At 31.5% G+C, this 71678-nt stretch overlaps 6 protein-coding genes, 1 long non-coding RNA gene, 1 other non-coding gene and 1 pseudogene across 9 annotated transcripts; 5 read left to right on the plus strand and 4 right to left on the minus strand.

The window, feature by feature from the left end:
- The first annotated feature begins 5007 nt into the window (after nucleotides 1-5007).
- LOC108819297 (serine/threonine-protein kinase Aurora-1) lies at nucleotides 5008-7045 on the plus strand. Its single transcript, XM_018592306.2, has 9 exons — nucleotides 5008-5146; nucleotides 5411-5527; nucleotides 5613-5759; nucleotides 5835-5930; nucleotides 6010-6105; nucleotides 6194-6290; nucleotides 6377-6494; nucleotides 6578-6650; nucleotides 6748-7045. Exons 1-9 carry the CDS (start codon nucleotides 5126-5128, stop codon nucleotides 6847-6849), a joined length of 867 nt encoding a protein of 288 aa, XP_018447808.1. The 5' UTR covers nucleotides 5008-5125; the 3' UTR covers nucleotides 6850-7045.
- Nucleotides 7046-7169: 124 nt separating this feature from the next.
- On the minus strand, nucleotides 7170-7980 carry LOC108819298 (uncharacterized). Its single transcript, XR_001944223.2, has 2 exons — nucleotides 7605-7980; nucleotides 7170-7432 (listed from the first exon to the last, which is right to left on the minus strand). It is a non-coding gene; the product is annotated as an uncharacterized LOC108819298 (long non-coding RNA).
- A 347-nt stretch (nucleotides 7981-8327) lies between these two features.
- LOC108819299 (uncharacterized) lies at nucleotides 8328-9142 on the minus strand. The gene is made up of 2 exons (XM_018592307.2): nucleotides 8472-9142; nucleotides 8328-8388 (listed from the first exon to the last, which is right to left on the minus strand). Exon 1 carries the CDS (start codon nucleotides 9122-9124, stop codon nucleotides 8546-8548), a length of 579 nt encoding a protein of 192 aa, XP_018447809.1. The 5' UTR covers nucleotides 9125-9142; the 3' UTR covers nucleotides 8328-8388; nucleotides 8472-8545.
- A 13535-nt stretch (nucleotides 9143-22677) lies between these two features.
- LOC108821788 (lachrymatory-factor synthase-like) lies at nucleotides 22678-23659 on the plus strand (annotated as a pseudogene).
- A 2721-nt stretch (nucleotides 23660-26380) lies between these two features.
- Nucleotides 26381-33465, minus strand: LOC108819006 (homeobox-leucine zipper protein ATHB-8). The gene is made up of 18 exons (XM_018591990.2): nucleotides 33096-33465; nucleotides 32082-32316; nucleotides 31826-31985; nucleotides 31624-31724; nucleotides 31188-31278; nucleotides 31006-31101; nucleotides 30809-30922; nucleotides 30647-30730; nucleotides 30408-30563; nucleotides 30107-30181; nucleotides 29902-30008; nucleotides 29616-29811; nucleotides 29346-29531; nucleotides 29127-29207; nucleotides 28076-28210; nucleotides 27579-27992; nucleotides 26839-26991; nucleotides 26381-26739 (listed from the first exon to the last, which is right to left on the minus strand). The coding sequence occupies exons 2-18, from the start codon at nucleotides 32282-32284 to the stop codon at nucleotides 26593-26595; spliced, it is 2499 nt and encodes an 832-aa protein (XP_018447492.1). The 5' UTR covers nucleotides 32285-32316; nucleotides 33096-33465; the 3' UTR covers nucleotides 26381-26592.
- A 10240-nt stretch (nucleotides 33466-43705) lies between these two features.
- LOC130499322 (U1 spliceosomal RNA) lies at nucleotides 43706-43865 on the plus strand. Its single transcript, XR_008938200.1, has one exon. It is a non-coding gene; the product is annotated as a U1 spliceosomal RNA (small nuclear RNA).
- Nucleotides 43866-47165: 3300 nt separating this feature from the next.
- On the plus strand, nucleotides 47166-48817 carry LOC108819490 (glutamyl-tRNA(Gln) amidotransferase subunit C, chloroplastic/mitochondrial). Its single transcript, XM_018592534.2, has 6 exons — nucleotides 47166-47441; nucleotides 47523-47563; nucleotides 47650-47705; nucleotides 48289-48340; nucleotides 48444-48530; nucleotides 48636-48817. Exons 1-5 carry the CDS (start codon nucleotides 47223-47225, stop codon nucleotides 48517-48519), a joined length of 444 nt encoding a protein of 147 aa, XP_018448036.1. The 5' UTR covers nucleotides 47166-47222; the 3' UTR covers nucleotides 48520-48530; nucleotides 48636-48817.
- A 678-nt stretch (nucleotides 48818-49495) lies between these two features.
- On the minus strand, nucleotides 49496-52217 carry LOC108838362 (probable protein phosphatase 2C 61). Its single transcript, XM_056991629.1, has 5 exons — nucleotides 51981-52217; nucleotides 51586-51840; nucleotides 51021-51138; nucleotides 50695-50918; nucleotides 49496-49961 (listed from the first exon to the last, which is right to left on the minus strand). Exons 1-5 carry the CDS (start codon nucleotides 52167-52169, stop codon nucleotides 49767-49769), a joined length of 981 nt encoding a protein of 326 aa, XP_056847609.1. The 5' UTR covers nucleotides 52170-52217; the 3' UTR covers nucleotides 49496-49766.
- A 15915-nt stretch (nucleotides 52218-68132) lies between these two features.
- Nucleotides 68133-70060, plus strand: LOC108833386 (calcineurin B-like protein 10). Of its 2 annotated transcripts, XM_018606809.2 has the most exons (9): nucleotides 68136-68318; nucleotides 68432-68603; nucleotides 68742-68824; nucleotides 68935-68985; nucleotides 69050-69158; nucleotides 69242-69294; nucleotides 69384-69464; nucleotides 69629-69741; nucleotides 69840-70060. In XM_018606809.2, exons 1-9 carry the CDS (start codon nucleotides 68295-68297, stop codon nucleotides 69892-69894), a joined length of 741 nt encoding a protein of 246 aa, XP_018462311.2. In that variant the 5' UTR covers nucleotides 68136-68294; the 3' UTR covers nucleotides 69895-70060. The 2 variants fall into 2 exon arrangements, with proteins under 2 accessions (XP_056849079.1, XP_018462311.2); XM_056993099.1 differs by lacking the exon at nucleotides 69840-70060 and having other exon boundaries at nucleotides 68133-68318; nucleotides 69368-69464.
- The last annotated feature ends 1618 nt before the right edge of the window (nucleotides 70061-71678 follow it).

Genomic DNA, 71678 nt, shown 5'->3' on the forward strand with positions numbered 1-71678 from the left:
TTTTTGTCAGCCTATCCATTTCCTATATATTCTATTAAAAAAAGAACATAACCTATTGATAAATATTATGTCAAACTAGACTTGAAATTTATTATCCGGGACCGAGGGATCTGAGATCCGCTCCGGATCCGTTTCAAAAATAGGATATTCGAGACGCCCAGATCCGAATCCGGATAGTAAAATCAAGGATCCGTCAAAATCGAATCAGGATATCTTAATTTTTGGATCCAGATACCCACATCCAGATACTTATTTATAAAATATATTAAATTTTAAAATTTTTATTAATGGTTATAGGGAATTTTCCAAAACTAACCTAAAATTTGATTTTAACCCCAAAGTTATACCCAAACTTGAATTAAATGCAAAACTAACTTAAAAGTCTTTTGAAATTACAGCGCAGCCCCTTGTGAGAAAAAAAATAGAAGCCATTTTTTACGAATATAACCCCAGTAAGTCGTCTGAGATGTTGGAAGTCATCTGGACGACTGAATTGTAAGTCATCTGGAACCATTTTATCTTAAAAATAATTTATAAATGTTGTAAAAAATATTTCGATGAGTGAAAAAATAAAATCATGTAATTATAAATAATTTTAAGTGATATAAATTAAGATATAATAAAATTGATTTGTTTTCAACATAGATGAGTGGAAGTAGTGAATCACGATATTCTTTGGTTTAGGGGTTTGGCAAACATATGTTGTAGTATTGTATGTATTCTTAGGGATAGATTTTGAAAAGCTGAAATGTTTTTTTTCAAAAAATAAATTTTACTTATATGTGTTTATTTCTGTCTATAGTAAACATTTTTCAAGTTTAATTTGATTTTATGAAGTGTTTAATTTGATAATTAAGCTTAGGCGTTATGTTTATGGTTTGGACGACTTATATTTCAGTCGTCTGGTGAATAATTTTATCCGGACGACTTATATTTCACTCGTCCACATCGTACCAAACCGATAATTTTACCAATGTATGTTTTAACCTAACCGGATCATTTACCGGACATAAAAAAACTATTTTCCATTGTTTCACAACTTTTCGAAACCCTAGTGCCGTTTCTCTCCAAGGGCGATTTCGAAGGCGATAAGACGAAAACCCTACCGTGATCGTGTTCCGCCGTTCTCTTCGCCGGTAGTCTCTCCGATTGCGACGAATCTCGTTTCTCCTTCATGTCGTACAGTATTTTCGTAGTTTTAGCTGACCATCCGCTTCCTTTTTTTTCTCCGATATGTTGTATTATTGTAAGTATTGTATATATTCTTAGGGTTAGATTTTGGAAAATTGAAATATATTTTTGAAAAATTAAATTTATCTATATGTGTTTATTCTAGTGTATATTAAACACTTTTTAAGTTTAATTTAATTTTCTGAAGTGTTCAGTTAGTTAATTAAGTTTAGGAGTTATGTTTAGGGGTTGGACGACTTACATGTAAGTGTTGAATAATTTAGACCAGACGACTTACAAGTAAGTCGTCCTAATATTCCCGCCTAAAATTTAAGAAATTTTTATTTCTCCGCTTAAATAATAAAAATCAGATGACTTACTTGTAAATCTTCTGGGCGACTTACTTGTAAGTCGTCTAGAAAGTCTTCTATTTTATTTTTTTGCTAGAAATATTTTAGTTTCCCGCTAAAATTATTAAAGTCTTCTGGACGACTTACAACGATGTTGTCTGAATCGAAAATATTTAACCTAATTGGATTTTTTGTTTCCCTATATAAAGAAAAATTTACAAATTCTCTCTCCTCCTCTCAAATGTCTACAACAAAATGTAATGTTCATCTTTCTAGAACTCTCCAACCTCTCTATAATCTCTTTGAATTTATAAACACTAAACTTTATATTAATTTATTGTTTTTGTTTCATGTATTTCTCACTAATTTATCTTGTTTTGCAGGTTTTTCATCACATGGTTCTCATCTTCCACTCATTTAAAGGTAGATCTATTAATTTTAGATATGTATTTTTGTATGTTTTATAAAGATAAATTTATCTAATCTTCCACCAAACATTATATGAATTTTTCAGTTTTGTTTCATGTTTTTCTCACTAATCTATCTTTTTTTTGCAGATTTTTAATCAGATGGTTCTCATCTTCCATTTGGATATGTATGTTATGTGTTCTATAAAAGTATATATATCTAATCTTTCAATCATTTTATGTGTGTTCTAAGGCATTTGAATGTTTTTTTATATGCAGATTTTTATATATGGGCTTGATATGTAGGTTTTTCAGATCTGATAGACTTCTGGGACGAATTACCTGTTAGTCGTCTGGACGACTTCCACGAAGTCGTCTGGACGACTTCCACGAAGTCGTCTGGAAGTTGTCTGGTCTTTCTGGAAGTTTTCTGACGTTGTCTTCTTTCATAGCAAGTGGAGTCCAAGCTTGTCTTTGTAAAGGAATGATCTATTATAGTTTTGTTTGAGGTCTATTTTGTGATTTGCATGTGTACTCCTTTAGTTGTGATTTTTTTATAAAATCAGTAATATTGTTTCCCAAAATGTAATATATGTGCTAACAATTTGTTTACACATTTACAAATCAATGATATAATAGACTTCAATAGCTTTTTCTCATATTTGGATCTCCCATATGTAATAATAAACTCCAATGGCCTTCTGCTCATCTTAATAAACAAGAATGTTGGTAGCCTCGTATTGATACAACATTTTAAGAAGCATTTTAACCATTCTTCCAACAAATCATCATTGGTGTCAAAGCATATTACATGTTTTACAAGTTTGTGTTCAAAAACTTAGTTAAATTTAGTAAAACTAAGGGAGAAACATATTTTGAAAATATGAGATTTACATATCTTGGAGTTATTTAACACTCTTAAAACTAAAAAAACTTAGTAAAATTCACAGAAGATCAAACATTATACAAATTTAAAAACTAACACATAAGATACTAAACCGCAAAACTTAATATTCTTGAAGTTACTTAACATGAATTAAGAAGAAAATGTTAAAAAGTATTTTTAGTTTGAGAGAAAATGAAAGTTTATTAAATATCGAGGCGGACGACTATAAACTAAGTCATCCAGACGACCAAAGCATAAGTCGTCTGGTCAACACAGAGGTTATTTTTGTAATTGACTTTCAAATGTGTTTTATGAGACGACTGAAATATAAGTCGTCTACTTTTGTTTTATTTAAAAAAAAATCTCCAAAAAACCTAGACGACTGAAAAATAAGTCGTCATAGGTTACATTTGCATTTGACTGGATTATTTTAGAAGTTTGACTTTCCTGGAAGACTTATATTTCAGTCGTCTGCAGAAAAATTGAAATATCAATATTTTTTTAAAACTCGACGACTTAAAATTAAGTCGTCATAGGTAAGTTTTGCAACTGAAAAATAAAATTTCAATATTTAATTGTATCCAGAAGACTTACAATTCAGTAGTCCGTTAGACGACTTACATGTAAGTCGTCCAGGATTTACGAGGTTTGACCAGAATCTTGGAATAAAATTCATGGACGACTTATATGTAAGTCGTCGGCCGGACGACTGAATTGTAAGTCGTCTGGAGGAAAATAAATTTTGAAGTTTTATTTTTCAATTGTAAAACTAACCTACAACGACTTACATGTAAGTCATCGGATTTCAATAAAATATTGATATTTTAATTTTCCACCACACGACTGAAAAATAAGTCGTCCTGAAAAATCAAAATTCTGATAAAATCCAGTCAAATGCAAAACTAACCTATGACGACTTATATTTCAGTCGTCTAGGTTCTTTAGAGATTTTTTCGTAATTAAACAAAAGCGGACGACTTATATTTCAGTCGTCTCAGAAAAAATATTTCAAAGTCAATTGCAAAAATAAGCTTTGTATTGACCAGACGACTTCCAGTTAAGTCGTCTACAGCCAGACGACTTACCTATAGACGACTTACCTGTAGCCAGATCTGGAAAAAAATCTCGATTTTATAGTTTTAACCAGTGAGATAATTTGTTTAGCACACAGATGTTTTCTCCAAGCATCCTGAATCTCAAACAAAAGTGATCCACCAAGAATCGTAAGTTTCAATGGCTCTTTGAACCATAAAAATATTTAGAATCAAAATCTTGAGTTTTTGGATGAATATGGAGAGAAATTGAAAGAAATGTTGTTTTTAGTTCATAAGAATTGAGAAAGAAGAAGTGTAAATCGATTTTAGGTGCGTTAAGAACTTCAAATTGGTTGTTCACGGTGGTTGGTGTAGTGAAGGTAATGACAATCTTGTAAATATTTGAAGATGGTGAGGTTGAGAGTGTAAAAATGCTATTTTCAAAAAAAAATGATGGCATTTTCGTGAATAACCTAAACTTGTGGGGTGGATAGGACAAAAAATCAAAAAAAAGTAGGTTAGTTTTGTGTTTGACTTTGAGTTGTGAGTCAATTTTGCAAAAACCCATAATTATATTTAATATATTATATGTATTTATAAAACTAGTTTATACTATATTTTAATTTTAAAATATCACATTCATATTTATATTTATAAATCTTGTATAAATATATAATTTATGTATTATTCTAGAATTTTCATATTTTAAAGAATTTATTTTTATTTTACTAATTATTTTTACGAATCTGGATCCATATACTAAATTCACGGATCCGACAAATCCGGATCCGGACCAACTCTATGTACAACTATATATTTCATTTATGAAGGGATTATCAAATTAAATTAATATTAAATAAAACTATAATTACAAAAAACTCAAATCTAAAAATTAATTTTTTCAAAAAAAATTACAACAAAAAATATATCTGTCCACATTATATATCTGTCAAAAAAAAATATCTGTCCACATTATATTTTAGAATAAAATATGGAGTGACATTGGAGATGACGAGATGTCTTAAATGTTTGTTAGTAAATAAACAGATAAAACTGGAAATGTAGAAATCAAACTGCACTGAACCGAACCAAACTAGTCCCTCTTTTAAAAATTTCGAAACCGGTTTCTGACAAGTGGCAACTCCTAAAAATTCGACCGTTACGTATTTTCCCTTTATTATAGAAAAGGGTCTCTCTCTCTCTCTCTCTCTCTGTTTTCATCTCAAATCCCTTTCAATTTGATCTCTCCTCCGCCCGCTCTCTCTCTCTCTCTCTTCCATGGCGATCGCTTCGGAGAAGGTACGATTTGTTTCACCTTATGATCCCTTCGTATCATTAGCTTCCTTTGGTCTTTTAGATTTGCGTTTGCGATTAGATCTGGGATTATCGTCGCGTTGCTTGATTCTGCGTTAGATTTGAATATGAGCGAGTAATTAGGGTTCGAAATTTTGTGAATTTGAAGAATCGATTCATACTTTGGTCTTACGGAAACGTGTTTTTCTTTAGAAGTTTGCTCAAGATTTGTTTTTTTTTTCTTGTCTCATTCTGTTTGGTTGTCATCAGGAGGCTTCAGATGTTTCTGCAGTAGCACAGAAGAGATGGAATCTGAATGATTTCGACATTGGAAAGCCTCTTGGAAGAGGCAAGTTTGGCCACGTTTATCTTGCTCGAGAGAAGCGGGTTAGTTTCATGTCCCCTTTTGTTGTTGAATCCAAACATAAACATTTGTTTTAGATCTCTTTTACATTGTTTTTTTCTTTCACAGAGCAACCACATTGTCGCCCTTAAGGTTCTTTTCAAGACACAGCTTCAACAATCTCAAGTTGAGCATCAGTTAAGGAGAGAAGTTGAGATTCAGTCTCATCTTCGTAACCCCAATATACTCCGCCTCTATGGTTACTTCTATGATCAGGTAAATAGTTTGTTGTTGACAAGATCCTCCACCCTTTTTTTGAGCATAACACAATTCATTGGCTTGTGGTTGCAGAAAAGGGTTTATTTGATACTTGAGTATGCTGCTAGAGGCGAGCTTTACAAGGAGCTTCAGAAATGCAAATACTTTAGCGAGAGACGAGCTGCTACTGTTAAGTCCCTTCCTTCAAATAGTCAAGTCAGTTTGTTGGTGAAAAACTGACATCTTTATATGTTTACTTTTGATATAGTATGTTGCCTCGTTGGCGAGGGCTCTCATCTATTGCCATGGCAAGCATGTGATACACAGAGATATCAAACCAGAAAACCTGTTAATCGGTGCTCAGGTTAGTCAAGTTTTTTTCACCGTTTTTGCATTGGCATTTGATCTGAAACCAGCTTTATAATAATGTTCATGGACTTTTTAAATATCAGGGTGAGCTCAAGATTGCAGACTTTGGTTGGTCAGTGCACACATTTAACCGCAGAAGGACAATGTGTGGCACGCTCGATTACCTTCCTCCTGAGATGGGTAAAGTTGAAGACTTGGCTTCAACGTTTGTTCTGCGATATATGAATTCATTTTAACAGTGACCAATGGATTCTTTTTTGTAACAGTTGAAAGCGTAGAACATGATGCAAGTGTAGATATCTGGAGCCTAGGGATTCTCTGTTACGAGTTCCTTTATGGAGTGCCTCCTTTTGAAGCCATGGAGCACTCTGACACATACAGAAGGTTTGTAATGTTTCTCGTAGAGGGGTTTGTTTGTTTGTTGTTGTTCTTGGTGATTTTTTTAACACAAATTATCTATACAATAGGATTGTGCAAGTCGACCTCAAGTTCCCTCCTAAACCGATTGTGTCTGCATCTGCAAAGGATCTAATTAGCCAGGTTTTTATATACCTTCTCTATCTTATACATGTTGATGGAAGATTGATGATTGAATCTGAAATCTTACGTTTTCTCTTCTTAACTCAATCTTGTATAGATGCTTGTCAAGGAGTCTGCACAACGTCTGCCATTGCACAAACTTCTCGAGCACCCGTGGATTGTGCAGAACGCTGATCCTTCTGGAATCTACAGAGGTTGAAAACGAAACAGCTTTGTGACGTCTCTGTTCTAACGCTTCTGTTCTTGGCAATCTCGAGCCAAACTGTATTTTTTTTTTCAAATCACCATTGTGTAGGTGTAAGAATCTTCCATCTTCTTTTCCTAATTCATGTTTCAATACGTGTATCCTAAGCAAATTCATTTGTGTTATTATTATCAATTGATATTCTTCATCATATATGTTTCTATGAAAATTAAAAGCAAAAGCATGAGTTGGTGGTCTACTTTCATGAAAAGGAAAGTACAAGAAGAGCATAAACTCTCGGCTTCTCTTCCCAATCTATAAGAGACAAAACATGACTTCAAGAAGTGTTGTATCTTCAGCAAAAATGTTCACTAAAACAATCATGATGTCTTCTTACCTACATGATGCAATAATCTCAATATGGTCAAAAATTACAATTGAAGAGATAAAACTTTGCCAAAACTTTTTTGGCATTAACCTCTAGCCTTGGTGGTTCCAGTAGGAGGGTTAATGAAGCTGGGCTAGTTCGTGGATGACAGCTTCCGTGCCCACACTCTGTCTATATAATCACAACTTTGTTCTGTCTTTCCATTATTCGCTGCAAGAAAGGAAACAAAGAGTAAAGCTTTGAGAGTCAATGATCTAATGGCATAGGTGAAGAGAAACTCACGTTGAAAGGAAAGGTGTGCTTCTATTAACAAAATCAGAGATGAAGCTAGTATATAAATATTTTATATACTTTTATTCATATATATGTGTTGTAACCCTACCAATCAATGTTTTAGCTTTGACGTTTTCCTTCCCCGGACTCCCGGTCTGGGTGCAACATAGCGCCACATTGCACCATGAACTGCTCTTTGGGAAAGGAGAGTACAGTAAACGTTGTCAGATGCATTGGCTGGAATAGCTTGAATCATGTAAGCATGGAATAAATCTTGCTGCAATAGGTTACTTTTATTGAGACTGATTCATAAATTGTCAGACTCATTTATATGTAAGTCGATTTATAACAAGGCGATCAGATGCAAATTTCAACATCATTTGGCTGATTTTTTTTGTCGTTTAAGCCCAAACATACTGAAAAATATATTATTATTATTATCATAACAAACAATAAACTGAAACTCAATGCATTTGAATTTTTTCTCCATGAAGGCTGATTACTATACCTCTACAACTAAGAGAAACCCCATTGCTTTGGAAGCGCTCCAAGGAGTTAAAGGACCAATGAAGAAAAATGTATCTATAACGTAATATGTAAACAACAAACGTATGTATTAGATGGTCCCAAAAAACGTCAATTGATCAGTAATAAATCATGTATGTTTTAAGGCAGTGATTGGAACTTTAATAGTAACTTTTAACGTTGACAGTCATTAGGTCATCTATCATAGACTCATAGTTTAAATATTTCATGAACATATGTAAATATATTTTCATTTATTTATCTTACTAATAAACGATATATTATATTCAGATATATGCTCCATTATTTATACACACAAAGAGCTATCTCGAAGATTGATTCCTCCTGCTGTTTCATCCAAGCTGATCCTAAACACGATCATCGATTACAAGAAAAAAAAACGTAAAACTAGAACTTATTAGAAAGTTAAAAACGAGACTACGAAACATACCTATTTTTAATTTTATTTAAAAACTGCTATGATATATTGGGTGTAATGAAAGTGACGCTGATGAATCAAATGTTCTAAACCTCCTGAGCCATCATCCACTTCTGCAACCTAAGCTGTCTATGAAACCTCTGTATAAACTCCTCCGCGGCTCTGTCCACGTGGCAGCTATCCATGGTTCCCGTGCTGCTAGCTACGTCAGGAAACACGGCCGCCGCCACGTGTCTGACCTTGGGGAGCGTGTTGTACCTGATATACGCGTGGCGTTGGCGTTTGTTGATAAGCGGTTTGCGTCTTCCGTTGCTGACGTGGCAGCCGGTGGTGGCCGAGGCGTAGGAACGTCTCGGTGGGGTGCTGCTGCAGCTGAACTCGTAGTCAAGCTGGATGGGGACAGGCGAGATGAAGGAGGATCGTACGTCGTCGTGGTCGGAGGGACGGCACGTGATGCGGGAGTGGGAAGTTGATACGGCGTCGTTCAGAGACTTGCGTAGGGTCTTGCCATGTTTTGCGAGTAGGTGTGGATCGAGAGTTGTGAGGAGTTTGTGACGTGAGGCGTCTGAGACCTTCTGGATGGTTAAGAGGATTAGTTTCGCAAGGCTTGAGAGCTTCTTCGTCGTGACTGTTGAACAAACCTCCATCTCGTCGTGTGTTTGCATATGAGAAAGAGAGGTTTAGCTTATGGTTTGAGGGGTGGGATTTAAAGAAACTAAAGTGGGATTAATGAAGATACTTAATTATGATGGTCTTTACATAACGGAAACATTTTATTTATTACGCATTAGGAGTTTTGTTATAAATTTGTTTCAATATAGCAAAAAGAAGTCAATGGGTCCGATATGAAAAAAAAAAATTATGTAACTTAAAATGTAAAAAAAAATTTAACGAGATAAATTTATGTAATCTTGAGAAATGAGAACATTATTGTAGTTTCAAGCTATCTAGGAATGAAATTTCATATAATTCTTTATAGACTGTGGTTATAATATTATGGTTGATAGCACTGGTTTTATTAATAGAACAAAAACTGTTGAGGGGTTTTCAGAAAACACTGAACTCATTTCTTACATCAAAATATTATTTTGTCCGGATTTTTAAATTTAAGAATTTTTATGGTAAAGACTTATAATGGATGCCAAAAGATTTCTCATGAATTTTTGTTAAAGATATAAAAATACATCCAACGAAAATTACGAATGAGATAGTTAGATATAAAAATAGAAACATATGGAATTGATCTGAAATTATTACTAAAATATAAATGTCTAAATTTGTAAACTATCATTTCTAAATAGCGTAATTAATGTGTCGTATAAATCTAGCATGTTGGATTACATCCAAAAGAAAATATCTAACATGTTGGACAACTGGAGCAGATATCTGGTAAATACAGATACATAAGATCTAACCATCAACAAAAGCGAAGCGATTACTTTAGAATATAAATTCACATTAAAGCAAAACAATATTAAAATAGTGTAATGATAACAGCTGCATTATACAAATTTATTTGAGCCGTGTCTGTCTTTATGGATTTCAATAGTTTGCTATCTTTCTTTTCCTATATGTCTTTTGTCACTTTAGTTAAAACTTCTTTCTCACGTCGTAAAATAGAGGAGAGCTATATTAAACTAAGTTTCTTCTTTATGGTAATGTAATTAGATTAGTCTCTCTAAGTTGTTCGCATATGCAAAAGTGTAATACGGGTAGGTATCCATTGGTCATATTTTGTTTAATTTTAAATCGGAAAAGTTGATTTTGATTGCTTTGTCGAAAGAGTTAAAATCTTATCGGGTAAGCTAAATAATTAGTATTCTTTGTGGAAAGAAAATCGTGAACTCAGTTACAAAAGAAAAAGAAAATCGTGAACTGTTTTCTTTCAATTTGGATGGACGTCTCTGGCTCCCAAGTTTCATATGTTACTTCTACCGCCGACACTGTTTTATATTATTAATATAGAATTTTAGGATATTTAGTTCGGGAATTTCATAAATTTTAGTTAACAAATTTAGTGGTAATATAACTAACGATTTATTCTGGATTGTGGATAGGCAAAATTATGAATTTGCTTACATTGTATTGTAATTTCAAAAGTTTAGTAAAAATAAATGGTTTCAGGTGAAAATGCAATAACCATAACAAACTTATATCGAGTCTAAGAGTTTGGTTTTACATAAAAAAAAATAGATGAAATAATGAATCGTGGAAGCTTATTTTTCCAAGAACGAAGGATAATCTTTGTTAACAGATGAATCGTGATGACACTTTTACCAGACTGAATGTGTTAATTATGTAAATAGTAATTTTGTTGACTCTTTTTTGTTGTCAACTAAAATTTATTGACTACGAAATGTTTGAGTACACATTTTCATATAAAAAAAATTGGATAACAGTTAAAACTAAACCATTGATCTATTGACTGAATTGCTGACCGAGCAAGAACATGCGCACACTTGTTAGCTTCACGTTCGTTGTATTCAAATTTGACGCAGAAAACATATGTGACCAGTGTATGTATGATTGTATCTATGTAATGTTGTAATCTTGGATTCCTTCTGTTACTGAGCATTCAGTGTCTTATCATCCCCTTCGAAGATCACATGTCGGTATCCTAATGACCAATCCGCTTGCATACTCAAAATTAAAGCTGAACATTCAGATTCAATTACTGTGGTTCGTTCCTGAAACCGTCCCATTCCCGCATTCAAAAACATACCATGACTATCTCTCTGATAGTCCACCCCATGCCTGAATCACAGGAACCCTGAAAATGAGAGGCATCATAATTACATTTTGTCCATGAAAACGGGGGTTTCTGCCATCCATTAGATGCACCTCTGTTGTATTGTTCTGAGAAGTTTGATCAGCAACTGATATGGGTAGGTTTTCCAACCATTATTTGAGTTCCTCTTTTGCCTTCATCATTGTAACGTAAAGTTGAACATGTTACTCAAATTTTTTGTTTTCTTTTGACTTTACGATTAAATTACTTGTTTAGATTCCAGTACTATGTAACTGAATATCAAAATGCTACTATCATCACATTTTATATAAGGGACCCTTTTATATAATAACGAGATAATTATTACGCCTGGAAGAAGTGTCAATGAGCTGGAGGCATAAAAACCACATTATCCGACCTAAAATTAGGCCTAAATATTGTAAAATTTTCAGGCATTTTGTTGAGCAATGAGTGCTTAATAATTTGGACATGAATTGTCATCATTAGTTATAACAAATTCTCCTTTCCGTTTCCTTGACTAAAGTAAGTCTATACAGGGATATAAACAGTGGCGGAGCCAACCACATTTTTCACTGGAATCATTTTGATTTCCTAGATATAGGGACTACATAAGCTAACTTTGTAGTGTTTCATTGATTTGTTCATGTATTTTTTTTTTCTTAGAATTCACCTGGGTCACATGACACCCCTCCCCCCCCCCCCCCCCCCCACCTACCGTAATGGTAGCTCCGCTACTGGATATAAAAATGTGTAAAAGAGTCCTCCTGCACGGAAAGAAAAACAAAGTAAGATAACACTTTTTACATTTTCCAATTTGACACCTTCTCAAACAAGGCTTAAGAATATATATCGATATATGTATGTAAGTTGATCAAAAAAAAGATATATGTATGTATATTTACGAGATGAATGATATTTACTTTACTATATTTATTTGCATCATGCTTATTGGAAGATAATACGATTTAGCTTCTGTGAGCGATAGAAAATGTGTATATCTCATTTGTTATCCATATTGGTTGAACATAAAAATTTGCTACTATATTTAATTATTTTGTCTCTTTAGCAGACCGACAATTGTCGACCCTCACTTTTTGTCCTTGTTCGTAGAATTTCGTATTTCATATAAAAACTTTGTTCATGTATGATTTAACCTTTTGTAGTTGTACTAACTCTAGTACGTTTGTGTTGCTTCATAATGGCTTTAGTAAATCCATTTAGCCCTTGTGCCAATAAACTACGATTTAGCCTTTTATGTATGTTTTTGCTTCTAGTTTTTCTTTTTTTGATCAAGTTCTTGCTTCTAGTTAATTCCAACTCTGGTACGGTTGTCTTTCAAATAAGTTGACCGTGTGTAGCTAAAATTTAGTGATCCATTTCCCTCTTTCTTTATTGGTTTCGCAATGGTTCAATATAACATCAGTAGAGTTAGGTGTGCTCACCCTTCCGTAAGCCACTACGAAAATTAAGCTTATTTGGTTCAAATTTTAAGAGTCAAACTTATTTGGGAATTAAGCTAAAAGATAATTAATCTAATTTTAAGAGTTTGGTATGAGATCTAGATATTCATATTTCACATGTACACCGGATAATACGCAAGTATATTGAATTTATTCAGTGATCCGAAAGCACTTCCGGTGGCTAACGTTATCCTTTTATATCAATATATATACTATACTAAAAGGTAAATAAGCTTCATAGATAGAGTGTCCACGTCACTCATTTAATTCCAACCAATGAGAGGCCAGCAAACCTCCACGTCGAGCTCGCATCCCCTCTGATGGGCTTGAACCGAAATTCCGTCTGGGCTTCGACGTTGCTTTGTTTGTCCCAGCCTGTTTGTCCCAGCCTGTTAACCATGCTCACATCACTTTCTTGCGTAAACCCTAAGGGCCGCGTGCTCTCTCCAATCTCGAGTCCTGTTCATCTTCCTCTTCCTTCCGTTTCAGAGGCAATCGGCTGTGAAATCAATTTCTCCCCACCTCTTCTCACTCTTTAATCCTCCATTAACCCCATTAATGGGGTCCGTTGGCTGCCTCCTTCGGATCCTCTATAAACCCTCCACTTCGATTTACATCCAAATTGATTTTCCTCTCTCCAAATTCAATCGCGATGAAGACAACCGGTTCAATCGACTCTGTGAACTGAGAAGCCTGTAATTTGATTTTGAAGTAACTCACTTCTAAAAGGGTCTCCACTAATTTGATTTTGAAGTCATAATTTCTCTGCGAGATTTCCTTACGAATATAGGTTGAAAAGTTGATTCCGTACAGTTAGTGTTTGATATGTCTAGAAACAATAATCTATTTTGTTTTGTTTGTATGTTCCAGATAAAAAGCAGAGAATTTTTCAAAGAAAGGTTCACGAGTTAAAGGCTTAAAGGAGGTAAGAAACCGAAGCTAAACTCATAGCGTCTATTCTGATTCTCTGTGGCCATTGATTTATTGAGTTGATAGGATGGAATTGCTTCTGATTCCTTGAGTGATGAGACACCCACGTCAGGTTTTTAAAAACTGTGTTGGTTCAAAAGTTCATTCTGCAGATCAAAAGATCATTTGGATGGCTCAGCATCAAGCACTGATACTTCACATGTACTCACTCCATCTCTCTCTTTTGATTTAACTCCAAGCTATTCTTACCTGAATAATTATTTTACAGAAAGTAAAATACGATGGTGTACAGGGAACAAGAGGAAATGTTGAGCTTGGAGCTTCAGGGACATGGCCTTCCCTCACCCACTTCCTCCTTTTTCAGTATATGTTACTAAACAAGTTTCATGGCCTGTAGTTATGGCCTTTAATTCAATCATAACATTTGTCCTTAATTCTCATTACTGTTTTGCATCACTATACTTACAGATCCGCAATACAGCCGTTTCTGCTATTTAACAATCCCGTCATGTTAGTAGTTTGTGAAACGAATCCTCTATCATCTACATGATTTCTTGTGACTCTTCATTTACTTTGTGTCGAGATCTCAGAGCCCCATGTACTGTTTTTATTGCTTCTACTCTAAAGAATCTTGGTAACCATCAATCACATGATCTCTCTTCTTCTCTTTCAGGTTAAATGCTACATGACTCAGCTATTAAAGGGCTTGATCATTATCCCACTAATCATGTACTTCATGGCTATTAAAAAAATCCCTAGACTCTTCTCATAAACGGACAAGATGGCGGATTTTAGAATCTCCTCATAACATCGTCATTTTACAACTCATGTTGAAACGCTGTGGCATCGACCTCCTGAGCTCTTATTTTGAGCTTCTCATTACAGTGTTGGGATTGACTTCGAGAGCACAAGCAGCATAATAGGTGCAATATACGCACTTTCCAGTATAAACAAGGTAAACTATTACATTCCAATCGTTTTTTTCTTAAACTGTTACATTCCAATTGATTTTTCCTACGAGAAAAGTAAAATCTCGGGCTCTCTGTATATTCTAATGTTAGACATGCCAGCAGAGACATTCAATTCCAGATTCTATTATTTTGTTTCTGAACAGTGTTTTTCCCAATGGAGTCAATTTCTATAGACACGTCAACTAATGCTCTGAAGAGCAAGGTACATACTTGGATTAGGATTTTGACAACTTCCTCTGTAAAATGTTGGTATGTTACTCTAATTGTTTCAGGTAATTTAATCTCTTCCACCGTGAAACAATATTTAACGTTAGACCACTGGCTTCTGATCCATTTTCTCTTCAAGATATACCCAGTTCTGAAAACTTCAAAAATTAAGCTACAGACGAAAAGCAAGCTGCACAATTCTAGCAGGTCCTTCTCTGGGAAGTCATCTTCAGGTACATATATATCTTTGGCTTAGTTTCTTGAGGGTTTTGGCAGAGTCCCGAAATCAATATGAAATTTTTTGCAGAGAACGTGTTGAATTTCATAAAAAAGTCTTACAAGGCAAACGTGACTTTTGCCTTACCAGATCATTCTCTTAGACAAATGCAAACAGTTATGTGTATGTATATGTGTATGTGTGTGCTCAGTTTTTTGATATGGACATGGCTAGGTTAACCAGCATTCAAGCTTCTGAAGCTGCGCAAATTTCAGTAGACTTATCTTTCATCCAATTAGTATTAATAGTAATTTCCTTTCTGTGTTTAGTTTTCTAAGACACTGTGTGTTTGATTGCATGGTGTTGGTGTCAGTACTCCTGTGTATAGTGAACTGGCCCAGTTTGTGCTGACATTTTTCGGAAGACCTTCACTTTTCAGCTTAAGCCAGGAGTGTTAACTTCACTTCCAAGCATCAAACCTTCACCATCTCCCGTTTTTTTACTGAGTGTCAGCGTGCACCACTCCAAGACTTTTTGGCAATGTGAGTCCCTAAAACTGGGATTAGATATGATGTTTAGAAAGTAATTTATTCATCTTAATTGATACGTTGTGAACAGGGAGCTCAACATGGTTCTGATGATCGGGATTCCTGTCCAGAATCTAATAGCATCTAAGGTCTCTGCCGGTACCAGTAGCAAAGACTGATGGTGTGGCAGCAGCACTTGGTGAAAATACAAATGCCAACCATCAAACTTTCTCATTTGCTGCTGTACCAGAAGGAGGGCTTTCAGCACCAAACCATCAGATTGTTGAACCATCAGAAGGAGGGCTTCGACGTTGCTTTGTTTGTCCCAGCCTGTTTGTCCCAGCCTGTTAACCATGCTCACATCACTTTCTTGCGTAAACCCTAAGGGCCGCGTGCTCTCTCCAATCTCGAGTCCTGTTCATCTTCCTCTTCCTTCCGTTTCAGAGGCAATCGGCTGTGAAATCAATTTCTCCCCACCTCTTCTCACTCTTTAATCCTCCATTAACCCCATTAATGGGGTCCGTTGGCTGCCTCCTTCGGATCCTCTATAAACCCTCCACTTCGATTTACATCCAAATTGATTTTCCTCTCTCCAAATTCAATCGCGATGAAGACAACCGGTTCAATCGACTCTGTGAACTGAGAAGCCTGTAATTTGATTTTGAAGTAACTCACTTCTAAAAGGGTCTCCACTAATTTGATTTTGAAGTCATAATTTCTCTGCGAGATTTCCTTACGAATATAGGTTGAAAAGTTGATTCCGTACAGTTAGTGTTTGATATGTCTAGAAACAATAATCTATTTTGTTTTGTTTGTATGTTCCAGATAAAAAGCAGAGAATTTTTCAAAGAAAGGTTCACGAGTTAAAGGCTTAAAGGAGGTAAGAAACCGAAGCTAAACTCATAGCGTCTATTCTGATTCTCTGTGGCCATTGATTTATTGAGTTGATAGGATGGAATTGCTTCTGATTCCTTGAGTGATGAGACACCCACGTCAGGTTTTAAAAACTGTGTTGGTTCAAAAGTTCATTCTGCAGATCAAAAGATCATTTGGATGGCTCAGCATCAAGCACTGATACTTCACATGTACTCACTCCATCTCTCTCTTTTGATTTAACTCCAAGCTATTCTTACCTGAATAATTATTTTACAGAAAGTAAAATACGATGGTGTACAGGGAACAAGAGGAAATGTTGAGCTTGGAGCTTCAGGGACATGGCCTTCCCTCACCCACTTCCTCCTTTTTCAGTATATGTTACTAAACAAGTTTCATGGCCTGTAGTTATGGCCTTTAATTCAATCATAATATTTGTCCTTAATTCTCATTACTGTTTTGCATCACTATACTTACAGATCCGCAATACAGCCGTTTCTGCTATTTAACAATCCCGTCATGTTAGTAGTTTGTGAAACGAATCCTCTATCATCTACATGATTTCTTGTGACTCTTCATTTACTTTGTGTCGAGATCTCAGAGCCCCATGTACTGTTTTTATTGCTTCTACTCTAAAGAATCTTGGTAACCATCAATCACATGATCTCTCTTCTTCTCTTTCAGGTTAAATGCTACATGACTCAGCTATTAAAGGGCTTGATCATTATCCCACTAATCATGTACTTCATGGCTATTAAAAAAATCCCTAGACTCTTCTCATAAACGGACAAGATGGCGGATTTTAGAATCTCCTCATAACATCGTCATTTTACAACTCATGTTGAAACGCTGTGGCATCGACCTCCTGAGCTCTTATTTTGAGCTTCTCATTACAGTGTTGGGATTGACTTCGAGAGCACAAGCAGCATAATAGGTGCAATATACGCACTTTCCAGTATAAACAAGGTAAACTATTACATTCCAATCGTTTTTTTCTTAAACTGTTACATTCCAATTGATTTTTCCTACGAGAAAAGTAAAATCTCGGGCTCTCTGTATATTCTAATGTTAGACATGCCAGCAGAGACATTCAATTCCAGATTCTATTATTTTGTTTCTGAACAGTGTTTTTCCCAATGGAGTCAATTTCTATAGACACGTCAACTAATGCTCTGAAGAGCAAGGTACATACTTGGATTAGGATTTTGACAACTTCCTCTGTAAAATGTTGGTATGTTACTCTAATGGTTTCAGGTAATTTAATCTCTTCCACCGTGAAACAATATTTAACGTTAGACCACTGGCTTCTGATCCATTTTTCTTCAAGATATACCCAGTTCTGAAAACTTCAAAAATTAAGCTACAGACGAAAAGCAAGCTGCACAATTCTAGCAGGTCCTTCTCTGGGAAGTCATCTTCAGGTACATATATATCTTTGGCTTAGTTTCTTGAGGGTTTTGGCAGAGTCCCGAAATCAATATGAAATTTTTTGCAGAGAACGTGTTGAATTTCATAAAAAAGTCTTACAAGGCAAACGTGACTTTTGCCTTACCAGATCATTCTCTTAGACAAATGCAAACAGTTATGTGTATGTATATGTGTATGTGTGTGCTCAGTTTTTTGATATGGACATGGCTAGGTTAACCAGCATTCAAGCTTCTGAAGCTGCGCAAATTTCAGTAGACTTATCTTTCATCCAATTAGTATTAATAGTAATTTCCTTTCTGTGTTTAGTTTTCTAAGACACTGTGTGTTTGATTGCATGGTGTTGGTGTCAGTACTCCTGTGTATAGTGAACTGGCCCAGTTTGTGCTGACATTTTTCGGAAGACCTTCACTTTTCAGCTTAAGCCAGGAGTGTTAACTTCACTTCCAAGCATCAAACCTTCACCATCTCCCGTTTTTTTACTGAGTGTCAGCGTGCACCACTCCAAGACTTTTTTGGCAATGTGAGTCCCTAAAACTGGGATTAGATATGATGTTTAGAAAGTAATTTATTCATCTTAATTGATACGTTGTGAACAGGGAGCTCAACATGGTTCTGATGATCGGGATTCCTGTCCAGAATCTAATAGCATCTAAGGTCTCTGCCGGTACCAGTAGCAAAGACTGATGGTGTGGCAGCAGCACTTGGTGAAAATACAAATGCCAACCATCAAACTTTCTCATTTGCTGCTGTACCAGAAGGAGGGCTTTCAGCACCAAACCATCAGATTGTTGACCCAAAGAATGGAAAGAAGAAGGCATGGTTGGATTAGACCCACCTAGAAAACACAAATCACCATTACATGTTCTTATGTTTATATGTCGTACTTTTCGTTTGGTTATGCACTATAATTTAGAACTTTATCTATTTTTAATTAAACTCAATGCGGTGGGTGCTGTTTAACCTTTCAATGAGAGATTTTTCAATATACATGTCTTCCTTTCAGCTCAAATTTAGTATACACTATATAGGCATCGAAGAAATCAAGTCCTCTGCATGTTAAATTATGTTAAAAAAATATTATACAAATGTTGAATAATGAAACTGAAAATTTAATAATGTTTCTTAATTAATCTTCCGACACTTTTTACTGAGAGGCCATATTATACTAATATGGTATATTATTCTCTTTAGTTGAAATCTATTTAAGTTTGCCAAGAGGATTTTACAAAAGTAGGACCAGTGTGCACTTAAATATATAATTATATGATCTTCACTCGGTCAATATATTCATAGATAAAACTATTAAGAAGACTTCAAATATACAAAAAAATGATAAAACGTAATGCATACCTACGTATTCCTTTCGGAACATCGACAGACTTTACTTATGTTTTAAGTTTAACTATATTTATTTTGTTGCAGCTATCACTTATTTATTCTATTTTTATTGCATTAATCTATAAAAAATTATTTATGTTATTCCTCTTTAACCTAAGAAACTACAAAACAAAATAATACTCTACAGTCACTAACTATTACCAAGTGAATCAAAAGAACAATTTTTAAATAGATCAGAAAATATTATTTTCTTTTAACATATTTTCATTTTTATATTTTTGCTTATTTTTTATAAAAAACTATTAAAATAAATGGTAAAATCATGTAAAAATAAAAAATACGAACCCACAAACTCAAAATATTACGCACCACAAATAATGCACCCAATGTGAGATCAACATTTTGTAAAAGCAACCAACATGAAGATCATTAGAAACCAATGGAAAATGGCCGAAAATTTAAAATATGTTGGAAGGAGAGTTCGTATCCTGGTCCACGCGCCTCCACGAAAAATATTTCTATGTCGAATGAGACATCAGAAAAAAAAAATTTAGGGGTTTGAAAATATCTTCGGCCAAAGTATATAAACATCTAACTATGGAAATAAGTGTGTTCCATTTAACAAATGTAGATGACTTAGGCTTTTGGGAAACAAAATATTTAAATAATCATTATAAAAAAACTGATTAAACCACATTTATTCGAAGTATTCTGGATAGCGCGGTTTCTTGAAAATCACATATATTCAGTATATTATGGATTCCCAAATTAAAACCACTTTTTAATCTCGGCAAGTTCGATTATAATTAGTTTGTTTTTACTGGATTAAGCACTCCTAAGAAAATCACCAACTTTTTCATTGCTTTGAGAAATACATCACTCTTATTCCAAACACAAACATTGAAATATATAATCGGAAAAAAAACTATCAACACACTTTTCCGCGCGTAGCGCGGAGAAAGAATCTAGTATTGTTTAATAACTAACAAAAGCTTGGTATAATTTCGCTTTGATTACAGAAATCTGAGAGGTAGTTGCTGTAGACTTTTGGTAAGGTAATGATGACTGATGAGTAAACGAGAGTATACAGCTTGAGGTTGATTTCGGTATGGTTAGAAGACTAGAAGAGTTTCGCCATTGTGCTATTATAAAGTTTAATGTCTCGTAATTTTTGTATCAGATCTCCAAAGTAAAATTCTATTTTTTCTCCAAAATGAAGTAAAATGGAATATGAAATAAAAATGTTCTAATCATACTTTATTTTTCATTTCATAATGGAGTTAGAACAAAAAAGATAGGCCACTCTATTTATAGAGTAAACTTCAAAATGTAGTGAGATATGAAAGAGCATCTTCAATCCACTCCATTTTTTCATCCAAAATAAAATAAAAGTGATTACAAAGTAAAAAATGTTCCAACTCAATTCTATTTTCTATTCCATAATAAAATTTACTCAACTATGAAGTAAAAAATAGAATAAAGTTGAAGCATTTTTACTCCAAATCACTTTTACTCTATTTCAGAGGAAAAAATAGAGTTTTACATAGAGTATCTCCATTGTAAAATTCTATTTTTTTTTCTAAAATAGAATAGAAAAAGAAAATGAAGTAAAATTTCTCCAACACAACTCTATATCTCACTCCATAATGAAACTATGGATAAAAAAAATGATTACTCTATTTAGGGAGTAAACTCCATTATAGAGTGAGATATAAAGTTGAATTGTAGCATCTCTTTCTCCATATTCCATTTCACTCCCTTAACGAAATATCTTTGCAGTGTCGGATAGTGGGACTGAAAAGTTTAGTTCGGAAATAAATAGAAACAACAATATAATTTTAACACTTTTAAATTTTAATTGTCCAACTAGTTATAATAATTTGTTATGAAGTAGGAATAATACAAATAGCTCTTCTACAAATCAGTAATAAGTTGTGAACGATCTTTGATTCAGTGGTATTAATGGTTCTACCTTACCAAATAGGATTAGAATATCAACAGGGATAATTTGTCATTTATCTTGGATTAATAAAGAAAAATTTATGTAAAATCTTCAACATCACCAAGCAATGTGTGTTCAGGGGGACTAGTCGAGCCTAAGAACATCTCTAACTACACTCTAAAACCTAATTCAAACTCTATTTTTGCAGTAAAATCATCTCCGACTCCACTTCAAAATAGAATAATAAACATGATTACTCTAAATATGGAATTAACCAATCCATTATTCCAAAATGGAGCTGAACTTTTTTTTTATAAAATAATCCTCCATATCTAAATATTTTTCGATTAATAAAATATTATTATAAATAAGTATATTATTATTATTTTATAATATATATTATAAAATTTACTATTAATATTTATTAATTATATAAATATCCATCTAATGAACTGTTTATGCAACAAAATATATATAATATAAAACATAAGAGATCATACATATAAAAGATAAAAGATAAGTACCATACAAAAGAAATAACATAAAATAAAATTTACAACAAATATAATTGTTTAATAATCCGGTAAATCACCTCCGGATCAATTAAAATTATTAAAATATAATCCAAACGTGTAGATGGAGGAGGAGCTTGTTGTTGAAGACTTCGATTTTGTAAAACTATGCTTGTTGAGCTTGAATATATACTCGGATATTTGGATCTTGTATGGAATTACAAGATAAAGAAGCTCCTTTTTATTTCAAAATGCATTAGTTGATCATTTGTCGGAAAATTATACTAATTCTAATGAATAATTTAAGTTGATGTATTATTGTGTTTAAACTATATAATGTAATTTTTAAAGTAATAAATATTTTCTTTTTAAACCTTGTCGAGTAATTTTATTTATATAATTAAAAAATTGTGGTTAATATTGTATTTAATAGAAATTTTAAAAACTAAAAGTGAACTGTTTTGCAAATAGTATAAATGAAAGTTGATATTACTAGTTTTTAAATAAATTCAAAACATAATATATGTAGAAATATTATATTTTGGAGTAGAAAATGGAGTAATACACTGAAGCAAAACTCAACTCTTAAATAGAATTAATCTGTTTTGGAGTAGAAAATAAAGTAAGATATTCTAAAATGCGGATCATTTCCTTGTTAACAGAACAAAAATCTTCAACATGATATAAATAGAACCGTATAATGGGGATCTTCGTATATCAATTAAAATATCTGTTAAAAATTAAAATATTTGTTATAGAAAATAATATTACACTGTTAAGAAAATCAATAATGAATCATATATGATAATAATAAATAGTTGGAGATTTTGGGCGCGTGTGGGTTTACATAGAGAGCATTGGACCATCCATTTTTTTTGGTCGACGGCGGACCATGCATTCTTTGTGATTGGATCTCAGTTTGGGCCTGAATTGAGGGTAAAATCGCAAGTATAGTATCAATTACACGCTTGACATCGAGTATAAATAGCTTTGTGCTACCAAACTCCTTGAGAAACATTACACCGAAGCAACTAACTATACCAATCTTCAAACTCACCGGTCAAATGGAACGAGAAACGGCGTCGCTTAGGTGGGAGGGAAAAAAAGTCGCCCAAGTAAACGGCGGAGCAAATCTGGTCAGTTGTTTCAGACTTCTGCAATATCCACAAGTGGTTACCAACCATTGACACATGTTACCAGGGGCAGAGGGAGAGAGGTGGGTGTGGGGTCAGGTGACCCCAGTAAAATTGGGGGACAAATTTTTTTCAGTGTATTTTTCTAAAATTATTACAATACTTAGTTAAAATTTAACATTTGATCCCACTAATTTATGTATAAACTTTCATATATTCCATTAATTTTGTAAAAGAAAAAATTATTTCTATAATAATAAAGTTTACATATAAAATTTATATATAAAATTTATATATTATGACCCCAATCAAAAAATTTCTGGCTCCGCCACTGCATGTTACCGTGTCGAAGGAACCGATGGTCAGCCCGGTCTGGTCCGATACTGTACCTCCACCAAAACCAAGGACGAGGAGGAAACCAAATGGGCTAGAGAGCGTTTGGTCATGATCGATCCTGTCGAACGGTGTTTGAGCTATGAGGTCCTCGAGAATAACGTAGGGTTCAGATCTTACGTGGCGACAATCAAAGTAACGACAGTAGCAGTGGCGGACCCAGGTTTGGTTTTAACCGGGGTCAAACCACTTATAGGAGGAGTAAAACTAAAATAGAGGTGTCTCAGTGGGCTCGAACTCAAGATATTAGGGGGGTCAGAGTACTACTAGAACCACTAATGCTGCAGAAACTTTACGTTTAGTACATGCGTTTTTAACATTTATCATATTTAAGGGATGTCAGCTGACACCTCATTTACCTTAGTGGGTCCGCCACTGGACAGTAGACGGTGGAAAAGTTTGTCTACTCGAGTGGTCGTTTGTGTCTGATCCTGTTGATGGTTGGAAGAAGGAAGATCTTGAATCCTTTGTTGATTTTTTTCTTAAAAATTGGGCGAATAAAATGGAAATGAATCTGTAAACCTTGTGTATGTTGTGAAAGCTCATTATATTTCATGCCTGTGGTTTTCAATTTATCGTAATAAAAAGTGAATTAAAGCATTTGACATGGTGCGTTCTATATGGTTTTATGGCATTTCATTTTTCTGGATTGCTGATTTATAATCTAACAAGTAGTTTATTCTTTACAGTCTGTTCCATTTCGTTTTCGCTTGATTTATACGTTCATTACATCTGATTTTCAAACAATAAAAGACTAGATGATAATCCGCGCCATGCGCGGGATGAGTTTTTTAAAATATGTTGTATTGAAATATTACAATTAGAATGCATCTTGTTATCAAGATTTTTTTTACATTTGATTTGGGGTGGACATTCGGATACCATTTAGTTCAGTTTGGTTTGGTTCGGTCCAGTTATGTTTCGATTTTTTGTGAGTTTGATCCGGTTCGGATCTGCGGGTTCAGTTTGGATTTGAACTCAGATAACTCATTTTATTTTTTTAAAAAAATTTGTATATACTTTAAATTTCTCAAAATATAAAAATAAAAAATTATTTATAACATATAAATGTGTATAATGCAAGCTAAAATACTTAAACTTAACATAAAATTTGGTTAGCTTCAATATTCGGATAAGAAATCAATAGATATTTGAAATATTGGTATTTTGAATATCATTTAACTATTTTAATCATGTATTTTTAACTATTTGTAAATATTTTCAAGTATTTTGGACAACTTAATAACATTTTATATATTTTTATATTCTTTTAGATATTAAATTTTAAAAATAATTAATATATTTAAGTATATAAATCTGGTTTCGATATATTCGATATTCAAAATATTTTGTTTCGGATCAGGTTCCGTTTTAAAAAATATCATCTTAATAACATCTCACAATTTTTGGTAGTTTATAGACGTTTTAAAAAATTCAAAATATAACATATATGAAAAATCTATTTTTTTAAATATGTTTAAGTGATTTTTTTATAATATTAATTAAAATAAAATGTAAAGGATACAAATTTTTTTATCAAATATTTTTGATTTGTAATCATTAATTATCATATATACGTTAATCATATTAGGTAATTTCGTAGCTTTTATTTAAGGAAATAAACTTACGTAGCTTTTATTTAAGGAAAGAATTTAAGACTACTAATTATCATTGACTACTAATTAATATGATAATTAGTTTAATAAAAAGTATAATATATATGTATATAGATCAACATATTTTTCTAAGGATTTCTGAGAATCATCCTAGTGATGACAAGTGGTTACAAAACATGTTGTAATGTTCCATGATTAATATATAGGGGATATTACAGAAATATATTCTAAACGAATACTAACCATACAAAACTGTTCTTTTTATAACTATAAGTATATTCCTTTCGTTTTCTAAAGAAAGATGTTTGTTGACAAAAAAAGAGAGTATTAACCACAAAAAAGATTTGTTTGTGTGGAACTAATTATTCTTGGCATTAACCACACAAACATTATCTATAAGTATATTCTTAACTTTTATATGTATTTTTCTTAACTAGAGAGAGTATTAACCACACAAACATTATATTTAAATATTTTTTTTGGAAACAGTGGCATTAAATACTAAGTTTACAAAAACAGTCTATACTCTATAGCTTTATGACTAATGAGTACTCCCTTCATTTCAATTTATTTGTCGTTCTAAACTTCGGCACACAGATTAATAAAACGTTTAATTTTGTATATTTACTAGATAAAAACAGCATTACCAATACACCTAATTAGATTTCAACCAATAGAAAAATAGATTAAATTAAAAAGTCAATAAATTTTGCATTGAAATCATAAAACGACACTTATTTTGAAACGAAAAATTTACTCCAAAACGACATATAATTTGAAACGGAGGGAGTATTAAATACTAAGTTTCTTAACTAGAGAGAGTATTAACCACACAAACATTATGGCTCGTTTTCTTTTGTAAAAACGAATGTACGTCAATGTCTTCCTTGTCGGGTTTTAATTAGTAGTCCATGAGCTTATTTGGACTTTGCTTCGGCCCATACGTACTCGTTAATACTCTTGTGAATAAATAAATAACTTTCAACAAATGTTCGCTTATCCTGCTAACGTAAAAATGTCTAAAAACATGCTACTAAATACTCATAAAAATAATCACAAAGTGATGGTCTAATAGTAAGCTTTGGAATTGCTAAGTAATCTGGATTCGAAAACATCCCACTACATTTTATCTTGTGACCACGCATATATGAATATATTTTACGGCTCATTCAAATGTTTGGCAGTGCCGTGCGAAGGCATGTAGAAACAAAAGAGAAAAAAAATACTAATAGGTAATAAAAAGATTGATAGTTCCAATAAACAAAAACGATACAGGAAACAACACCACATTTACTTACCGAAACATTTCGTTTTCTATATAAATTTTTGTTCAACAAATTTACAAAAGAACACATAAGAGATTCAAACTTGTTCAACATCATTGAGAGTTAGAAGACTTTTAACTCTAAAACTATATTATGTACTACGTTTTGGTGATTTATGGGACCCTAAACACTTATATATTTTTAGGGGTCTGTGACAAATGCCTTTTTTAAAACACATTAGGCACGGCTCTGATGTTTGGAGGTGAGAGTTCATCGTAAACCGCATCATTATTTTGGGAATTAGTTTGAGTTTTTCTATGAATTTGCGATATTTTAAGATTAAAAAAATACTCATAAAAATACTTGTGGAAAATCCAAAAAAAAAAAACTGTTGAAGTCTCTGAACATTTTGTTACCGGAGTGTTGGAAAGACAATAAAAAAAAATAAGATAGTCATTCTCCTGGATCTACAACTAGAAACAAATTAACTAAAAGTTAAGAGTATATATAAATATATCTCTGAAGAAAAGGTCTCTATGTATTTCGATAATTAACGAAAACCTTCAAAAAAATCAGATAAAAGACCAGTTGAGGAACATGACGCAGATGCAATGAGGATCTTCGTTGTCGTTTAACACTTTCCATGCAACAGCTTTTTCGTATGTTACTGCTCTTCCCATGCTTGACATGCATATTCCTCCATCAATACACATAAACCCCTGAAATTTTGTTATTGGATCCACATTGCACCGTTACACCAATGTTTCAACCCTTTTTGTTTTGTTTGTTGAAACATAAATAATGACGATTTAAAGTACCTGTTGCATGATCTGAGGGAAGTCGGAGCATAATGTCTTCTTCCCGTTGTTGTCGAAGATTTTATCCAGAGTAATATCTTGAAGGGCCACCAACGTTGTCTCCAGCATGTCTAAACCAGCCTGGTTCGCAAATGTGAATACTGGAGGTAAGGCCTGCAATGATCAAACCAGTCCACATTCTTGTAAGAGAAGTTATAAATTTTCAAAACCATGTATTAAGCGTTGCTGATTAAAATATTGCAAGGAGCAAATCATGCATTTCAAAAATTTATAGTACCAAGAGCACCAAAACATCCATTAGTTTTAGTGTTCTATGGACACTTCCCTTCACATTTTCTATTTTTCTATATTCTAAATATATACTCCCTCTGTTTTTTAAAGATGTATGTTTTGGTGTTTTCACACATATTAAGAAAACACATTAACTATACATCATTTTTAGAAATTATCAAATTTTAATGCATTTTAACCAATAGTCTTTCAATAAATTAAATCAATTTTATTGAAATTTGCAATTTTTGTATAGGAAACATAAAAAATACATCTTTGTGAAACAATTTATTTTTCTAAAACATCTATCTTTAAAAAACAGAGGGAGTATTTGATAAGGACCTAGAGGGGTTGCTGAAGTCCAAATTAGAAGGGGCGAGCAGTTTCAGCGGTCCATAATATACCGAATTTTAATACTATCTCTATACTTTATATGATGATGCATGCTAACGCGAATGAGAACAAAGTACCTTGAGTGAACAACACATTAGGGCGTCAGGATGGTGCCAAAGAGACTTGAGAAGATCGGTTCCATTAGGTTTAAGTAGTTCAACGCCAAGGTAACATCTATATGAATGAGAAATCCAGCGAGCGAGTGTGTGAGCTTCGGGCGATGCTGGTGGTGGACGCAGGCCACTGCTTAGCTGATGAGAAGAAGGAGAGAGAGCAACTGCAACTCGTTGGACCGATGCGATCACACTTCTTACATATTGTCTAGCCATTGAGGCTACATTCTCTTGCATATGCATCTCAAAAGCTAGCTGAAATGCTATTGTCATCACTGACTTTGTGTTTCCTCTGCTTCCGCATGAGTCTCCAGCTGTTCTGCTCCCTACGTCTAGAGCTGATGCTAGGTCTAGCGTTCGGTTAGGACTCACTCCCTCCTATAAACAAAATTATTTGGATTCGATTAGCATTTGATTTGACTGAAGTTGTTGATTGTAATTATGGTTTGAATTGGACGTACTGATTTGGTATCTAGGGGAATGATGCGGAAGCCGGAAGGGATGATTGGAGCATCATCAGAGAAAGAGGCATCAATTGGTGCAAAGATAAGCTCTGAGCAAGATTCAACTGCGTTCTCATCCACCCCGCTGCACATCTAAATCATTAAACCATAAATTTTATGTTAGAATCATAAGAATAATTTCCAAGAAGATGAATCACTGAGAAACAGAGGAAACTCAAAACTAATTCCTAGGGATGTTAATGTGGGTAAAATAATCCAGTCCAACCCAACCCATCAATAATCCAACCCAATTTATATCCAACCTGTGAAAACCCAGAAATATCAAAGCTAAAATTTAACCCATAAAAATAACCTAAATGTGTATAGATTTACCCATGGGTACCCAAATTACTATTTTATTTGTTCTAAAAAGATCATGTAAATTATTAATATCATTAATGTGAGATATTTTTCTGGTTTTGGCGGAAAAATTCGGTTTTCGGATTTTGGCGGAAAAATTCAGTTTTCAAATTTTGGCGCGAAAACCCGGTTTTCCGTTTTTGGCGGAAAAACCCGGTTTTTTTGGTTTTGCCGGGAAAATCCGATTTCCAGTTTTGGTTGAAAAACATGTGTTTTGATTTTGTCGGAATTTTTTTTTTTTTGGGTTTTGACAGAAAAAAAGTTTTTGCAAATTTTCTTATTTAATTAAAATAGTGTAAAATATAATCATATAATTGAAAACATAATTGAAAACCTATGGGTACCCATTACCCTTTTGTTTTATCCACTATGAATATGGGTTTTAAAATTTATACCCATTATTAACCCAATTAATTTTGGATGGGTAAAAACCCAACCAAATATTAGTGGGTTTGGATAAATCCATGGGCAATCACCCATGTTAACATCCTTACTAATTCCAGAAAAATGAAGAAGTGAATTTAGGTTAAGAGTTATTATTTTGAATTTGTAATTTTTAAAAGATGTGTAGTTTTTTGAGAAATATATTTTTTGCATGTAAATACAAACATAACACACAAATATTAACGTTGAAACAATGAGGTCTTACTTGTAGAAGGAAGACATCCGCAGGCATCATCATATCTTCTTGGTAATGCCCCAAGCTCTTAAGCTTAATCACTTCCATGAACTGCCATAAACAAAAGGCGGAAAAAGCACAAGTTTAGATTATTATTTTCACAAGTTAAACATAGTAATTATATTGAGTTGAACAACAAAAAAAACTAGTTATATTGATTTGATTTCGAGGAACCCTTAGTCCACTTACCTCTTCATTTTCTATAGTGTGAGCTAGAGGAAGAATGACTTGACCACCAAAGCTCCCTGGGCGAGGGATTGGTAAGCTACAAGGCCCTGCTTTGATGGCTGCAGCCGAATACGCATCGATGCTATTATCTGCCCATTCTTGCCTATGTTCCCTCAAGAATCGCAGAAGAATTGAGGGCGGAACATTCTACACAATAAAAAACACCCTTAATGATGGATAAAAAGGAAGAAATTGAGAATCTCAAATTTATGATTCAGTGAGCTTAATTACTTGTAATAACATGGAAGCTTTGGCACATAGCACCGCGCTAGGCATAGAAGTGAAGCCATTGGAAAACGGGAGACTTGAAGTCATCATCATCTTTGTGGGAGAGGAGTTCACAAGAAGAGTAACATCATCGATACCATCGCTCTCTAGCATCGACCAGCCTTCATCACTAAACCCATTGACTGCTTCGTTGAATCCTCTGGGAGTATAAGAAACATTTTAAGTTTTAGAAGACATGTTTTAGTGTGGTTTCTTTAAGTTTTAGAAGTGTGAGAAGCTTTTAAATTACTTGCTGAGTCTTTGGCTAAGTGCTCTAAGAGCAGCTGGTCTTCTTCCCCAACCGGATACGTTAGGCTGTGAAATCTCTTGAGATATTTGTCTCAAATAGCGCAGAGCCTGTAAATTGCATAAAGGAAACCACATGTTATTATTTACGTATTTTTCAAGAGTAAGGTTGCAATAGTTCAAAACACAAAGTGCTTTAGGAATCTTACCGCCATGGTTGTTCTTTGGGCGAGTAACGTTGAAGACTCATAAAGAGAACGAAGAACTTCTGGTACACTCCATGGCTACAGAAAATTTAAACTAAGTTTATTTAACATTATTGGAAAAACAAAACTTATATGATAAGAAAAAGTGAAGATTGAAATGTTGAAAGAAGCAAAATTGAAGGGTAGAAACAGCGGAAACACATCACTTTCACACCCAAGAGTTAGGTTTCTTGTGCAACAAGAATTATACAAGAAACAAGTGTACCTAAATTAAAGAAAATATGAACTAGTGAACGGTTTGTACCTCAAGATCAAAATGATCAACAATGTGAAGAATGGATCCACCTCCTTCACAAGGTCTAATGAGGTAGCCACTTGGTAAAATCTCTGCTCTAACGAAATGAGGAGATGGAGGCATACTTGGCCCGTTTTGTGTATTGTTCAACGACCGTTCGCATATCTGTATCGATTAATTCAATATAACCAACTGATCGAAAAAAGAAACAAAAAATAATAACTAAGGATGGTTTCATAAGTATATACCACAAGACTCCCATCTTCCATTACAGATGTGTAACGTAGCATCCAAAAATCACGAGCTGGTGCCAATGTTGTCGGTGCATACATCTTTCATAAGAAAAAAAAAATTATTGGTTAGTGTTTGAATATGATTCTCTAGGTTTCTTGATCATCACTCATCAATACCTGCATGTAGATTAGTTCTAGGGTTCCACCATTTGCAGTGGAGAGGACGTTAACAATATCAAGAGATCTACAATCACGCAACCAACAAGGCCGATCTTTCAGGATCTCTGCGACCTGAGGGATAAAACATAAATGTTATTTACGTTCTTGGTTGATTGATGAGGATGTAACAGTTAGAAGCAAGTGATAATACTTACTCTTGTGGGATCAAGACCCACGAGGCCGCAAGCACGAGCTGCGATTCCCGTGCATCCATGAGAAATAGCAACGATTCCAATGGAATCCGGACCAGGCTGCAGATTTATTTGTCAGTAAAGTAATGAAGGATGGACGTTCAATCATAGACTAAAAGACAAGCTAGAGACTTATGTTGAAGTACCTTCATCCCAGGCATTTGGATCCACTCGACAGCGGTTCCAGTGGCCTTTGAAATGAACTCTGTTAAAGTTTCATCCGCAATGGACAATAGTCTGAAGAAAAACACAAAAGATTCATTGAGAATTTATATATCATTCTTTCAAAAACCCTAGAACCATATACAAGTGAAACGGTAAAAAAACTTGATTTAAAAAATAAATAAATTAAATATGTAAATTAGAGTATAAAACTTTAAAATTTTGATTATATTTCTAAATTTAGAACCTACAATTTTTAAAGCAAAATTTAAACATATATAAGTGCAGCTATTAAAAACTTCAAAAAATATCTTTATAATTTAAATATATTGTTACTAAAAAATTGAATAGAACATATAAATAAATTGAGATGGCTTGCCACGGCCAAAAATTTTCTAAAGATGGTTGACTTTAGCTTACCCAGCAGGACTAGCATCACGAGGCTGATGTTGAGGGGTCAAGTGGTGCTGACCACTTGTCACCACTGACTCACAGCTAGTATCTGTGGTCGTCAAGTTTCCCTGTTGCCCCAGTCACAAGAAACCAGATAAAAACTATCAACTACATAATTTATACCTCAAGTTTCAGGTAAAAGAATCAAAAGATGAACTAATATGTATACGTTTTGAGGGTGTTGGCGAAAATAGCTGTTCTCGTAAACCAAGTGAGACACTTGCTTTTGCAACCGGTCATTCTCTTCCATCAAAAGCTTGTTCATCGCGGTTAGCTTCCGGTTCACAGCTTGAAGCCGCGACGCCTCTTTCCGCTGCTTCTCTCTACACCTGCAACGTCACAGTAAAATAACAAGAGTCTATAAATCTTACAAACTATAAGGTTTCTTGGGTGTCAAGAAATGATGATAATTAAGAAGAATGTACCTGCGGTTCTGGAACCAGACTTTGATCTGTTTAGGTTCGATGTTGGAGAGGATAGGACATTCACGTATTAGCTGTTGGCGGCGCATAGAGCTCGGTTTAGGACAGTCATTGTAGAGTCTCTCTAGAGCTTCCACTTGTTCGGGAGTGTACCTCACGTACTTCCCATTGTCAATATGGTGACTATTATTGCTCCCTCCTCCCATCTTTGATCCTCTTTCGATTTTTCTATTTATTACTTTATCACAAAAAGAAAAGAAAACAAAATAAATTAGCACAATCAAAAATAAATAAAAATTAAGTAGCACAATCCAAAGATTGTGAATTCTTAAAATTATGAGGTTTTTTTGGTATATAGGAGAATTTCTTGATGTTCCCAAAAGATCTGTTTTCGTAGTGATATACTCTCTCCGTTTCAAAATGTTACATATTTTAGTTTTTTCACACATTAAATCTCATTTATATATGCATATTTTTGTGATTATCTTTTTTTCATAGTTTTAAGATGATAAAAATTTAATAAATGCAATTAATTTTTTTATTAATTTTTTTGAAGTTTGCAATTTAATTTTTTGAAGTTTGCAATTAGTAAGTAAAACATGCATTAAAAATGTAAAAAAATATATTTTTTTGAAATTAAACTTTTCTCTAAAATATGTAACTTTATGAAATGGGAAGAGTATATCATTAATATCATATCAGAGATGTGATTAATAAATAACTAGACACTTAAATGATCCTTGAAGTTCATTAAATATCAAAGAAAGCTTTTGTTTGCAATTATCATACCAGAATTGAAAATGATTGATATTAGGTGCGTATTATGTCATGGCTCTTTATTTTTGTTATGATCATGTCTTTTATTATAAACATGGCTTCATTAGTCAAATAGTAATAGATCTAAATAAGTCCAATGTCAGCACAAAGCTTAACTTTCTTCTGCATATTTAACAAAGATTCGATTGTTTCTATAGTTAAAGAAGAAAGAAGAAAAGAGGGAGAGAGAGGAAGATATACCGTAGATAGTTTCTGATCAAGCCGATTTCTGGAAGCAAAGAAGGATATAGCAGTTTCTTGTCCTTGCTGTGAATTCTTAAAAACCCTACAAATTTTCTCTCTCTAAAAGTTATGAAGTCCTCTTTTTCTTTCTCGATCTTACTCTCTTTCTCTCTATAGACAATGGATGAGTAACTTCCTTCGGAAAAACTGATGAAGCATGCTTCACAATGGGAACAACACGATATAAAATTTAGACTCTGCTACAGTTCAACCACTTTCTTCCTCACTCTTTCTCTCTCTCTCTAGATAGATAGATCCACAACGTGAAGAGTCAAAGATTTCTGGAACTTCTATATAACAATTTGTAGTGGGAAGAGAAAGAAAGAGAAGGAAAGAGAAAAAACTTTAATTTATGGGTGGGTGTGGTTTGTTATTTAAAAATATAGAGAATTAATAGAATAGAAATGTGTGTGTGAAAAATAAAAGAAGACATGTGTGTCGGGTTGGGTTGAAAAAGAGAGAAGTGAGTACCCTTAATACCAGACAACCACCACTTCTCACTTTTACTTTTTCATTTTTTCATTTTCTATTTTGAAGTGTTACTGTTCTTTTTACTGCCACTTTGTTTGGTCTTGCGTTCCAATACACTGTCAAAAAGACAGACACACAATAATATTTCCTCAGCAACGTTTGAAATACGTCACGTCGTAATCATACACACAGGACACATGATAAATTCAAAACCTTAATCCCATTGTTTTCAGTATGGTCATGGCAATAATGAATTTGGTTTTAGCTCCTTGTGACTCCTGCTTTTCTACTCCGATGTATATGTGGCAGAAGGCGTAGCCCCAGCTTCTTTATTTTACAGATTTGGACAAATCTCTAGGTTATGTACATCTATATTCCACAATTACTAGCGTTCACTTTTTTATTTCCAGAAAACCTAATCGCATTTTTAGACAAAAGTTTCCATATTTTCCAGAATATGCTGCTGAGGCATCTACATGAGCATCTTAACGTTATGCGTTTGGTTCAATCTGTTGAAAATAGGTTGACAAAAAGTAAACATTCTAAAAGGCTTAGATGGGTGTGGGCGGTCTAGGACTTCATGGTAGATTTATTGACTTGTACAACCATATGCTTATATATTCATCAAACGGATATTTTCTCTGATGGAAACACTAAAATACTAAATGGTGGTACTAAACACTTTGAAACTGGATATCTTTTCATGTCAAACTAATTTGAAATAAATTATAAATTAGTTTTTATCATCATTAGTTCGTCTTATAAAATTCAACCCTTAACTGATACTTGAAGTTACTGTATTTCATACTCTATTATTTAATATATATTTGAAAATAGGTTCTAAGTTTTGACCTGAACTTTTACAAAACTCATGGATTCTGTAGAACAAAAGCTGGTCGGTCTTGAGATTTTGTCGATCTATAGTTTTCGGTTTGAGATTCATGTATGCGGGAATACCAATGGCACACTGTTTTATATCGATGATATACAGCAAAATAATGTAAAGTAAAGAAATTCAGAAATAAAACACACTTTCACTTTAAAATAATTTTAGCAACGAGTATGCAATATACCTTATAATAAGTTAAAAATTCAGCTGGTAGTTGAAGAAAGGGCAGAATGATGAAAAAGTTGCATGCGTCCTTGATTTCTTGTAACGCAGATAAAATCACATATAGTCATCATCATTATCCTCAATCATCACTCCTAGTATACTCTTAGAAATTTTCATTATATGTATGATCATTGTGCAAATGCCATATTTATATTGAAAATTTTGAGAGCCAGATGAGACATGCATGCACAATTGATATACATTGTCCCCTGCAATAAGAGCATCATTATTGGAGTGACTTGGGGAAGTCCCTCCGTTAAGGGACTTAAGCTTTTTTTTTTTTTTTTTTGTTTGGTCGGGAAACGGTTAAGGGATGTCCTTTAATTAAGGGATTTTCCCTTCTCTTTCTTCCTCGGTCTCTGCGTTTCGTGGTCTCTCTCCCATTAAGAGACTCCCCAAGTCACTCCAATAAAGATGGTCTAAGGCATGCTATATTTAACCCATGCACGAGTTTCTCACATCATTCATTGTTTCACATCCGCGGTTCCAAATTTTATGTAATTTCGTAACATTGGCTTGAAACTCAAACTACATGTGTGATTTGTGAAATATAGGAAGGTTTGTTGTTTTCTTTAGGTGTGTCGACAGACATATTACATATATTACGCACACAAAAATAAGACCTGGCTTTCAACATATTTGGAAGTTTACAATCTAAGAAGGATAGAAACCAATTTATTCATGTATAAGATAAAAGGAAAATTCGGCCCATAACTTCTTGGAATGCAAAAGAAAAATTGGAGGAAATATAGTGGATATATGTGATGATGAACGGCATACTAGTTTTTTTTTTTAATTAATCGGTTGTTCTACATGGGAGTTAGAGATCCACACCACTTAGCCATATGAGAAGTTAGCAATTTCACATTGGAGGAAAATTAATTTCTAATCTATTTTTTTGACTAAAATCTTTCAATTTAAAAAACATAACTATTACAAGATAAGACACGAAGTCTTATAGTTTGGAAAAGTTAGCATGAAACAAATTTCATGAGATATATAATCTCAAGCCTATGAAACATCAAAGGAAGAGACTAGAAACCCAACAAAGCAGTAGAGTTCAATCTATATTTACAAGACGATTTTTCATTCAATAGAAACCACTTGACTACCACAATATGATTTATACTACTAGTAATCCCTGTGAATGTAATCTCCTATCTTTTAAGTAGGCCAATTAAATTTCATATCTATACCAAGTCGACGATATAAAACACAATGATGTGCTATTCGTGTGGTTCGCTTCAAAAACTATGTGATCTCTTCATGCAACCTCTTAGGAAAAAAAAATCCCCAGAATATTTACTTATAGTCCATAATTTAATCTTCCTTCGTAAATAATATATATTTTTAAAAAAATTATGCTTTTTAAGGACATATTTTATTTAATCATTAGTATGAAAATTGATACTTTTCAAAAACAGAGACCAGCTAAGATGTTATTATGTATCAAATATTGGAATAAAGCACCAAATTAGTTGTCATTCATCATAAGTTCTCTAATGGGAATTTTTTCTATCGTCGATTAACATGTGGTTATATGTCAACGGTGCTAAAAGACCGTTAGCTTTCTATAAAGAAAACAAGCATATGTAAACATGTCTACATCTATTTATTTCTAACTTTTATAATAAATAATATATTCTTTTTATCAAAATAATATATTATTTTTTATTGACATCAATATACTATCTAAAAACACCTTTCTTAAAGCTTATAGAAAACATAAAGGTGGACCTTCTAATAATGAAGTGTATGCATAAGAGTATAAAGCAAGCAAAGTCCAAAGTTTCCACTAATTTAGTGGACGTATTGTTTTTTCAAAGTATTACTTTAATCTCTCTTTTTTTGGTAATCTTAATCTCTCTTATTTTATTACTTTAATCTCTATTTATTTTTCTTTTTTGTTGGCTATTGCCAATTTAATACTGAGGACATCTATCTATGAGAGAATGATATGATATGGAACCTTTTTTTTTTGAATATTTGTAAAAATTATTCAAAGAAACTAACTTTTGTACATCAAGTGTATGTTTAGCTCTTGCTGACTTTACAAAGGTAAAAACAGAAAAACCAAAATGTTTTTAAAACAGAGCCTAAGAGCATCTCCAATGTAAAACACCATTTTTTCCTTTAAAATGGAGTAAAAGTGATTATGGAGTAAAAATGTTCCAATCCCACTCTATTTCTTACTCTAAAATGGAGTGATGAACAAAAAAAAATTAGATTACTCTATTTATAGAGTAAATTCCATTATGGAGTGAGAAATATAGTGGGGTTGGAACATTTTCTATTTCAAACTCACTTTTACTCTATTTTGGAGGAAAAAATGGAGTTGGATTGGAGATGCCCCTTAAAAAGAACCAGCATTGTAGCAGGGCTTCATACTTCCTGTGACCTGTAGCTGAAGCCGTTACACACCAGTTACGAATCTGCCTGTCAATCATCTTCACCAAAGAGGCAGGTGCGATGGCGTTGAGCCATGACGTCGATCGTTTACCATTTTAGCAAAAAAGATATGATATCGAACCTCCGAAATTTTGTTAAGTGTATGCGTACATTCGATTCTAAACTACATTAATGATCAATGACCAATCGACTCTACTATAGAAACACGAACTACATAAGAAAATTACTGTAGACGGGCTTACAAGCTTCATTTGCCAACCTAAGATCCACGTCAACATCGTACAATATGAATTATCTAAAGTCTAAACCCTGCTCTTATTTCATTATAATAAGTTCGATCGAAAAAAGCAAATTCCCATCGTATCGTACATTGCATAATATTTTGTCGTTTATAGCTTATATAATTTTATTTTCAAAACCAATGTAAGAAATTTTTCTATATTAACTAACTAATATATGTTTGATAAAAAAATATCATGTTAAATTGTTGAATTACGAAAATCCAATGTTCAGTTGAATTACTTTTTTCCTGTCGAAAATCCAATATATCGACCATGTTTAATTAGTTTTACAAAATTTAAGACGATAATTAGAATTATAACGACTTCACAATAAATAAATTTAGGATGAAAATTATATAGATAATAACGAAGTGTAATCAGTTTACATCAGAGATCTACCTTATGGTAGCCTAGCCAATCCAATATATAAAACATAACGTGAAAAACTGTCTAAATGTAGATTTATTTGAATCAACATCAAACATACATGACATATATATAGTTGGAGTCGTTCCTTTAAAACAACATCAAATTATCTTGATTTTGGAACAAACAAATCTAATAAAATATCAAAAGGAGGAGTAAAACTAAAAAGGTAAAAATGAGAATTATATTCAATCAGAATGTAACTTTTTGGGTGGGGGAAGATTAAAACAAAATTTATGGGAAGGATGAGTAAATTGAAAGGCTTACACCCACACAGAAAATAAAGGAAAACAACTTTTGTTTTGTGGTATCATTTTGTTTTCAAAATTAAGGCAAAGGGTCAATGCCTACCACCTTATTTGATTTTCAAAGGTCAATGCTAAGTCACCTCAACTATCATAACTCTTTCACTTTCATATTAATTTCTTAATTTTATTTTACGTAAGAAATATTTGAAGAAAAAAAAACAATATATATATAACCATGTTGTTTTTTATGGTCGACGAAAATCAGAAAGAAAATAAAATTGATAAAGACGCTAATAATGGCAGACCAGTTTGGTGAGTTTGTTTCTTTAACGAATCCAAGGTTATATAAGTTTCACTTTATTACCTAATATCAAGACTAGTTAATCGCATGATTCTCATTTGCACTACTTTATTAGTAAAAAAAATAATTACTAGTATATATTTTCACGTGTTATACATCAGCGTTTACACACACAAAAAATAAATAAATTTAGATACGTTATGGACTTGAAACATAAAATTACAATTATACTTAGAACTGAATACTTTAAAAAATGAAAATGTTAGAATATAACCAACTTGATTGAAATGGAGAAAAGATTTATAATGATAACACCAAAAATATATTCTTAAATATTTGATCAAGCAACTTGTCTCCTAAAAAAAGCTTTTTAGCAATAGCATGTTATTTGGTTGATGTTGAATTGTTCATATTATGGAGCTTTCAGCTCGCAAAAAATAAACATCGATGAAGTTACATTCAAGAATTCTGCACATGAGATTACTGAGACGGCAGATAGTCATAGTGAGTAAACCAAAGAGATAGAAAGGACTCACTTGAGAGTGCTTAAACAAAAAGTTTCGTTCCAATTAGGAGATTTACCTTCACAATTCACTTGATTTTGGTCACTTGATAATGTTTAAGGAATTAAGGTGTCATTCATTAATTACCCTAGATACAAGTTATTAAATCTGAAAGTTTTAAACAACCCAAATTTAATAATACTACGAAAATGAAAAACCTTTTCTTGAAAAATAATAGTATTATACTTTTTTAAAAATATTAGATGATGAAGTTGACAACGTGAGCTGTAATTAAGGAATTCAATATTTGTGGCAAAGGGTTGTTAGATGATGGAACATTCACATATAAAATCGTAATTCGAAAGAGTTGTGTTAACTGAAGCCAATGCTGAATGTGATTGTGAAATGTAGAAAGTTTAATGTAAACAACTACAATTTCCTAAACATTAAATAATTTAGTTACAAAGACAACTCAACCAGTCATCTAAGCATGCAAAGTTTTTTTTTAAGCATGCAAAGCTTTTATCAATTATCATAGACGGAAACTGTGTCATGCATACAATTATTTGCAATTAATACAAAGAATATAGTTTTGACTAGTTCATACAAAGATAATAAGTATACTCAAAGTTGGTTGGTCGATGCAGACCGTATAAACCTATCAAAATAGTTATAAATATATGGTATAACTATGTGAATTGCGAAGTAAATAGCATATATGTGTATATATCGTAATAGTATACAACTAGTAAAATATAAATACCACTTCAAAATTCTTATAATGTTTCTTAACCAAAGAAATAAGAAATTATTTGACAAAAGAAAAAACTTAAACCCTTGAAAAAAAAACAAAAAAATATCATATGTAAAATAAAAAATTCTATTACAAATGTGGATTTTGCAATAATGTATATCTTTATAATGTAATTTCTTTATTCTATATTTTTGAAATAGTATTTTCATTATATAAACATATGATAGAGTAAAATTCACTTTTATAATAAATCAATTTTTTTTGAAAAATATAGTTATGTATTGAATATGCTTTAGTGATAGATACATACTTAGAAACTAGGCAAGTGTCCGCACCTTGTATGAACTAATATATATTCAACAATATCTAAATTTAACATAGTTTTTATATTTAAATTTGGCAATCAGTTTAAAGTATTTTTAGTATGGTATTCTTACATTACATACACTAATATCACACACAAACTTCAGTTTAGATTCACAATTTCTCTCTTCTCTCTGCTTCGTCTCTCCGGTGATCGGTCTGGACCGTCTCTGCCGTGAGAGGGCACTATTTGTGCGTCTCTTCTTCTCCGCCTTACGCTGTGTTTCGTGTTGAGGTTCTGAAGCTTTAAATTGTAGGGTGGAGATTCTTCCAGTGATAGTGGTTTCTGGCACAGTGAATTTGGAGGAATAGCCGAAACTCTAGCTTCATGTCCAGATCTGAGGGGTCGTATCTGGTGCATGGACCCCAAGATCTCTTCAGTTCTTTCCCTCTAGATCTACGGCGGTGAAGTGCTTTCTGGTAAAGCGGTGCGGTGGTTTGGATACCATTGGGGTGGGGTCTTGATGTGGAGGGGTCGTTTACCCTAGATTTGAAACTTCTATGGTTTTCATCTATTGGCTTGCAAGTCTGCTTGAGGACGGTGGACAAAGCTCGAGACGGTGGGATGTTGGAGGTGGTGGAAGCGAGTGGGTCGCAGGATTCAGTTTCGGTCAAGCCAAGCTCCTGTTTGAACCGGTGATGCCGTCCAGATCTGGTGATCTTCTTAACCTTTCTGCGCTTTCTTCCTCTTTTCAGATTTTTTTTTGTGGTGCTCTGTTGTCTCGTCTGGTGGTGCTTTGATACTCCTTTGCTTTTCCCGTCACCTTCCTAATGGAAGTAGTTCCGTCTTCTGGTGTATTTTTCTTTGGTGTCCCAGGTCAGGTGATAAACTGCAGTCGACGTGGCGCCTCTTCGGAAGAAAGTTCTGACGGGTTACATTCGGCTGAAGTTGGTGATTTATTTTATCTTTCGCTGTTAACTAGGGTTTCGTGTTTTCTCCGGTTTTAGTTAATCGGTATTTTGTGCCGTGCTAATTTTTATTTTTATTTTCTGGTTTACTTCTTTTTTTTTAATTTCCTTTTCCCTATGTGTTCAAAAAAACAAAAAAAATAATATAAAAGCCATTAAAAATGGTATTCTTACATTTAATACTTAAAAAAAAAAATTTCATGTAAGAAAACATACATCTTTGCAACTAACTATCAATTACATACTCTTAAAAAAAAAAATTTCATGTAAGAAAACATACATCTTTGCAACTAACTATCAATTACATACTCATTAAAAACTGGATTTTCTTGGTTTTTGTTGTAAGAGATCTTTTTATCCATAATCTTATTATATTTTTGTTTAGAAATTTTGTATGTTTTCTGTCTATTACCCATCAAGCTATAATAAAAATATATATATATATTATTACATAACCAGAAAATTATTATAAAACAAAATAGATACTAATATAAAATTGGTCTCATAGTTCTATGTATTAGAATACATATTATTATATGATATATAGTATGACAAATATCACTTACACATTATCTATATTATTATTAAATTATAAATTATAAATTATAAAAATAGATTATATTCTATACCCAGTAATAAATATGATTTAAAAATATCCAATAATAAATATAATTAATTTTAAAACAAAATAAGAAGAATTGGTCCTAAGCACAGCCATTTGTCTAATTATTTTAAATACACTAATTAAAATCTTTTACATATTAATTTATATATATTGGGTGTTATGTCGAATTTAATTTGGAAAATTTTACCAAAAAAATAATATAGTCTTTTCATGGCACATAATAAAATAAAACTTTCCTTTTAAATAATAAGAAAATAATATAACATCAAATATCTATATAGATAATATATCATAATTTTTTTAAAAAAATATCATTTCATTATAATAAACTATAGATTAGCTATTAAAAATAAGCAAATACAAGTTAAGGCATTATTCAACATATCATGTAAAAAATATTAATATGAATATTTTGAAACTATATTCTTAAAATTATATCTAACTCATATCCCTACTCATTTAATTATTGATTTCATTTACTAACAAATACAATATATGTTATACTTATAACATATAAAACTAACATAACATGACACATATCACTGGAATTTAATTTATTGATATTATTAGTTCGAGAATGATAAAACCATAAATTATTAATTACCACCATGACGACCAATTTATTTTGTATATATTTATTTTAAGAAAAACTGAAGAATAATAACTAAATGACTTACACATATTTTAGTATTCACATATGAGTTTCCACTAAGTAAAAATTCTTACATATCATAATAAATACTACTTTCGTTCCCGAAAGTAATTTTTTTTAGATTTTATTTTTGTTTTACAAAGATAGATTTTCTATTTTTAATTTTAAGGTGTTTTTGTATATTTTGAGAAAAATTAATTGTAAATAGTTGAATTGATTAAATTTTATTGGTGAATAGTTATTGAAAAGCATATGGGAAAATAAATAGTAAACTAAATTTTAAACAATTGTTATATTCTTAATAAAAGTGAAAACTTTAGAAAATTTTATTTTCTGGAACGGAGGGAGTAAGGATTGGTTATAACTCGTCAAAATCAAAATAATTATAATTATTTTTTACAACAAAATAATTATAATTCTAATTCTAATTATGAAATATGAAATAGTTATATTATTTAAATTAAAAATTAATGACTTAGCTAAGAACTAATAAAATATGATAAATAAACAAAATTAATTAAAAATATAAATAAAATGACAAATCAACATAATCAATTATTGATCTAGATAAAAAATAGTAAAATATGATAAATAGGTAAAAGAAGCTTTTACCAAATCAAATTTCCTTCTTAGATAATAGTATAGATAGATATAAATTCACGAGAGAAAACTCAAAAAAAGAAGCTTTTACCAAATCAAAATGAGAAACGAGGAATGTATGTTGCAAAAATTGAGTCAAAAAAAAAACGAGGAATGTATGTTTCCCTTAGGAAGAACATAAGCGCGTGAGAAGAATACACGTGTCTCATTTTTCAGACATAACCTTTTGAAAATCGTGCCGTCCGTTTGCTCCGTCACCGTAAATGGGTGAACTTGGTTTCCATATGAGGTTAAGTAGAAAACAAATTGTCACCGTATTTTCAAGTCGTTGGATCGCGTTCGTAACTTTTATTTTTTAATGTTTTTATTTTATTTTATAATGTTTGTATCTTGTTTCCTACCATATATTCCTCTTAACGGTCTAACCTAAAATTCGTCAATTGCTCATTCAGCCATTTCCTCATTTGTTTACTTTATTTATTTAAAACACTACTTGTATCATAACTTGTCTCAAAGACTGGATTATACAACTTGTATTGTTTTCTTTACTTTGAGTTGTATTATACAACTCAAAGACTGGATCGACGCAACTTGTATTATACAACTTACATCATACCAAATCAATTACAAACTAGTGGTACCGTTAGAACTAACACTAGAGAGTGGGTTACAACTACAATTAAGAGTGGTTACCACAAGATGCATGCATGGTCGGTTATGGTCAGGTCACAACCTAGTCAAACATTGATTTTGGCTTGCAAAATTTTAAATATACGCGTGTTATCTCTGTTGGTAAAGCCTTTTCTATTGTAAAGCCTTTTCAAAAGGTTTGAGATGCCGTGTTCGAATATCAGTTGTAAAGAAGAGATTAAACAACTGGTTTTTGTTTTTGATCCAAGAAAATTATGGTCTTAATTTACCTGGACGGGGTCAACTCGTGATCAAGAAGACGAGTGGCCTAGGCTAGTGACTTCCATTGCACTAAGGAAGGGTGCTTAGCCTAAAGTCTTCCCAAGTGGAAGAGCTTACGTCATTATTTGTGGCAGGGGGTTTGCGTTCGCGCAGCCTCTATTTTAAGTTTAAAAAAAAAAATTATGGTCTTAAGATCCAAAACTTCTTGAATTAAAATAAAATAAAATAAAATTAATTTATATATAGACATATGTTTCCAAAAATTATATATACATATTAAAATGCTTAATAATTGTTAATTTTCAGAACTAATCTTAGATGATTGTCGAGGATGGTCTTGAGCAATAGTAAATCTAGCATACCTTTATTTCCAGATATCATAAATAGCAGCTTGAAATGCTTATTAACTACAAGATTAGCGATACGTTTTGCAAAAAATTCGAAAGTTCTTTCATCCATCTAACTCCTTGATAAAAACAAGTTTGCCCGAGAAAGTTGGACCTTCTTTATTCTACTTGTTCTATATTTCTATACTAATTAAAGTAATTTTACTTGCTTGATGTTTTTGTTTCGTACTGTCATCCTGTCGTCACCTTTCTTCAGACCTTTGATATTATATCATTAGTTGGGATACAAAATAGGGTTATTATAAAGTTAACTCAATACGTTATAAACACCTTTAAAGTACTGAATTGTCGTGTGCCAAAAAAAAAAGTACTGAATTGTCCACAGTCCAGAGCGACACAAACAGAGAAACAACAATTTATTTTAAAAGTAGAAGCCGTGAAACTAAAGAAGGTTCATAAAGATAACATTTATATATACTGAAAATTAAAATTGTGAGAAAATAAAATAAAAAGCCACGCCAAGAGCAGAAAGAAAATAAAGCGGGTGCCGGAAAAAAAAATAAAAAAAAATAAAGCGGGTGCCCAGGTGGGCCGACAACGAAATGGTGGGTCCTACTCTGCGCTGAGATCGAGACGAAACGGGCCACCACGGCCCAGTAGAGAATAATATATTGTTGCTTTAAGAATTGTATGCTGTATATGATTTAAAATGTTTATGGAGTATATTCGGCGGCCCACTTTTATGCCAACCAAATCTCTTTCTTTAACAAAGTTGGGATCTTCGATATAAAATATTTCTAAATCGGCCAATACAGTATTTGTATTTGAATAATTATTAAACTAGGTGTAAAGGCAGTATTTCTAAAATAAATTAAATTTAAACTTTATTTGAATTTTTTTTTAGTATTATCCTAAATTTTGTTAATTTCTTACTAATATTTTGATATAAATTTTGGTTTAACTGAACATAGAATTAAGATAAGATAAACAATTTTTATTTTATTTTAAAACTAAATTATATTTAAGAACATATATATATATATATATTATAATCTTAAATAGACTTCTATTTATGTTTTTGAATAAAATATATTAAATTAATTTTTATAAAATTAATAAAATTTGACATAAAAACTGGATAACAAAACAGTATTTCTAAAATTTGTAGACGTATAAAAAAACTAACAATATTACGATTTAAAATTTATATTTTTTAAAAAATTGTAAAATAATTTGAAAACCATTTTAGTAATAAAATTATATAATTATAAAATAAAAATAAATAATAGTATAACTAAATAAATAATATCTAGAAATTTTTTAAAATATAATTATATTTTATTATTAATTATTTATATTTATATTTGAATATATTTACTATAATGATAGTGTATAATTTTCTATATTCTAAAAAATTCACCAAAAATAAATGTTAGATGAAATTATCCATGTCACATATAATTATATACCTTCTTCTCATTTTTAATATGTCACGTCATATTTATTTATTAAAAATAATTATAGAGAAAATATATATCAAAATCAAATTGCAAATAATGTCTAAAGAATTCTATTGAATTAAAGTATCTATAACTATATTACAAATAATTAATCATTTTTAAACCCTTTCAGTAATAAAATATAATTTCTACTAGACTATAATATTTCAAATTTGCATTATTGTTTAAAAAATAATAGTTATATACACTCCTTTACGACTATATTTTAAAATAGCGTTGATACACCTTAATTTATTCTTGTTTGCAGTTATATGAAAAACAAGCATAGGATATATAATTTTTGAGTTTCTCACAAAGTAGATATATGCATATAATTTCAGTAAAATAAATGAGTACGTAAAAAGGAAATTATTATTCCATCTGGTCATCAATGAAAAAAAGGAAAATTTTATAAGATGAATAAAAACACACAACTAGGTTTTGTATATAAATACTTAAAGTGATAATACCGTCTCTTTGATGAAGCTCAATTTTATCTGTCTATTGGTTTTGAATAGAAATCACTTCAAACTACTACTAGGTTTTAATTATATATAAAATACTTAAGTGATAATACTTCACTTCAAACCAAAATAAAATCTAGAGCCAGAAATACGAAGCTGAGGATGATTGGTAAGAGCTATAGTTTTATGTTTTTGGCTGTAATATTTAATCTGTATAATTATTTGCTGTAGATTTGGTTGATGTAGCTTTGTAAAACACTTATTTTTTGCTCTAGAAATAAAACTCTCTACAGCTATATTTCAGTTTTGTAAAGATTTTTTTTGCTGTGAAGTTTTTTAAGAAAAAAAAGTTTGATTAGTTGACATATATGTTTCTCAACCAGATTTTGGTTTTCTAAAGCATCTACATCCACAACCAATCATCTCCATATGGTTACATTCAGTCCGTGCCAAAATTAAAATTTGCCATAAGCAAACTAAATAAAAAATGCCTATTATTATAAAAAAATATTTACATAGTAATGAACATTCATATAGTTAAAACAAATAACAACTGAACCATCAGACTATTAATTTTTAATAATATTTATCAACAAATTCTTAAATTCAATTTTAACCAATTATTTTAATGGCGATAAAATGTTTAAATTATGTAATATTGTATATGATATACTCAAATGAATATAAAATAGCCAAACTTTGATATGTTACCTAACTAAATTTAATTATTGTATTATATTTAACAATTTAAAATGATTTTTATACTATTTTGGTTATTTAAGTTAGAAAGTTTTGTTATATAAATTCTTGTTTCTTTAATCTAGCTATTACAAAGCTTTCACCTTAACACATATCTTTTCAGAGGTTTATTAACTGAAGCATAAATAGCTGAGACTAAAAAAAATGCTCTTAACTGGCTTTAAAAAAGTGGATGCCATAAACCAATGTTTCATTTTAACATTCAGACACAACTATGGTTACATCAGAAGATAAACAAACCATTTTAAACCTTTCTCTCACTGCCATTGCTTGGTATAAAAACTCTGCTTCTGGGTCTTGCTCACTGGGTAACTGTCTTTTTTGGGTAACCGTACAATTTTAATTTTAAAACCGGTTTACAATTTTAGTTTAATTTAATTTAATCCTCCTCCTCCTCCTCCTATCCACAATATTCAGTAGTCTTGGGAGAGTTTTTTCAATAAAAGCGATGGCGACCAGAGCTTTGCTTGCCGTTCTCTCTGCTTCACCACCGCGCATGATCCAAACCAAAGTCTCAACCTTTTCTTCGTCTTCAAGTCTCAGCTTCCAAAGACATAGTAGAAGAATAGCTCGATGCTTCTCGTCTGACACAAACCCCTCTGTTCTTCAGCCGCCGGACGTATCCCGTCTAGCTGAGACAGCTCGAATCTCCCTCACTCCTTCCGAGGTGTGTACCCTTTTACTAACCCTTTACGTTTCTCCATGACTGACTTCTCATTGATTGTTTGTTCCTCTTTTACTTTTTCAGATTGAGGAATGTGGTGCTAAGATTCGTCAAGTCATCCACTGGTAATGGAATCGAAAACTCGTGTCTGCAGATAGTTTCGTTTGTTGTGTAGTTTTTTAAAGCTGCGATATTGGTGGGAAAAATGTAGGTTTGGTCAACTTCAACAAGTTGATGTTAGCTGTGTGGAGCCAGCTATTAGAGCAGGTTTGTGTATAAAGTACAAAACTTTCTTCTTTGTTTTGTGTGTTCGTAATGTTTTGCTGATATGAAATATTCATGAAAGAGTGAATCTTTGGGGAAGAAAAAGAGTGTATTATAGCTAAGATTTGTTGCATCCATCTCGTGAGTGCTGAATCAAATGAGTTTTGATCATGTGGACAGATCTTTATAAGTAAAATTGATTGGAGATTAAGGTTTTGAGTCTTTGTAGTCTAAGCACATTCTCTTGGTAAAATCTTTGGAGGCATATTGGTTCATGAAAGATTGTAAGTAAGTAAGATTTGTTGCATCCATCTGAGAATGGTGAACAATGAGTTTGATCATGTTTTGAGTAGACTCATGTGGACAGATCTTTTTATAAACAAAGTTGATTGGAGTTTAGGGACTTTAGTTTTTGTAGTCTTATAGCACATTCTCTTGGTAAAATCTGATGAGGAATATAGTTTTTTTTTTCTGTAACTAGAGGTCTACTTATCAGTTCTGATTAGTTTTTGACAAGTGGGAATATATATAACACTGCCTATTTTAATGTCTTGATCCTTACTGATTTTTAACAAATATCCTGTAGAAATGGAAGGTGGAAATTTGCGAGAGGATGCTCCTGAAACATTTGAGAACAGGTTTGATCTTCATACAGTTTTTTCTCCATCTAGAATATAGTAGAATTGATTCTTGTTTTAGGACGAAAGCCATCTACTAAAGTTTATATGTTTCTTTATACAGGGATAGTATAAGAGCTTCGATTCCAAGCTTTGATGAGGTGTATTTAAAAGTACCTAAAGTACTAAACAAAGAGTGACTTTTTGTCAGGTATTCTACTCTTATCCCGTGGAGGAGGAATCATAGTTTATCTGGTTATGATATTTAGCTTTATTGGTTACGAACCTTTTTGTGTGTGTGTGTCTTTTTGTGTAGCTTCTTCGGGTTGTGTGGTGGCAGAAGAGATTCAATCTCAGCTCAGGTTCCACCATCTCTTTATTTTTATTTTTTGATTTGGTTAGGAGAGACCAAAGCTGCCTCTTAACTATCAAGTCTCACGAAGGCTATTACTCTACAACATGGTGTTACTTTATGAACTCGATCCATCCATTTCCATCGTTGATCGTTTATAAACCCCGGGCCAACCGCTTGTTCCACAACATACAAGTTCATAGCATTCCTTCTGGTGAATGTTAGTTTGTCCAGTGGACATTGAATCGGCGTTGTGACTACTGAAAAACAAAAACCGACGGTTCGGTTCGGTTTCAGAAAATCGAAATCGCAGGGCTACTAGAAAGTTTAGGTCTGAAGGCCCGCATATCTTTCTAGGAGAGGGTCTAAAGTATACGCTAAATTAACTCGCAGAGTAGATCCCTCCTATCAAGAACCAAACCGGCGATCTCTTAATCCGTTCGTAACATGTTTTTTTTAATACAGAAAAGGGAGAGATAGCCAGAGAGCATAGACACACAATCGCATCATTAATACAGCAAAACAAACGTACATTCCAGTCCGGATATTTGAGAAATGCATCTACAAAAAAAAAAAATCCTAGAGCTGTCTCTTCTTAAGCAAGTTTAAGGTGGCTGAATATCACAAACTGACAGCATGACAAACAACAGCTTGTCTGAGCAAAGAAATCCAAGCTTAGTGTAGTCACTGATGCTCATTAATTCTACTACGAGATCTGTTGACATGTTCTGAAACTGAAACTCAGTTTTTATTTTCAGCTGTTTCTGCTACAAAAATATCTTCCTTAGATGTTATCATCAATTTATACAACAACGACATAAGAGTGTGGAAAGCACTCCAATACATAGATTCTTATGACGTCTGTTCAAAATGTCAAAGTCCTCGTTACTTTGATCCCACGACACACACCACTCCCAACATCTTCTACTATTTATTTTCTATTAATAATCACACGACTTAACATACAAATGTAATATATACACACACATACATTCACACTCAAAGGCAACACACAGAAGTCTGAGTAAACAATCATACGTGGCATCCATCTTTGATTAGTCGTTATATGTTTTCTTCGCAAGTTTGTTTGTTTGATTACATACGTGGCTGAGGATGAAACCTCTTGTTGAGAAAGAGGCACACGACAGAAATATCATCAACCTTGACCGTCGGATATTTCTGTCTCCATGCATTAGCCGCCGCCTCTGTCACTGCGTTGGCCGCTCCTGCCTCATTCTCTGAATTCATCACCACCGTAGCCACTTCTTCGTTACTAAGAACATCCCAGACCTATACAAAAGAAAATCATCATTTACATGGCTCGTTGAGTTAAATTGCTTTTTATAGTTTGGTTTCTAGTTTGTAGCGTAGAAAAGCCTTAGCCAGGCTCAACATTTGTATGGGCCATCAAACAAAATAAAATTAGTTTTAAAGTACTCCCTCCGTTTTATTTTAATTGTCTTTCTAAGTTTATACACACAATTAAGAAAACATATGATTTTGTATATTTCCAAGATAAAAACACAGTTAACTATACATATAACCATATTTCAACCAATAGAAAAATAAAATGGAGGATCTTTTTAATAAATTTTGCATTAAAACTCTAAAACGACACTTATTTTGAAACGAAATTTTTTTCTTACAACGACAATTAAATCGAAACGGAGGTAGTATATGTTTCCTTAATTTTTTAATATATATATATATATATATATATATATATATATATATATATATATATATATATATATATATTAAATTATCAGTACTAATTGGATATATTTTTTGATAGAAACAAAACTATATGTACATGCAAAATATTTTTTGACCTTTTTAAATCTAATTTCTTAGATACCTATATATAAAAATATGTATTTATAAAGAAAACCCTTTAACTACTAATATACGGGGAGACACATGTTTGAACCGGGGTTGGTCGGACCACTTGTCACCTTAATTAGCAGGCACTGGCCTTAAACGGTTTGTTAATTGTTATCCTCTTGGAGAAGTATATACGTACCCCATCGGAAGCAAGGAGCAGAAACTGGTCGCCAGGAGTGATTTGATGCGCAGATACTTGAGGAGTCGCAATGACACCATAGCTCTTAAGAACGAAATCACCCAAAGACCTAGACATGGCTAGACCGGGCCGGTTTTCATGTGGAAGCCATACTCTTAGAATATGTGGCTCTGACTCTAATGCCAAGACCCTTCCGTTGCGTTTTCTTATTCTGTCGGCTTCGTCTACAAAAGTAATTAACCCAAAAATCCTGAGTCCTAATGAAAACGGTACGTGACAATGACATTGTTTACAAACATGCTTTATCCCTAGCATCACAAACTTACTTGGAACACTTGGCTTCAGGTCAGTGGTTAATTGAACCACCTTGATTTCTCCATCCTCACTTGTTCCAATCATCACAGCCCTTGAATCTCCTAGATTTGCCACCATCACTTGATTTCCCTGTTCAGATATTGTTGTTTAATATTACAAAATTATATGATTATGTATTTCATGATATATACCATGCATATTAACATCATGTTCAAAAATTGTTGCTTAATGTTACAAAAGCATAATTATGTATTTCGTGATATATACCATACAACATTTAATTAGAAGAAGAAAAAAATTATTACTCTATTTGCATTGAAAATCGAAACATCACTTATGATCAGTGTCCATCCATAGGGTTAGGCCACATGAGCAGCTGATTAGGACACATGAATTATGTTTTATAATTTTTCATCACAAATTTTCATTGTTTATGTATTTTTCTATAAAGTTTAGGGCCATAAGCAAAATTGACAATAATGTTTGGACCGGTACTGCTTATGTACATAAATAATCAGATCAAAACGTCATTTAATATGAAACTGCAACAAAATGAAAGATTTTCAAGAGACGTACGTGTGTAACGGCGAGAACAGCAGTAGTTCCGGAGGAAGAGCAATCAAGGGTGTTTTTGAGTTTAAGAATTCTTTTGTCCATCAACAAAAACGTAGTTTCACAAATGAGTTTCCAGTCTCGTGTCACTGAATGGTTATTCATATGACCTAACAATAAAGATGGCAATTGGTTTCTTACTATCTTGCTCACCAATTCACCTTTCTCACCATGGCCATCAAACACTCCACACAACGCTCCTTCTTCTGTTCCATAGCCCTACAGTTTTACCATTCATTTGATTAAAAAGAGATTTTGCTTTGGACAAACATATATTTACACTTCTGAATATAAAATTATTTTGTACGAATGCAAAAATTCAGTTAAAAAAACAAACGTATTTTTGTAAATTGAAATACCAGGTGGAGAATGGCAGCATCTTGATTGTATCCCTTGCCTCCAGCTAAAGAAGAGACAGAGCCAAAGCCTTGATGAACATCTTGCTGTTCAGAGTGTAAAACTGCATTTTCTTGTCCATAATCTTTTATCTCATAAATCTGGTTTCGATCTGTTGATCCTCCTGAGGATAAACAGAAACAAAAGCCCATTTTTAGTTTCCGTATATGTATGAGAGGAGATCAAACAAATGAAAGAGTTTGATACACGATTTTGCTTATTCATATACCCATTTATATAGCCTTCTGTGAATCTTAATCGTGGATATATGAATATATAATTATTACTAGATTTTGATCCGCGCTTTGGAAGCGCGGAATATTTTACGATAAAAAATTTCACTAATAACTTAACAAATATTTTGGTAATTTTTAAAGAGTGTGTATTTAAAATATTTTTGCATTTAAATCAGTGTTTTTAAATTCAACCCGATTGTGATTATACCCGTTAATCCGGAGATCTGACAATTCAATTTTGGTTTTTAAAATATTCATATTAAAAAAATCACTAAACCTCGAGACTAACCGATTGAACTGATGGATGACCGATATGTAATCTAATTGGATTTAAATTGTAATAGTTTCATAATTTGTAATCTTATAATCCAAATTTTAAAGTTCATTATTTTGCAATTTATGAAATTATGATGTTTCTACAAAATTCTAAAGAGAAAATGATAGATATAAAATAACTAAGATTAATTATTGTATTGCCTGGAAACATTAATAGTAGTATAAAAAATATATTGTTTGGAAACATTGATAGTAGTACAAAGAAATAAGTATATTGTTTGGAAACATGGATAGTAGTATAAAAAAGTAACATTAGTGATTTAATGTAGATTTAACTATAAAGTATAAAGGTGTATTTAATTTAAAAACTTACAACATAAATATTAGGTCCAACAAAATGTTTCTGTTTTAATAAGATAGATATATTCATGTAGATGACTTGCATCTTTGGCATTCAGGATGAAGGATTCAATTCTGACGCGGTCGATCTATATTCTTTTCTTTTTTTCTTACGTCAAACGATCTATATTCTTTTATTTTGGGTAAGACTTATTAAAAACCAGATATTTTTTGGGTGAAAAATGTACAAAAAACCAGATATGGATTATTATCTAGAACTTTTTAAATATATATAGATTCATACATCGTTATTTCAGAGGTTGCATAACATTAATTAACATGTCAATATACAATATACTTTTTCATATATAAACACGAAGCAGCGTAAAAATGTATTTTCATTCATGTTTCACGTTTTATTTTTTAGCATACCTTCTATATATATATTATATATATTGTAAATAGCTGCCGTCAATTAGAATCAACGAATAGCTAAAATGAGTCGACCATGTGGGCAAAAAGAGAGACTGATCATACTCCAAATTATGGAGAGAGTAAATTCCGAATTGAGTATAACTTCTGCATCTATACTATTAAAGCAAAATCCCTAATAGGATTCTGCCATTGGTTTTTAAGTTATTTACAAGATCATGCCACTGCCTTAATTATAGATTTTCATAATTAATTAAAATCAGCCAGAAATATAAGCTAATTAGTATAATTAATACCCAATAAAATTCAAGCTTTAGTAATTATAGAATCATTCGAAAAAGATAGTGACCCTGAGATACACTCACGTATTAAGTACCGGATATTCTAATTTTCTTTTGTATTTAATAGTATAGATTGTTGTTCGAGTTTTATCTTTAATTGAGATAGATTGAAAAAACAATTACCTACTATACATAATTTCTTTTGAAGTTTACTTTAATTTCCAACATAAAAGAAATTCTATTGCCTAAAATCTAGAAACAGTTCCATCGACACTTTTTCTTCTCATTATATAAGATCGTGTCATCCCATTAGTCCATACATTTATTTTATATGAGAGTATCTTGGGGTCTTTTGATTTTCCATAAACTAAGTTAAAATTTGATATTAATCGTTTATAATATTCACATAGTTTAGACTAGCATAAATATCTTTCGTTAAAAAAAGTTAAAAATTGTTATTATTGTTATCCCAACCAAACCAAAATAATCAAACCAAAACCAATATTTATAAATAACCGAACAGTAAATATATCTCTTGAACCAAAAACCAAAACCATAACTAAATTGGAATCAAATCTAAAAAGTCAAGAGGCCGTGCACTTGACAACGGAGCCAGTCTGTTAATCTCGATCCTAACATGAACTATTTCACCAAATTAAAAAACAGCTTTGGAAAAAACAAAGTTTGTAACAAAATGGAACCTAACCAAAAGTACCAATCGCTCAGATTCAAAGATATTAGTGTATAAAGAGATAAAGTAACAAATTTATAAACAAAATAATCTTGCGTTTTTAAAAAATTAGATTTTAGAGTTATTTAGAAAAGAATGCCATTACTTTAAAAAAAAATTATAATTAATTCACCTACCATATTAATAACTAATCATAGATCACGTTTTCTTCTTCTCAATTATAGTAAAACTTTATTTAATATAACTTTCTAACTTTTTCCATTTCCTAAAGTAAATTTGCCAGTCATAATTTCAAATGAACAGAAGCTAAGCATTTTGGGAACAATATTTAATAACATTCTACTTCTTGATACCATATATTTAGATGATTTTAAATGTCACTTTACAGTCTAAAAAAATCATAAACCACAAAAATAAAAACGAGCCTAGATTGCGAACCTTAAACCCTAACATGTATACAAAACCTCAATCGTATAAACATAAAGGATGCATAATGATTTTTTTTTTTTTTTTTTTTTTTTTTTTTTTTTTTTTGATATCTCTGGTGTCTGGGCAGCCACTTTCCCAAATATCCCCCGAAGGGGTCCAGCGCCCCAGCAGTAAGGATGTTAAATCGCTGTGGCCGGATTTCGAAGCTGGGTGGCGGGCACCTCAGCCGAGGTTCCATTACCACCAGGTTCCATTAATATATCACTTTAATTTTCCATTCTTTAATAATTATTTTTTATGTTTTATATAACACTAAGTTAAAATCTGTAATCTGACATTATATTTTATTTGTATAATCGTAAGTTTAAATCATGCATTTAAACTTACGATTATACAAATAAAATATAATGTCAGATTACAGATTTTAACTTAGTGTTATATAAAACATAAAAAATAATTATTAAAGAATGGAAAATTAAAGTGATATATTATTTTATCATCCTAAACATACATATAAAACAACAACTACACATATACCAAACACACATTATATAATTTTTTAAAAATATACATGGTATAAAATATAATTCAAAAGAAATGATCCCGCGCTTTGAAAGCGCGGGTAAAAATCTAGTTATTACTATAAGGCAAGTGTTTTGGCTCCTGGTGGCACAGACAACGTTACGTTATTACACTTTTACAAGAAAATGTAGTTAACTTATATAAAATTATCAACATGGACCATCCCAATATTCTACTGAAAGGGCACACACGGTGCTGTGGCGTTACGTGTGATATGTATCTTCGTTAAACTACTAACTAGAGTTCTTTGCAAAACAAAAAAAAAAACTACTAACTAGAGTCTAATTCGCACGAATATTTTTTTTTCATTTTATAAACTTTGATATTATTAATATATACTTTAAAATAACTAAATTAAAAATCTTCTTCAACATATAATTTTTGAAAAATATATAGCTAAATAAAAATTTAACATATGTTAAGAATTTTATTTTTGTATAAAAATAATATATAGTTAATATATTTTAACCCATTTAATGGTAAATGATAATTTAAACTCATTTATTTAAAATAAAAGCATTTTAAATTTAAATATTTTTATTTATCAATTTAATATAATCTTGTCACATTTAATTTATATAATACTTCTATTATAATATAATATAAACTATAATGATAATTTATCAAAAATAGCATAGAACTTTTTATTTATAATAAATTTAATTAACATTAATATTATATTATTAATAACGAAATTAATTAATGTATTATCTAATAAAAAATATTTTTCAAAATTGAGTAGGATTTTGTTAGATTTTCTCAACAGATTTTGTTATAATTAAAAATAAAATTCAAAATATAGTTAGAATTGATTTATTATTAATTTTTATTGATTATTATGTTATATTATGTAATTAATAAAATGGACCTATTATTATTTTTTTACGGTAGATAAAAATGGTACTTCTATTTTAATAGAGAGGATAACCTTGTCACATTTAATTTATATAATAATTCTATTATAGTATAATACAAACTATAATGATAAACTTATTAAAATAGCATAGAAATTTAATTAATATTAATATTATATTATTAGGAACGAAATAAATTAATATATTATTTAATAATATTTAAAAAATTGAGTAGAATTTTGTTATATTTTTGTCAACAGATTTTGTTATAATTAAAAATAAAATTCAAATTTATAGTTATAATTTATTTATTCTTAATATTTTTATTAATTATTATTTCATATTTATGTAAGTAATAAAATTGACATATTATAATTTTTTTATGGTAGATAAAAATGGTATTTCTCTCTTAATAGACAAAAATATTGGTTTATTCGAGAATAGTAACAGGAGTTTAATGATTTTTTTTTTGAATGAAAGTTATTAATGAAATTTACCGATGTGATTCTTGTTCTTGGTCATTTCCAGCAAGTCAGTTATTTTGGTTGTCAAATATTTACTTTAGTAAAAGTCATGCATCCAAATGTTCTGAAAATAAATTTTCTGATTTATAATATTAGTATTAGGTTAATATCCCCATTTTGGATGGGATAAACATTATATATACAAATTATGTTTATTTATATATATTATAAAATAATAAGTATATTGAATAATTGAGAACCGAATAACTATTCTATATATAAATAAATTGGAGTAAGTACATAAATTAAAACAAACAAAAACTCAATTTTATTTTTTATATGATATATAATTAAATTTAAAATATATATAATATATTTTATTATAAATATTTATTAATTGAAGCATCCTAATCGTATGTTTATTAATAAATAATATAATATATATTTATATGGATCAAGCGATTTTTCAAGAATTTTAAGATCATCGTACTAATAACATGTGGATATCTTAAACGAAGTAATGATTTTCAAATAATATATAAAGATATTAAAAAGAAAAATAAAATAGATACTTGAGTGATTACATATACCAAGCAAAACCATACAAATCAATTTATTAGCATATACTTTCATAATAAGTATTTTTCTAATTTTTTTCTTGTTACACAAAATATATCACTTTACAATTCTAATGCAAATTCTAATTCTAATGAGTCGATATGAGTCTGTAATTGTCGATAAAAAAATCTAATGCAAATTATACTTATTTTCAGCTGAAAATTAATTGTAAACTGTATAGATTTTATAAATAATTATATTTATCTCAAATACTATTAGTTAAAGAGATATAATTAATAACAACTTATGTATATTTTCTTTACGTTTTTAATCTGCGTGAAAAATGTCAAGCGACACTTATTGAGAAACAGAAAGAGTATATGCTTAATTATTTATAGAAACATGACATCTGTATGTAATCGTCACTATTGTATTACGATAGTACACATATAAAAGGTTTAGATGAATTAAAACAATTTTTGTGATTTTTGAATTTGTAAAAACAGAATGAAGCGTACATTGTAAGTAGGCCGGTCCCTCCTGACCTTTTGGACATATCAAACGATATAACTTCGTCAACTCTCACATCCCAATAATATATAAATGAACTAGCTAGTCTCCTATCGAGAACTAGGATGGGTGTTCAGAGTATCAAAATTTGGTTCAGATCTATTTGAGTTATAGATTTTTGGGATTAAATTTTTTAATTCCATTTAGATAGTGGTTCTGAGTTCAGTTCAGTTTGGTTCGTATAATTCGTTTAAATTATTTTTAAAATTTTTAAATTCACTATACTTAAAATTTATCAAAATTCTAAAATTTAAAATCCACTATACTTAAATTATTTATCAAATTTGACTAACATATGAAAATATCTAAACTTAACATATAAATTAGTTTAGTTTAAATATTCAGAAATCAATAGATATTTACAAGTATTTTGCTGTTTTGAGTATTATTTAGTAACTTAAAAATTACCTATTTTGAGTATTATTTTATAAATTAATCTAAAAATAATTAATATATTTAAATCTATTTTGAATATATTTGGATACCCAAAATATTTCAGTTCATATCGGATTTGGTTCTCTAGATACCAAAGTTATGATTTTATCCGAATATTTAATCAATTTCATTTTAGATTTGGTACTATTTTTTTTTAATAGAATTCAATTCATTTTTGGATTTGTTTTTTTTGCCCAGCCCTATTCAGAACTATAGTATATACTATGTATTGTAAGTATAGCTATATAGAAAGTGAAAAAAATTGTCGATGAATGAAAACTATGAATGCCAAGTTACAAAAAAAAGAATAAAAAGAAAACCAAATATTTTTCTCTAGTTTCTTGTTTTAATAATTTTAAATTGACCTACTCTTATTTTATCACATAATTTTAAATTTACAGCTAAGAGGGTATATCGCCAGTTAGGTTAATGCCGGTTTATATTAATTGTTGGTGCCAAATTGTCTCCAAAATATAACAAGTAGAGTCTACTGGTGGGTTGCACCCGTCTGTGAGATGTAATGTCAACATAATAAACAAGTCGACGTTATTTTATTTTCATAGACTACCCCGCTACTCAATTAGAGAGGCACATGATGTGTGATCTTGTAGGATTCCAGTCTTTTGATTAGTTAGATTCCCAATTTAATTAGTCAAACATTAAAAAATCATGTTCTCATACTATTAAAAAGTATGCAATAGCAGTAAAAAAATAGTTCTTCTACAGAGATATCGTGTGAGAACGAATGTCATGCATGATGGCATCGTCATCCTAATTCCTAAAGCCGCATGCATGGAAACGTTTTTTTTTTTTTTTATGTTTTGGTAATTTTAGGTTATCCTATATAATGTCGCAACCTAAAATCTGTTCATCAGGATTGTGAGTGGATTTGTTAGAGATTGTATTGTCCCAACTCCCAAATAAATATCAAACGATCAGGCTGTCCATCAATATGAACATATATCTAGTAATTATAATGTCAACCTAAACATCACAAGATGAAAACTGATTGAAAGCTACATTGAAGTATACACTGATGTAAACTGATTAGAAGCTGAGAAATATGATATTTGCAATGACTGTGTATCGATCATCCACCTTAAAATATATATCAACTCAAAAACTTCAGCAAAGCAAAAACCATTTCTTAGTTAGCTTGTGTACAAATGTGTGAACATATGCCATTTGAAGAAAATCCAAGAATTTGTTGGTTTTTTTCTGGATTCTAATGCTCGTCTTTGCAATGTAGACCAGAAACCTGCCTCCGAGTTATTAAAATCGTGATTAAGAAACTCGGTTAGATTCTCCAAACGTGAAGTAAAGGCTCAACCGGTAGCCCCTGAGATCTAGGTGGAAAATAGTATTGATGATTCTTCTCTAAGCCGTTAAGCAGTAAGTGGCAAAATGAGATAGTATTTCTTGAACAGAGTGCACTAAGTGTTTTGCTCAAACATGTAAACATAATATCTTACGGATATTAATTAATACATGACTATTAATTTAAAGATAAGTTATTTTTATGTTGGTTATCAAAAAAAAAATGTTTTTGCTGCTGGAAGAAGCTTGCTCTAGTATTATTCTAGTAGATTTAGTAGCAGCACACAGACTTATCTCAAACACTCATCAGAAACATCTGTGGCAAGACTCAACGAAAGCTCGTTTCTCTTATTCGAAACCAGAAACGGGAAATCTTCTTCACTCAAATGTTGATATTTTTGGTTCACTACCTTCTTCACTCTATGTTGTTGGAGGAATCATCATATGGTCTTAGATGCTCCAACGATGAAGTGAAGGAGGAGGAACCATGACCTCAAAGCTTTCGATATAGGTTTCTTGAACATTGCATATTTGCATACATCTTTATTTTAGAACAACATAGTTCCATCTTGAAATAAACCATAAACAATTTTTATTGGGCATTGAATTGATGAGATCAAATCAACTCATTTGTAGAGGATCTGTTCAGATGGAATACCGAGGAAGCATTGTTGAAAATGAAGTAGAATCTTCTCTTGAAGGTATCAAATCCATGAGGAGAGAATTTTGGTTAGTCATGACACTGTCGAGAGAACTAAAATTGTTTTCGTTGTCCGATGGGTTTCTAATGAAACTGTGTTAACTGTATTTCATTGTCCATTGGGTTTCTAATGAAACTTCATTTACTGTATTTCATTGTCCATTGGGTTTCTAATGAAACTGCACACAAAGGCTTTCAGAGATCTTAAACCAAATCTTTGGAGCCCAATATTAAATTCTGCTGCAAGAGACCAGTATGATTAATATCGAAAGAGTTTGTGTTTTACTCCAATAATTCTCTTATTTTTCCCTCAAAAAGAATAGTTTCAAAAATTATATTATTACTACTTATTAATTCGAAAATAATTCTTACTATTTACAAAATTCACAAATTTTACCCAAGTATGATTTTATTTTAACTAAATCTTCACTATGGACATAAAACAATTTTTAAATAAAGATACAAGGGTTTATATAACCATATAACTATATTATGAAAGTATTAATATTTTTCTTAAGTATAAAAAATATTGAGTTTTTGATATAAAACAAAATTATATAAAAATTTAAAGATCAACTTATAAATAAAAAACTTAATACACAATGAGGGAAAACATAAAAAAATAAGAGAAAACCTTCTCAAATGGTACATTATTTTGAGGGGGTGGGGAAATGATGCACCATTAGACAAGATTTTCCCTCAAAATGATGTACCATGGCTAGGACAAACAAAATCATCTATATCCCAAAGTTTCTTCAAATTATCTGAATTTTATACATATATTTGATTAGAATCTCTGAATTTTATACATAAATTTGATTAGAATCTTAATTTTATTAACTAATATATTATATTTAATATAAAACCAAATAAACATACCAATGTTTTGAGAATGTTTAGTACTAATCTAATACTATTCAGTAATCGTGTCCACAACTAAACTATACTTAGTAATTAATATTGGTTATAATATAATATTTTCAAACTTAAATATTAGATATATATATATATATATATATATATATATATATATATATATTACAACTTATATATGGTAGCCAGTTTTATCAACAAAAAACTCATATTGTAGTTTTTCTTTATAATTTTTAATTTTCATAATTATGAGATACATGTGTTAAGATGATTAATATAATGAAACAAAATTTTATGTTATTCTTTCATTATTAACAAATAAAAATTTATCTAATGACTTTTATCAACAAATTAAATTTATTAAAATTATTATAAATTCAAATATATACAAAATTATTTACCGCAAATGTATTTAACTGGTTGTTTTGCTTATTTTTCATGTTCTCCAAGTATTTAAGTAATTTTTTATTTGTCATGTTTTCAATCATTTTAGTCAATATATAATTTTATTTATTTGTCAAATTTTTAATTAAGTTTTATTATAAAAAAATCTATATAATATAATTTAAATAATTTTTTACATCAGTTTAGTATTATTTGTTAGTACAACTTTCCCCTTTCTTCGTGTGTGGATAGCTCACGAATTAGCTGAATTAGCTGAGGAGGTGGAAAATATAATTAAATTATTTTGTTTATTTATATAGGTGTGTATATATTGATAATGAATAGTAAAATTATATTTAAAGATGATTACTACGTCTCTCTGAACAATCTAATATGAAAACATTGTTTTTCAAAGTTGGTGAGGTAAAAGTAGAAGAAAATCTTATATTACAACTATAATTTTCTATATACGAGTAAGTAGTTGTAAATTGCATAACTGGTATTGCATCTCTATGTTTTAAATCTCTGTGCACCAGTAAAAGTCCAGTATTCGTGGGTCGGACGAAGTAAATATCAACAATATATATATATATATATATATATATCTATTTAAAAATAATTAAGGACTTTAATCAAAATTGTATGACCAATGATGTTTTCCCATTTGGAGTTCTTAGGAATAAAAAATATTAAATTTTAAAACATGTGAAATTAAGTTTTTTATTTATTGCATGATTAAATATAAAGATACAATAATTATTAATCTTCATCACCAAATTTGTTCCAAATATTTTCAATTAAATCATTATTCAATTGTTTCATGTATACGCCTATCGCAAACATAGAATGCCAAGCATATTACTGAGAGGAATTTTTTTTTTCTCGTGTTGAGTCGAGAATGAGAAATTTTTTTTTTAAAACGAAACACATTACTCATTCGATCCAATCAGACGATGTCACGTCTCTAAGGACCAAATCCTTATAATCTTTAATTAAAGACCAATCCTTAGCTAACTTAGGTTTTATAATATTGTTATATTCATATTAACCTAGGATTAAATGCTAAGGACTCGTGATAAACCTCCGTTGCGGATGCTCTCATTATATAAATAAATTATCTATCAGTCAAAAAACTGTTTAATTCAAGAGACATGTGGAAAAGGAGGCTACAACATATAAGAGCTCATGTATAGATCCATTTTCATATACCTGTTAGAGCATCATTGTTGGTAAGAGCAGCTTGTGAGTTACTCAGAAGATAAAAATAATAGTAAAAACTGTAAATTATTCTTTAACATGATATGTGTCTTACAAAATTGGTTGAGTAATTTGTGTGATGAGTTGATGACATATGTATCTCTCCCACAAAAATTACTCTCATTCCTTTTCTTTCTTTTGCTATTTTTTACTTTTTATTCAATCTTGAAAACTCTATAAAAAATCTCCAATATGGATGCTCTTAGATTTTTTATTTTTTTGAAAAAGGATATATGCTCTTAGATTTTCGACCTAGAGAAATTGAAAAGGATAAACCATAATCAAATATTTTACATTTGGATTCCGTAATTATAATTTTTCTCTCTTAAAAATGTTGATCATGGAGAAAGAGATGAAGATCTCATCTATTAACCTCAAGGAATATATAGTTGAAATAAAGTTAAAAAATATATATAGTTGAAGTAAGAAAAAACGAAATGAAGAAAAGAAAACCAATGTGATACGGTATACGCAGAGAAATGTACTCCTTTCATTTCTGTTGGAGGCTTTAAATATGGGAAGAGACCTTACACTTCACTATTTTCATGTTTCATACTTTCCTTTATATATGAATGTATAGACAAAAAAAATATAAAATAATATAAATTCGATTACAAAATAATAAGAAAATTTGTTGTCTCTTCTCGTGCTGGTTTTAACTCTGACAAAAATCAGAAAAAGAGGGAAGAAAAGTAAAGAGAGGTGAGATCTTTTTAGCCATTTAAGAACTGAAAAAAAAAAAAAAAAACTGAAGAGATGTGTGCTCCATTTGGGTTATTGCTTTTTTTCTTGAATTTTTTACATCTAGACACACTTTATCACTTTTCAATTACACACAGAGACACAATCCACTTGTAACACACTTTGTTGTGTTTGAAAGACCTTTATACCCTCTGACCAGAAACTAAGTTCTTCGTAATCGTGAGCAAACTGAACCAAAAAAAAAAAAAATCCAACACAAAAATTATAATTTCCCAACTCTCATCTTAGAGCAGATGAAGATTAAAAACCCTAATCAATCTGAAATTCGATGACTGTTATTTCTCTTCATTTTATTTTGAGATACTAATTTATTGATGTCGCTGGTCGTCGCCGTCTTGATCTGTTCTCTCGAGTCCTCTCTGCATCTCCAAGTTCTTCTTACCTCTGGTTCCATCTCCCAGCCATGGAGAACCATTGATAGTCATCATCTGTTTCTTCTCTCTCCTATCTCAAATCTCAATTTCAAAACCTCTTTTCCAAATCAATTAATTATAATCTCTTTTCTCCACTGTTTTGTCGGGGAAAACCTCTCATTCTCTGTTTGTGCATCCACGCAACCAATAAATGGCATTGTTTTCAAGCAGTTTGTTGAGGTAAAGAAGGAACTCGATCTCGTGCCTTCAAGTCTGAAGCTTTCGCTTGCTCAACATATGTACTCCCTTAAATGCGAAGCCGCACTGAATGAGCAGGTCAATTAAGTTTCTTTTTAATATTTTTGTGTTACAAGTCTCATGCATCTGAGTCTTTGCTGACATGTTCTTTTGCTGCAGCGTTGAATACAATGTTGAGAGTTTTGTTGATTCTTTGATAAAGTTTGTGTCTTGAGAGTTTTGTTGATTTTTTGATAAAGCTTGTGTCTTTATTTATTAATTGAGTTGCATGATGCGTTGTTGCAGTTTTTTCAAGGACTCGAGTGTGGAAGAAAGAGACCACGCTGAGATGTTGATGGAGTATCAGGTTCTTGGCCAATTGGTCAATAAAGAACAAGAATCATGGGTTTATAAATTCTCTACTTTTTTTTGCAGCAGCGGATATATTCATGTGGAAGAATAAGAGAGATGTATGGTGGTGCCACAGCCTCTTGGGTCCTCTTAGAGTTGATGGAGTAGCAGCTTCTCCCGAAATCAAATTTGAACCCAAGTCACCGCTGTGATACAAGCTCTGATCCACCTCTGCAATTTTAATGTCGTAGCTTCCAAACCGGTCACAACCTCCTTCACCACCTCTGAGTCTTCGAGCCGTGTTCAGCTCCTCCACGGTGTCTACTCTCAGCTCGTGATCCCGTCTCCGTTATACCGTAACAGACTCACTGTCGTCTCTCCACAGTCGAAGATTAAAAAATTCCACCAGCAATTGTGAATTTAAGCTCGTGATTCCTAGATTCTTTAGATCCAAAAGCAAGATCCGACTTTGAGGTTCGTTAAGTTAGTCGAAGCCCTGAACATAGTTCCCCACAGCAACCCTCACCCGTCCACAACATACCCGTCCACAACCCATCCGAACACAACAACCCACCGGCACACAACTTCCCCATCCACAACACCCTCGACCACGACTCTCTCTTCCAAAACAACTTCTAATCTGTATGCTCTAAGTCTGTGTACTCCAACTTTGGTTTCTTTTTGTGTTGTAATCAACATAACACTTGTGCCGTTGTAAGATTTTGGAACGCTTAACTTTGAGCTTATCATTTTAACTTTTTTTTTCATTGTGTACACACCACCATCCACGTCCACATTTTAATCTCTGTAATCTCTTATGAAAAAACCTCCCAATACCACTAGTTTTATCTGCGCAACTTGTATTGTAATTTTTGTTTTTAACACCAACCGTCGGATTGAAAGTTTACTTTTTGATCGTGTGGATAGCAAAAGAGTAATAGTCAAGACACCAACCTAATTAATTGTAACTAATTAAAAAAAACATCTGTTCTCCTCATAAGGGTATTTGTGTCTTTAAAACACTCTCTTTCCAAGAGAAAGTGTGCTACCAGCAAGATGTGGCCTAGAGTGTGAATAAAAGACAAAAATTGCCCTATTATGTAACTCACTCTTTTTTCTTCTTCTTCTTCTTCTTTTCTGACCACTCGTGTCTTTATGTTGTGCCATCACATCTCATATCCATTTTTATGTTTATTTTTAGAGATTTTAAAATTATTTAAGTTTTATGTAACTTTTACAAAAAAAAAAGATTGGCCTTTTCTTTGATTGTTTCTTTCTTATCATATCTTCTTTTCTTTTGGTTCAGTTTGTCGTCACATGCAACGCTTTATTATACTAGTTAATAATGATTACTTATTTGAGGCATCGTAGACTACAATAGATAGAAAGTAGATACGCACATCTGAAATAATGCCTATTCAAAATTTGTCTAGATTTACAGGTCTTGATGAGAAAAGAAAAAAACTTTTAGCAAAAAATAAATAAAAAGCTAATGCAACACCTATTTTGTTTTTTTTTCTTAACTCGGCTGAAAGCTCTAACGGAGTTACTCTAGTTTACTCCCTCCGTTTTAAAAGATGCATGTTCTGAAAAAATATTTGTTTCAAAAAGATGTATTTTTTTATGTTTTCTATATAAAAATTGCAAATTTCAATAAAATTAATTGAATTTATTGAAAGACTATTGGTTAAAATGCATTGAAATTTGGTAATTTCTAAAAACAATGCATGATTAATGTGTTTTTTTAATATGTGTGAAAATTCCAAAACATACATCTTTAAAAAATAGAGGGAGTATATTATAGCCAAATACAACTATAAAATACATGGATACTTTTACTTACTGCCAACTAAATTTAAATTGAAAACTTAGGATTCCTCATAACTTGTTATCTAATTAGGTGACTGATGAAATATAAAAAAATTAGGTGACTCAATTTTGGAAGAAAAATAGAGTTTTACTAATAGGAGGAAAAATGAGTAAGACTGTCTAGGATCTAATCTCGTATCCCTCCGTTTTAAAATAATTCGAGGTCCTGATTTTTTTGTATACATACATATGTCATGCCACTTGTGTTTGGGAAAGTTGGTGCTGAGTTTGAGTTCGCAACGCATCGTTTTTAGTGGTATCACCACAACTCATTAAAAGATGTTTATTATTCAGATACAAGAAGCGACTACTCGCTCTGTTCTAGCAAATATTAGATCAAGAAGAATAATATATATGCATGGAGAAGTCATGAGAAACAATCGGCGTTGATGTACTCAGAATTTGCATGTTGATAGAATAAGGGGGAAAAAAGATGGACACGTTTCTTCTTGTTAACATAGCTATATATGTTTCCAAAGTTTATGGTCCTACTTTCTACATAATAAGCAATATCGAGTTCCTAAAATTCCCTGAGGGCATTTTACTTAAATGGACATTACTGACCAACATTCATTTGTCATTGATGACCTGCAACATTTTTATGTATCGTCTGCTATCATATGATTCGATTATTGATTTAAGTCTATGCTTATTTTCAAAACCCAGAGGTGCATCTATTATTTTCCTTCTGGATAAATGCGTTTAAACAAGCTTTAAGAGCATCTCCAATGTAATACTCTATTTTTTCTCCCAAAATGGAGTAAAAGTGAAAATGGAGTAAAAAATACTCTAACTCTACTCTATTTTTTACTCCATAAGAGCATCTCCAAGGGTTCACTCTATTTTTTACTCTAAAATAGAGTGACTCTATAATAGAGATGGAGTTTGCTCCAATGGTACTCTATTTTAGAGTAAAAGTAGAGTGATGAACAAAAAAAAAACAACTTACTCTATATTTGGAGTAAACCTATTTTTCACTCTATTATAGAGTGAGAAATAGAATACTATTGGAGTATTTTTTACTCTAAACTCTATTTTAGAGTGAAAAATAGAGTTGGATTAGAGATGCTCTAATGAAGTGATGAACAAACAAAAATTAGATTACTCCATTTATGGAGTAAATACTATTATGGAGTGAGATATGGAGTTGAGTTGAAGTAATTCTTACTCTATATTCACTTTTACTCCATTTTGGAGGAAAAATAGAATGGGGTTGGAGATGTCCTAAGTTACCTTTTATAGAGGAACGATGTAATTGCCAGTGGAGAATGCCTTGGTCCTATATATGTGTACAGAATAAAAGAGTCGGTATTTCTTTTACCTACAACCACAATGCCCTCTTTCTATCATAATGTAGAAATATATTGGATTATATAAAAATGGTCTCACATAGCAATAAACAACTTTATATTCTAAAAATAGCATACAAATAATTTTTGTCTAAAATACTGTTAACTAACAAGTTAAAAATATTTTTTTATATTTTACATCTGAGTTTAAATTTAGTGATTAGACTTTAAGGTTTAGTATGTTTGTTCAAAAAAAAGGTTTAGTATGTAAAACTGGAGTCAAGATAAATGTTTAAGGTTTAGAGTAATTCAGCAATTTTACTTTTTAATTACTGCTATTTAAAAAATAATATTTTATGTGAAAAATTCATAATTTGTTTGTATTATTCATATCATTTGCACTTATATTTTTTTTATCTGGTTTACTTTTTGTATATATAAATTAAAAATATAAGTAGTATTGCATATAAATTAAATTAAATTTAGCTAGTTATAGAGTGTAAACAATAAACACAAAACTGGTCCTACAAATATGAAGATAACTTAAATTCTGAAAACAAACAAATATTTCTAAAACAGAGAAAAGTTGACAAAAAGAAAAAAGGAGTAACAGACAACAAGACCAAAGGCTCTTTCTGTTTTTCACCTCTCACGAGTCACACGACTATATTTTATCGAAACTTGACAACTTGTCATGTGATCTCAACACCATCTCTACGAAGACGAAGAGGAAGGATCATGGACTGGATAAACGTTTCCTCTGTAAACTTCTCAGAAAGACATCATTACCCATTTTGCTTTTGTTTCTTTCTTTCCTTTCTTGGATTTGGATTAGTAATGTTGGATCTTCTTCCTTTTGGTGAAAAACAAAACAGAGATCGAGCTCTCTTACAATTGGGGAACAAATCTGCGCCGTCTTCGTACCTTTCGTTGTCATTATTGATGTCATATTCTCCACCTTCGGACAATGCTTCGATTGCCGCCGCCGCCGATCGTCTCAGATATGTCAGCACCCGGATCTGACTCGTCTTGCCCATGAATCTCAATGTGGGTTTACTTGACTAGCTCTTCTGATCAATGGGTTCTTAAGCTTCTCTGTTTTGGAGCTCAAAGTTTTCAACTTTCTCTGTTTTGGGAGGGAGCTCAAAAAGTTTCCAACTTTGGGTTTGATTGTGTAATTTGCAGTTTCAGTCAATGAAGTTGAAGCATTGTATGAGTTATTCAAGAAACTCAGCTGTTCAATTATTGATGACGGCTTGATTCACAAGGTCTTTTTTGTCTTCTTGTGGTTAATTAATTGCCATAGGTTTAGGTTGATCATCTCTCTGATCACCACTTATCTCAATTGATAATGAGAAATATTGAATTGATGTTGTAGGAAGAGCTTCGGCTGGCACTTGTCCAAACTCCAAACCTGTTTCTTGATAGGGTGAGTGTGTGTTTTTTTCTCTCCATGGTTTCTTTAGGGATATTAATTTTTGATTGTTTTGTAGGTTTTTGATTTGTTCGATGAGAAGAAGAATGGGGTTATCGAGTTTGAGGAGTTTATCCATGCCTTGAGTGTGTTTCATCCCTCTGCACCAATCGAGGAGAAGATCGACTGTAAGGATCAGTCTCCTACTAACAGTGTAAATGTAATATCTGTGGATGAGTGTTAAGCATGTGTTTTTGTAATTCTGTGGCAGTTGCATTTAGGCTCTATGATCTTAGACAAACCGGATTTATAGAGCGAGAAGAGGTATATTATAATCTGCTGCTATTGCAAGTTTGAAACTGTCTTTTTTAGATAAGTAACAGCAACAAGTTGGAAGTTGTTAATCTGTTTAGGTGCATCAAATGGTGGCTGCTATTTTGAAAGAGTCTGATATGATGCTGTCTGATGAACTTCTGAACATGATTATTGATAAAGTGAGTGTATTTGGTTTGTAATACTCTCTCTCTCCCCCTCTCTTTAGTTTTCAATAATCATATTTGGTAAATTCAGTTAGTAGATTTGATTTCTTTCTACCATACTAGCGGGCTCCCCTTAAAAGATACTACTGAATCTAATGCATTCCTTTTGTTTTCACTAGACATTTGCTGATGCAGATTCCGATAGAGATGGCAAAATAAGCAAGGAGGAATGGAGAGTGTATGTGCTTAAGCATCCCAGCTTGTTGAAGAATATGACTCTTCCTTACCTAAAGTAACCAAATCTTCTTCTCTTTGTTAGATTAACTCTTCAATCTAAGATAGCCTTTAATTTGCTTTATGATCATCAACATATCTGTTTGAATTTTGAAGGGATGTGACGACGGCATTCCCAAGTTTTATATTCAACACCGAGGTTGAAGACTGAGGCAACAACACTTACAATCTTTTTCTGCGTATGAAACCAGTTTCTTTATTGTATTTTTCCCCAAATTAGTTGGTGATCATTGTTAGCTGTAAGTAAAAATGTATCTTTTGATGAATACATTTTGAGACTGTTCCATTGAAAGTGATAAATCATTTTTTCTACTTTATCTTGTGTTTATGGTCATATGGACAAGTGGTTCAGACTAGGGCTGTTCAATATGGCAAAACCGAACCGTACGAACCGAACCGAACCGAAATAGACAATATGGTTTGGATTTGGTATATACCATACAAACCGAATGAATGTAATTTTCTAAAAACCGTAGGATTTGGATATGGTTTGGTATATAACCGATAAAATCGAATAAACCGAATAAAACCGATCAAAAATAGAAACATGTAAATATATATATATATATATATATATATATTTTTTATAACGACGTATGAAAATCATAAGTTAATTTGTTTGCTAATAACTATTACCATATTTTTTACAGTAATAAAGAAGTCATGATTTGTAAAAACATTTGAAGTATAATTAAATAACAATTCATCGCAACCGATGCTTCTTATTTTTTAGTCTTCTTTTTGATCTTTTTGCTTTATTTTAGCATTGACTAAATTGAAATAAAAATTATAAATTTGATGGACAACAATTAGTAGAAATTCTTCACAATTTTTTTTTAATCTATAAATGAACAGAGATTCGTGTTCAATCGAAGAAACATGAATTTGATGACGCTAAATATGGAAGAGTAGAAAATTTTCTTTAGTGTTTCGTGCTTCTGTTTTGTTTTTAGTTTACTTTTATTCAAAATTTTGAGCTTTGATTTTAATTCTAGATTTGATTATTTTATTAGATGGTATAAGCGTTTTTTATTTTTTGTTCTTTTATTTAAACATATAATATTTTTTAATAAATGACTCTATTGATAACATGACTCTAAAATTCATATAATATGATCACAAAATAAAAAATTATGTTTTTGGTATAAAACCGAATAAACCAAAAACCGACAGTATATAAACCGAACCGAACCGATGTAAATATGGATTTAGAATGATAGTTATATTTTACTAACCGAAATACCAAAAAACCGAAAAAACCGAACCGATATCCGGATTGAACACCCCTAGTTCAGACATTTATTGTGTGGAAAGATTGGAAGGGATAAACAAGAGCAAATGGAATTGAGGAATGACAATGATTGAAGATAAGATTGAATTTTATGAAAGTTCGTATCTACAATTATAGAGAGAAAGAGATAGAAAGTATATGATAATAATAATATTATAGATTGGAATAGAACATAATATGACATTAATGTAAGTCAAGCTGACACTGCAGCTACGACTTGTTCTTCATCTCGGAGGAGAGTGCACACCAGTTTCCTGTCTCCACACACATTGTCCACACGACCTGTTTGACATTTCATTTATTTGTCACAAACTAAGGGTCGACGACACCTCGTACAAGTTAAAACACAACCTCAGCTCTCTGTTTGCTACGTTATTAAGATCTTTTCACCGGTGCATTCATGTTGGCATGCCATGCCTAACATTTTATGGATTCAAGATAAACATCATAAAATTTTACTATAAATATTTATGAAAATATTATTAATGTACCAACAAAAAATAGTATATATATTAATTTTAGTGAAGATACAAACTATAATAGTAAAATTTAATATAAATTATATAGGTGATTGCGAAAATTTTCCTCATTAACTAAAAACATTTGATAAAAATATGGAAAAAACAAAAAAACAGCAAAAAATC

Source organism: Raphanus sativus, chromosome 8, assembly GCF_000801105.2.
Source record: "Raphanus sativus cultivar WK10039 chromosome 8, ASM80110v3, whole genome shotgun sequence".
Classification (NCBI taxonomy): Eukaryota; Viridiplantae; Streptophyta; class Magnoliopsida; order Brassicales; family Brassicaceae; genus Raphanus; species Raphanus sativus.

Bases quoted from the DNA above. Each gene is read 5' to 3' on its own strand.
- LOC108819297 (XM_018592306.2), top strand. From the start codon at position 5,126: ATGGCGATCGCTTCGGAGAAG. The intron at 5,931-6,009 runs GTTAAGTCCCTT...CTTTTGATATAG, and splicing joins GCGAGAGACGAGCTGCTACT to TATGTTGCCTCGTTGGCGAG. The intron at 6,495-6,577 runs GTTTGTAATGTT...TCTATACAATAG, and splicing joins CACTCTGACACATACAGAAG to GATTGTGCAAGTCGACCTCA.
- LOC108819299 (XM_018592307.2), bottom strand. From the start codon at position 9,124: ATGCAAACACACGACGAGATGGAGGTTTGTTCAACAGTCACGACGAAG.
- LOC108819006 (XM_018591990.2), bottom strand. From the start codon at position 32,284: ATGGGAGGAGGGAGCAATAATAGTCACCATATTGACAATGGGAAGTAC. The intron at 29,208-29,345 runs GTAAGTGGACTA...TGTTTATGGCAG, and splicing joins ACACTATAGAAAATGAAGAG to TTCATGGAAGTGATTAAGCT. The intron at 27,993-28,075 runs GTACGTCCAATT...TTTTGTTTATAG, and splicing joins TTCCCCTAGATACCAAATCA to GAGGGAGTGAGTCCTAACCG.
- LOC108819490 (XM_018592534.2), top strand. From the start codon at position 47,223: ATGGCGACCAGAGCTTTGCTTGCCGTTCTCTCTGCTTCACCACCGCGC. The intron at 47,706-48,288 runs GTTTGTGTATAA...AATATCCTGTAG, and splicing joins GGAGCCAGCTATTAGAGCAG to AAATGGAAGGTGGAAATTTG. The intron at 48,341-48,443 runs GTTTGATCTTCA...TTCTTTATACAG, and splicing joins CCTGAAACATTTGAGAACAG to GGATAGTATAAGAGCTTCGA.
- LOC108838362 (XM_056991629.1), bottom strand. From the start codon at position 52,169: ATGGGCTTTTGTTTCTGTTTATCCTCAGGAGGATCAACAGATCGAAAC. The intron at 51,841-51,980 runs GTATTTCAATTT...GTAAAACTGTAG, and splicing joins ATGCTGCCATTCTCCACCTG to GGCTATGGAACAGAAGAAGG. The intron at 51,139-51,585 runs GTACGTCTCTTG...ATATCTGAACAG, and splicing joins CTGTTCTCGCCGTTACACAC to GGAAATCAAGTGATGGTGGC.
- LOC108833386 (XM_018606809.2), top strand. From the start codon at position 68,295: ATGGACTGGATAAACGTTTCCTCT. The intron at 69,159-69,241 runs GTAAGGATCAGT...ATTCTGTGGCAG, and splicing joins AATCGAGGAGAAGATCGACT to TTGCATTTAGGCTCTATGAT. The intron at 69,465-69,628 runs GTGAGTGTATTT...TGTTTTCACTAG, and splicing joins TGAACATGATTATTGATAAA to ACATTTGCTGATGCAGATTC.